Here is a 72,089-nt window from a genome sequence, read left to right as displayed (position 1 = left end):
GTGATAAACCCGACATAAGATTCATACAGGTTAAGACTTGAATCATATGAGCATGCAGTTTGCTGCGATACCACATACGGTTTGTGTTTTTGCGTGAAGGCGGTGTGTGAGACGAAGGGCTTTCCTTTACAGCGCGTGATAGGGGTAAGGAGACATTTGAAGTCTGTGTATACAGCAAACAGACTTCGTTTTTGTAGTGAACATTCTTGAATTTAATGAACTGGTTTCCTTCTGTAGGCATAACATCACCTACCAGTTTCTTGGATTCACAGTCCTTCAGAAGTCTTTTCGAACACTTTGCTCCCGAAAAGATATTTAGATCCCAGAAACAAATGTACTCTTTACACTTGTTTTTATTGAGTTGTTAGTTAAGGAGGTGGGACATGTCTTTGATCCAAATATAATGCTCATTATGGCCTTCAGAGAAGAGCAGCATGTTTACAGGAAGATCTCGATCACCTGAATAATTCGAAAAATACGGTAGTCCAACTGCAGTATCATCTGGCTTGCTTTTCTCCTTCCTCAAGCCATAGACTATGACCAGCATTCTGAGATTTTGTACCTCACATTTTGGTGTGTATTGAATATTTATGGGGAATTCGATACCGTCAAAGCTATAAAATCCACGAATATAATCGGTTGTTCTTCTGTATCGAGATGTGTACTCAGGATTCTGTTTAATTTTTCTTTCGCAAGCCACAAGCGACCTTGCAAAACAAGCGCTATCGTTTTCATTTCGAACGTTATGACATGCCTGCTTGTGCAAAAATGGCTCTGAGCACTATGGGACTCAACTGCTGAGGTCATTAGTCCCCTAGAACTTAGAACTAGTTAAACCTAACTAACCTAAGGACATCACACACATCCATGCCCGAGGCAGGATTCGAACCTGCGACCGTAGCGGTCTCGCGGTTCCAGACCGCAGCGCCAGAACCGCGCGGCCACTTCGGCCGGCCTGCCTGCTTGTTCCTAATAGCCTCAGCGAGATTGATGTAACTGGACCCTCCATTTAACGGATCATATACATGAATATGGATGTCGAGGTTTGTTATTTAGCTGAGTGCTTTATATTATCCTCTTACATCCATCTCAGAAACTGGGTCAGTATAGCACCCAAGGTGGATTTACGATAGTCGATTGATGTACTCCGAGATGTAACTCCATTATCACCGCGCATTTAGAGCAGACTTTTATCCTCATCAGCACTCTGCTGTTTGAGAGGGTGAGACAACTGGCAACAGAGTACTACGTTACATTAATGGCATTATATCTCGGATTATCTAAGGCTTTGAGAAGCTCTGTCTCCGGCACTGGGGGGCATGGCTCTAGAAACTTGACTGAATTGCGATACCCAGATTCTTAATTCTAATGAACGAGATACGCCCCTCAAACGCGCTAGAACTGACGAGTATTCTAGATGGCTCATGACGCCACTAACATCTTCACCGTCAGGAAGGGACAGAGCACTACCGCTAGCCATGGGTTCATTATCATTAACACTACAACATGGAGACGACTGCATCCACCTGGTGGATGATGGCGTTGGGGAGGGAGCGCCTTCTGGGGTGCGGGTATGAGCCCAGGCACACATACCTTTCGCTGTTGGCTAGGGGGAACAACCGGAGGAGGTGGCGGCGGTGAGCTCCTTTGGGAGCACCACGGTTATGGAGATGGTGCTCATTGATGCTGTTGCATGCTGGAGCTTTCACCAGCGCCAGCCGGGGGAGTGTGAGGTCATTGCTCTGACTGAACCACCCACAGATGCCTGAGGGTGTGTGATGGTGCGGGGGCTGGCACTACAGTGGCCGCAGCTGCTTCCACTGACTCTTGTGCAGCCATGAGCAGGGCTTTGAATGGCAGTGCACATCGCTCAAGTGCATGTTTGATGCCTGCCCCATTCTAGGAGCATGTGTTACAGCAAGCTGTTGTGGTGGTATTGTTGGTGGCACCTCTGTAACATATGAATCAAGGAAAACAACTAGATACAACGCTCAAGATTTTTTAAATATATGCTGTAATCAAATAACAACAATTAGGTGTATCAGCATTCCAGAATAATAGTTATTTACTGTAACGATGACAGTTGCAGTACAATCACCTTTTACACTCTGCGTCCAAGGATTTACCATTTCAGTTGATCTTTCTGCTGATTCTTCCCCAATCAAATATTTCCTCCTCCTCATCCAAAAGGGCGAGATGGCGCTGCTTTCCAGCAGCCACTATCTGATACACCCTTTCCGGGTATTTTACCCTTGCCAGAATTGTTATTGTGGAGCCACTGACCCATCTCACAGAAGTCTCTAAAACGAGGCACTGATTAAAAGAAACAACATCAAAAAATCTGTGCAGAATTAACTTGCAGCGAAACACTGATTATACATAACTACACAAAAATTTATAAACACATATTACCATCTGAATACATTAACAGCTGTTTCCTGAACATGTAAACTATCACGCAGAATTTGGAGATGTACTCACATGATGGTAGCACAACCCCTTTGGCTTGCTGACAACTTTCAGCTTCCAGATGCTGCTGCTCTGATGCTAGAACAACAGTAGAAATGTAATAAGACTTGTTGCAACTTGAACACTGTTAGAGATGTTTCCTGAAGATGTAAACTATCACACATCGAATTTTTAGATGTACTTACATGATTGTAGCACAACCTCTTCGTGTTTCTGGCGACTTTCAGCTTCCAGGTGAATTCTAATTCAGCCAGCATTTTGGGAATGAATGCTGCAAACAGCAAGAAAATGAAAGGAACTTTTACTTGTTACGAAAATGTATCACAAGGTCGAAAAATCTGTATACTTTGCTATGACGTTTTATAACTGACAAAATCTCTACTTATAATATTTTTATAAACACTTACATATTAATTGCCACAATTTTTTGCGTTTTCCATCACCAGTGCAGATGGTATCCCTACTGGCTGGCCGTTTCATATTGTGAGAATCACACAGATGCACCTAGACATTGTCAAAGACTGATGCTGACTGTAGTGAGTTTTCAGCTTCATATACCTTCAGAGTCCAACCTCTATTTTGCAGACTACTAATAGAAACTCAGAATGCCATACCAGCTAGTTATGACTTGCCTTATTTTTCTTCGAGCAGGCTGAAGCAGGCTTGGCACAGGTGGCTGCTGTGAAGGAGAAAAAAATTCTGGGACAAACAGATAGAATGACCTTCTGAAAACATCATTTGTTTGCTGGCAAGTGACTGCATGTGGCCGGAAAATTGAACGTATCCGCCATCTTTAGAAAAACACTCCTTGTTCATTCGGGGACAAACAGATAGCCTGGCACTCCCAACGCCAGCTGCATCCCTCGAAATATATGTTGTTGTTCATTGGGGTAGGGCTGTGGGAGGAAGAAGCTAACCTTCAAAAACAAATCTATTGGTCATGGTAGATGCCCACCGCTGTGCAGCTATGGAATGGCAGCCACATTAGGATCATCTGCTGGTTTCTCCTTGCCTGCTGGTTGGCCACTCCAGGCACCCCAGTGGTGGTATGTGGTAGTGGAAGGCGAGGAGTCTGGGTGGGGGTAGTATTCAGGTCCAGTAACATAATGCGCGGTTAGGCAGCTGTGGCAGCCATCACAAATGCAGACACCAAGATCACGCAAGAGAATTGCAGCCCTATGCAGGGCGGGCAGCAAAGAGCAGGAGGTGGGGAAGGAATGGAGTCAAGCACACCACTAGTGGGAGAGGGAGAAGTGTGGGATGGGTCCTGGAGACACACAGCTAGCGGGGTCAGCACCCCAGCAAGCCTATTCACTTACGATCACTAGCGCTAGGCAGATACAGTCAGTGCAGAGCTTTCTCGCTGCACTTACACCCAGCAGTGCACTGATATCCTAATTAATTTGTGATTCCAGTATACAATGCAGTCGGAAGTTAAACAAGAGCATCCCTGTCCTACAAAAAGCACATTATGTCCTCTGCAGCGCATAACTCACCAATTTTCCGTCCTCTGAATTTTTTTCGGTTTCTACTACCTGTCCCCATTTTATAACCAATTTCCATTAATGTTACGTCCTCTGAATTGACAGTTGAATTGTACAGCGAAATTTGAATTTCCCACCAAAATTCTAAATTTACCTCAACTAGTGTAGGTGTGCGAGGGAGAGATATGGTGAGCAGGAGAAGATGGGGACCCACATGCTGTCAGGAGAAAACACATGACGTCATACACGGTCAGGGTGGTTGGGGCTAATTAATTTATCAATTCAATTAATTTCCATGTCAATTTCTTGTCAAAATTGTAGCTGGTGCCCCAGTGCCCTGCTACTAATCACAGGCTGCTGATATGCGTATGCTGTGGTGGCGCTCAATAGCATCCCAGACGGGTATTATAGGATTTACAGCAGGTGAAATTTATCACTGAGACTTCAGTAAGTTCACCATAATGCTCCTCAAACCAATGTAGCATGGTTCTGGCTCTGAGACACAAAATGGTTCAAATGGCTCTGAGCACTATGGGACTCAACTGCTGTGGTCATAAGTCCCCTAGAACTTAGAACTACTTAAACCTAACTAACCTAAGGACAGCACACAACACCCAGCCATCACGAGGCAGAGAAAATCCCTGACCCCGCCGGTCTGAGACACAGACAGTTATACTGCTGACATATAGGATTTACATCAAGCGGATTTTGTTGCTGTTACCTGAATGAGTTCACTATAATGTTCCTCAAACCACTGTAGCATGGTTCTGGCTCTGAGACACAAACAGTTATACTGCTGACATATAGGATTTACATCAGGCAGATTTTGTCGCTGTTACCTGAATGAGTTCACTATAATGTTCTGTTGAGTGGTACTTAAGTAAATAAATTAGTGAAATCAAAGTGAAATAGAAATTAGAATATAAATGAACAACTTTGTTTAGTTTAGAGAGTTACATACTGGCACACAGCGGGCACAACAGCAGAACAGAAGAGACAATGACCCTGAAGTCAGCAAGTTCCACATAAGCGGGCGCTGTCGATTCAGCCGTCAGGGCATCGCCCGACCGGCTCACGTGTTTCTCAGTTGTCGTGTGTGAGCAAAGGCCCTCGCTACATCCCAAGAGCCAATGACCGACGTTAAGAAGATTCTTCGAGAAGCTTTTCAACGTGACAGAAGAGGGAATGACCGGCTCACGTGTTTCTCAGTCGTCACATGGGATCAAAGGCCCTCGCCTACATTCCAAGAGCCAATGACCGACGTTAAGAAGATTCTTCGAGGAGCTTCTCAACGTGACGGAAGAGGCAATGACCGTAAAGTCGTTCACCTCCAGTAAATTGAAGTGAATAAATACGCGAGACGCAGTGGGCCAGAGGAGAGGAAGACGGAGACGGAGACGGAGACGGAGACGAAGACGAGGACGGAGACGGAGACGAGACGAGAGACGAAGAAGGAAGAAAAGAAGAGTAGCAGTAGTTTTCAGTCAGTTTCGGTGCTGAAGACCGTCATGCAAGAAGAGTCTGCATCATGCACAGACGAACCAAGTCCGCCACTGTAATGGAGTAGCAAGCAGCAGCCGCGGCGCCAGAAGACAGAAGTTAAAAGGTATTTGAAGTCTGGTTTTTACATACCCGGGTGGCTCGTGAGGACGGGAAGGAGCCGGCCTCACATCAGTAGTCACCTGTGAGCTGGGATGAAGACCTGACAGCCGAAGACTGGCAAGCGGGAGTCCGTGGTTCGAGTGCGCCACACTGGCCTTGCCCCGCCGCGCCGCTCCGCTGGCCGACGCACAACACATGCGGCCGCTTAGAGAAGAGAAACACTGGGACGCGACACACAAGGTATCATCCGATGCACGATTTCGCTCGCAATAATTAAACGGGCCACCTCGCGCTGCGCGTCTCCAGTCAACTGGGCGAGACGGCGACACGAGATACACACTGCTACGCGTAATCAGACGCCGCCGCCGCCGCCGCCGCCGCTGCCGCAGCAGAAGACTTCACAAACGACACAGCTGCCGCTCTCCGAACCATTCCGTAAGATACAGTTGTACAAATCTTCAATAAAAGTTATCTTATGCAAAAATAATGTTTCATTCGACCTCATACCCGAGCCAAGGAAGAACCCACCCTGCCCACATGTTGTTAAGAGACACAAGTTAATTTATTTAATATTTTCACCCTGACAGAATGCTTTAGAATGCTCATCCTGATAATTGACTTGCATCAAAAGAGAAAACCCAGTTACATTTAGTGACAGAAGTGTCACATTTAGTAACACAACTGTTACATTTGGTGTCAGAGAAAAAACACTTGGCTCAATATGAGGTGTGAATGACAGTCACTAAAGGTCCACAGTTAGTATTGTTTAATGTGTGAAAGGATAGAGGTTTGCATAGCAGTCGTAATATTTTCTTTATTTAGAAGTGTATTCTCTCTCATAATTTTAAGAGTTTGTCGAAAATATTTAAACATCTTTTGAATTCAGTGTGGTAATATTGTGTAACTAATAGTTTGTAAAATGATGACACGAAATCGTACAAAGTCAGAGTCAGCACCACAAGCGGTTTCTACTGATGAAGCTATTCAGAGCTTAGTTAATCAAATAGCACAGCTTAAAAGTGATAATAATGCATTATTTAAACAGTTGAGTGAGGTTAGGCAAACCAGTTCAATCCCTCCCACCCTAGATTCCTCAGCAGCAGCCTTAGTAACTCCTTTTTCAGGCAAACCTGGCGAAGACATAACAGCATTTTTTGATGATTTAGTAGCAGCTGCAAAGTTAGGATCATGGTCAGATGAACAGCTCTTACATATGACAAAGTTAAGATTGACAGGAGAGGCTAAAGCACACGTCTTATACCATGAAGAATTACGGAATGCTCCAAAATTTGAGGAATTGAAGAAAGGATTGCTTAAACGTTTTCAAAAATAGAACAGCTGTAGATTTTATAGGGAACAATTAAACACTATCACTCAGAGGCAAAACGAGTCGTTAGAAAGTTTTGTAGATAGGATTAGAAAAGTTAATATTAACACCTATCAGTTGACAACTAGTGATGAAGCAAATAAAGTTATTTTACAAGAGGCAGAAAACAGAGCTCTGGATACATTTTTACGTGGGTTACCTCTTGAAACGTCCCGTCGTGTCAGAGCAGAGTTTCCTAAAAATTTAGCGGAAGCTGTATCTGTGGCGACAGCTTTCGAAGAAACAGACGTTGCCACCAGATACAAGGAGAAGCGAAATGTATTTTCAGCAGGAGTACGATGTTTCAGGTGCGATCGACAGGGCCGTATAGCAAAAAACTGCAGACAACCTCAATGCACTAATTGTCAAAGAATAGGTCATACATTCAAGGAATGCTGGTCTAAGAAAGTTTTTGGAAATGGAAATCAGTTAAACTCAAACGGGAATGTCGGAGCCGCCGCCAGGCGTTCCCAATAAAATTTCATGCCATTAAGGCGAATGTGAAGGCGGAATGCTGGTTATCTGCTACCATACAGGATAAAGAGGCAAGGATACTAGTGGATACAGGTGCAAACGTATCAATGGTAAGTAATGAATGTATTGGAGAAAAGAAATATGACCCTCCAAGGTATAGATTGAGTGGAGTAGGAGGAGGTACAGTGAAGTCATTAGGATGTACATCACTGATTTTCTATATTCACGGTGTACAATTTCAAGAAGATGTAGAAGTGGTAACAAAGCTAACTGACGGGTACGACGCGATCCTAGGACTAGATTTCCTGAATAAACATCACGCTAAAATCGACCTCAGACAGCAAACTGTAGAATTTAGCGGAATAGTGTTTCAGCTAGGTGACACCGCTGCAAAGGGCCCGCTGCCGCAAGATTTCCCTAACCGTAAGGCGAAATCAACTACACTGCGTGCAACGTCCTTGAAGGTTGATTCGCGGGATCAGATACCATCTGGCTCAGGAAAACTTTTCTGGATGACCGTTGACCCCGAAGTACCTACAGATACAGTGTGTCTAATAGAGCCTTTAGAGGAAAATGAGGAATTAGATGTATCACATTGTTTTGTACGTAGGAGTGTTGTACGGGTTCAAGACGTTGAGGGAGAAAGAAAAGTACCGGTACATATTGACAATTTCGGAGTGGAGGACAAAGAGTTGCATAAGGGAATATTAGTAGCTACAGTCAGTACTTTTGAAGAAGAAGATTTCATTTGGTCAGATATTAACGACGGTCAGAAACCAGACGCCTATAAAACCGCATTACGCCAGAAGATTGAGCATTTGAAAGGAAATGATAGAGACACGACAGAAGCAGTTTTAGTTGAGTTTCAAGATTTATTTAATGCAGAAGGTCCACTGCCAGCAACAGATATCACACAGCATAGGATCCCAACAGGAAATAGCCCCCCAGTTTATAGGAAACCTTATAGAGTTCCGCATCACTTACAGCCAGTACTGGATGAATTTATAGAACAGCATCTAAAGGATGGAATTATAGAATATTCTGATTCGCCTTATAATTCAAATATCGTAATTATTCCAAAGAAGTCTCCAGACGGTACGAAACGATATAGATTTTGTTGTGACTACAGGCACCTTAACAAACAAAGTATCTCAGATGTTTATCCTCTTCCAAACATTACAGATATCATTGAGAGTTTGGTAACAGTAAATACTTTGCAACAATCGATCTACGTAGCGGATATCATCAATTGGAAGTTGCACCTGAAGATAGGCATAAAACAGCATTTTCTACCCCTGGAGGCCATTGGCAATTTAAAAGAATGCCTTTCGGTTTGAAAAATGCACCAGCAACTTTTCAAAGACTACTCGATGGAGTATTGCGAGGACTCAAAACTCAGCAATGTTGTGTATATCTAGACGATATTATTGTATTCTCCAAAGACATTAATGAACATGCTGTGCGTCTGCGTAATGTTTTTCAGAGACTTAGAAAAGCTAAATTAACATTAAATATGGAAAAATGTACTTTTGCATTGACAGAGGTGTCCGCCCCAGTAGCTGAGTGGTCAGCGTGTCGGATTGCCGACCTCTGGGCCCGGGTTCGATTCCCGGCTGGGTCGGAGATTTTCTCCGCTCAGGGACTGGGTGTTGTGTTGTGTTCATCATCATTTCATCCCCATCCGGCGTGCAGGTCGCCCAATGTGGCGCCGAATGTAATAAGACCTGCGATATGGCGGCCGGACCTGCCCCGCGAGGGGCCTCCCGGCCAATGACGCCAAACGCTCATCATCATCATCATCATTGACAGAGGTTACATACCTAGGGCATGTCATTAGTGAAAAAGGAATGAAAACAGATCCTCGATTAATTTCGGCAGTTAAGGACTTCCCAACAACACAACGCGTTAAGGAAGTACAAAGTTTCATTGGTCTCGCATCGTACTACCGGAAATATGTTCAAAATTTCGCTGAAATTGCCCGACCCTTAACACAATTATTGAAAAAGGGTGCAAAATTTCATTGGTCTGAAGATTGTGAATCAGCATTTCAAACCCTTAAAGATAACTTAACACACAGTCCAGTATTAGCCTACCCAGATTATAATAAAGAATTTATTTTATCCTGTGACGCAAGTGGTCATTCAGTAGGAGTTGTTTTGAGTCAGAATATTAATGGCACGGAACACCCCATAGCCTACGCTTCGAGACAACTAACAACGGCAGAAAGAAAGTATTCCACAACGGAGAAAGAATTGTTAAGTGTTATTTATGGCATCAAATACTTTAAATGCTACTTGTATGGTAGGAAATTCAAGGTTATTACAGACCACGCAGCTTTAAAATGGTTGCTTGGATTAAAGGATCCATCTAGTCGTCTTACCCGTTTGGCCCTATGTCTTTCCGAAATGGATTTCGAAGTTATCCATAAACCAGGCAAAAAACACACGAATGCAGATTGCCTAAGTCGGAAAATAGCACTTTAGGAAGCAACAGGCCGAGATACTGAGGACTGGAGAAAGGCACAAGATGAGGATACAGAATGCAAAAAATACGCAACTCAAAAACAATTTTGCTTTGAAGATGGTGTATTATGCCGTAAAACAAAACTTGGACCGCGAATTGTTGTTCCCCTACACCTTAGACAAGAAATAATGGCAGAGGCCCACGATCATATCCTTGCAGGACACGGTGGACAGCGGACAACCGCAAGACGTGTAGCAGAGCGATTTTGGTGGCAAACCAGAAAGCAGGATGTTGCGCAGTACGTTCGTAATTGCATTGCGTGCGCACAACGAGCTGAACTTTCTCGTTCATAAATACCCTTACAGAGGCTCCCCGAGGCTTCATGTCCGTTTCAAATCTGTGGACTGGATCTCTACGGGCCATATCATAGAACACCTGCTGGTAATAAGTATATCCTTACAATTATAGATCACTTTTCACGCTATCTAGCTATGGTGAGTCTCCCAGATCAGCAAGCAAATACAGTTGCCCAAGCTTTAGTTAACAACTGGATACTTAAATTTGGCGTACCTGAAGCTATTATCACAGATCAGGGATCCAATTTTATGTCTGAATTAATGAAACAGCTATGCCACTTACTAAAAATACGTAATTTACGCACAACTCCGTTACATCCTCAGTGCAACGGGCGCACAGAAAGAGTTCATCGGACAATTGGCAAGATGCTTAGTTATTATATTAACGAACAACATTCTAATTGGGATACGTATTTACCAATAATCGTGTCGGTATACAACGCCAAAACGCATGAAGCAACTGGCATGTCACCTTATGAAGTGGTCTATGGCAGTAAAATGCCGTCCCCTTTTGATGTAATCAGGCAGAAAAACGGAAAAGTCTGAGAAATAGTAAGAGATTTCAGTCGAATGATGAAGGATGTATGGAAAAAGGTTCAAAAATCTAATACAAAGGCTTTGGAACGACAGGAACGATTAGGTAATGCCCAAGCTAAATATCCAAATTACAAAATCGGTCAGTGGGTGATGTTGTCAACACCCTATGTTGCGAGAGGAAAAACGAAGAAATTTGTAACAAACTACAGAGGTCCTTATCAAATAATTGAGATCACGTCACCAGTCAACGTCAAACTGCAACTGCCCACCCGAACTACTATTGTCCATGCAAGTCGTTTAAAACCTTTTAAGGGCGCTCCAGATGTAATTCCTTCAACAATAGTGTCTGCTTTTCCGAAGGGTGGAGGAAGTACCCGAAAAGGAAAAAGAGTGGCCACGCCAGCACAACATACAGACATGGCACCATACAATCTTCGACCAAGAGTGCGAATGTCCTAGTGGAATCTCAGTAGACTGTGGATAGTATACACATGTAAATAATTAATAAATGATAATGGTTTCTTTTTTAAAAAAAAAAAGTTGAACGTAGAAACATGTAGATCTTGTAGTTAACAATGTATTCCTTCATTTCTTTGTTTTTGTTTTTACGAGATTGGTAGGTTCATAACCATGTTGTTTGCTTTTTTCAGAAAACGTCATGCAAGCATTTCCTACACAAAACCTGTCCTACCTCAATGACTCCCTTGACAGTACCCTTCTGAAGCCATTAGATATGTTCATCAACTCGCAGCAAGGCAAAATTGATGCCAATGTTATGATGCAACATGTTTTAAAGTTAAAAAGTGAACACAAACTAAACTTATAATGCTAGGAACGGGTATATCTGGAACCTTTGTGTTGGTGTTTCTGCTTTGTACAGTTTTCTTTTATTTAAGACGAAAAAATAAGCCAAATAATAATATACCACTTCTGCAAATCCCTGTTCACGGGATGCCACACTCTTAACTGGTGTACTTCAGTGGTTACTCTTGAGCATTAGTGTATTAATTTTGTTATTGTAATTCACTCTTTACTAAACAGTCTTATGTTAAAGTAAACAATACTGTAGAATAGATATTCTTGCATTAGTATAGTGTAGATTAAACAGGTGTTGCTATGTAAATTTCTAAGTGAATAATCTATTTTTGTTTATTCAGTGTCATCAAGATTTGTTACACTTATTACAACCATTTATGTGTGAACTATGTGATTCATGACCGTACAGTGCTTTTGTAAAGTGATGAAGTATTTTCAACATACTTAAGGTGGAGCGCGTGTAATCTACTAAGTCGAGAGTTTTCATTGCTTGTGCTTTTGCCGTGTGAAGAGTGGAGGAATGTTGATTGGTAAATTCGAGGGCGAATTTCTCCGAAGGGTGGAGGAATGTTGAGTGGTACTTAAGTAAATAAATTAGTGAAATCAAAGTGAACTAGAAATTAGAATATAAATGAACAACTTGGTTTAGTTTAGAGAGTTACATACTGGCACACAGCGGGCACAACAGCAGAACAGAAGAGACAATGACCGTGAAGTCAGCAAGTTTCACATAAGCGGGCACTGTCGATTCAGCCGTCAGGGCATCGCCCGACCGGCTCACGTGTTTCTCAGTTGTCGTATGTGAGCAAAGGCCCTCGCTACATCCCAAGAGCCAATGACCGACGTTAAGAAGATTCTTCGAGAAGCTTTTCAACGTGACAGAAGAGGGAATGACCGGCTCACGTGTTTCTCAGTCGTCACATGGGATCAAAGGCCCTCGCCTACATTACAAGAGCCAATGACCGACGTTAAGAAGATTCTTCGAGGAGCTTCTCAACGTGACGGAAGAGGCAATGACCGTAAAGTCGTTCATCTCCAGTAAATTGAAGTGAATAAATACGCGAGACGCAGTGGGCCAGAGGAGAGGAAGACTGAGACGGAGACGGAGACAGAGACGAAGACGAGGACGGAGATGGAGACGAGACGAGAGACGAAGAAGGAAGAAAAGAAGAGTAGCAGTAGTTTTCAGTCAGTTTCGGTGCTGAAGACCGTCATGCAAGAGGAGTCTGCATCATGCACAGACGAACCAAGTCCGCCGCTGTAATGGAGTAGCAAGCAGCAGCCGCGGCGCCAGAAGACAGAAGTTAAAAGGTATTTGAAGTCTGGTTTTTACATACCCGGGTGGCTCGTGAGGACGGGAAGGAGCCGGCCTCACATCAGTAGTCACCTGTGAGCTGGGATGAAGACCTGACAGCCGAAGACTGGCAAGCGGGAGTCCGTGGTTCGAGTGCGCCACACTGGCCTTGCCCCGCCGCGCCGCTCCGCTGGCCGACGCACAACACACGCGGCCGCTTAGGGAAGAGAAACACTGGGACGCGACACACAGGGTATCATCCGATGCACGATTTCGCTCGCAATAATTAAACGGGCCACCTCGCGCTGCGCGTCTCCAGTCAACTGGGCGAGACGGCGACACGAGATACACACCGCTACGCGTAATCAGACGCCGCCGCCGCCGCCGCCGCCGCCACCGCCACCGCTGCCGCAGCAGAAGACTTCACAAACGACACAGCTGCCGCTCTCCGAACCAGAACAATCCGTAAGATACAGTTGTACAAATTTTCAATAAAAGTTATCTTATGCAAAAATAATGTTTCATTCGACCTCATACCCGAGCCAAGGATTTACATCAGGCGGATTTTGTTGCTGTTACCTGAATGAGATCACTATAATGTTCCTCAAACCACTGTAGCATGGTTCTGGCTCTGAGACACAGACAGTTATACTGCTGACATATAGGAATTACGTCAGGCGGATTTTGTCGCTGTTACCTGAATAAGTTCACTATAATGTTCCTCAAACCACTGTACCATGGTTCTGGCTCTGAGACACAGACAGTTATACTGCTGACATATAGGATTTACATCAGGCGGATTTTGTCGCTGTTACCTGAATGAGTTCACTATAATGTTCCTCAAACCACTGTAGCATGGTTCTGGCTCTGAGACACAGACAGTTATACTGCTGACATATAGGATTTACATCAGGCGGATTTTGTCGCTGTTACCCGAATGAGTTCACTATAATGTTCCTCAAACCACTGTAGCATGGTTCTGGCTCCGAGACACAGACAGTTATACTGCTGACAATAGGATTTACATCAGGCTTATTTTGTCGCTGTTACCTGAATGATTTCACTACAGTGTTCCTCAAACCACTGTAGCATGGTTCTGGCTCTGAGACACAGACAGTTATACTGCTGACATATAGGAATTACATCAGGCGGATTTTGTTGCTGTTACCTGAATGAGTTCACTATAATGTTCCTCAAACCACTGTAGCATGGTTCTGGCTCTGAGACACAGACAGTTATACTGCTGACATATAGGATTTACATCAGGCGGATTTTGTCGCTGTTACCTGAATGAGTTCACTATAATGTTCCTCAAACCACTGTAGCATGGTTCTGGGTCTGAGACACAGACATTTATACTGCTGACATATAGGATTTACATCAGGCGGATTTTGTCGCTGTTATCTGAATGAGTTCACTATAATGTTCCTCAAACCACTGTAGCATGGTTCTGGGTCTGAGACACAGACAGTTATACTGCTGACATATTGGATTTACATCAGGCGGATTTTGTCGCTGTTACCTGAATGAGTTCACTATAATGTTCCTCAAACCACTGTAGCATGGTTCTGGCTCTGAGACACAGACATACTGCTGAAATATAGGATTTACATCAGGCGGATTTTGTCGCTCTTACCTGAATGAGTTCACTATAATGTTCCTCAAACTACTGTAGCATTGTTCTGGCTCTGAGACACAGACAGTTATACTGCTGACATATAGGATTTACATCAGGCGGATTTTGTCGCTGTTACCTGAATGAGTTCACTATAATGTTCCTCAAACTACTGTAGCATTGTTCTGGCTCTGAGACACAGACAGTTATACTGCTGACATATAGGATTTACATGAGGCGGATTTTGTCGCTGTTACCTGATTAAGTTCACTATAATGTTCCTCAAACCACTGTAGCATGGTTCTGGGTCTGAGACACAGACATTTATACTGCTGACATATAGGATTTACATCAGGCGGATTTTGTCGCTGTTACCTGAATGAGTTCACTATAATGTTCCTCAAACCACTGTAGCATGGTTCTGGCTCTGAGACACAGACAGTTATACTGCTGAGATATTGGATTTACATCGGGCGGATTTTGTCGCTGTTACCTGAATGAGTTCACTATAATGTTCCTCAAACCACTGTAGAATGGTTCTGGCTCTGAGACACAGACATACTGCTGACATATAGGATTTACATCAGGCGGATTTTGTCGCTGTTACCTGAATGAGTTCACTATAATGTTCCTCAAACTACTGTAGCATTGTTCTGGCTCTGAGACACAGACAGTTATACTGCTGACATATAGGATTTACATCAGGCGGATTTTGTCGCTGTTACCTGAATAAGTTCACTATAATGTTCCTCAAACCACTGTAATATGGTTCTGGCTCTGAGACACATACAGTTATACTGCTGACATATAGGATTTACGTGAGGCAGATTTTGTCGCTGTTACCTGAATGAGTTCACTATAATGTTCCTCAAACCACTGCAGCATGGTTCTGGCTCTGAGACACAGACAGCTATACTGCTGACATAAAGGGTTTACATCAGGCGGATTTTGTCGCTGTTACCTGAATGAGTTCACTATAATGTTCCCCAAACCACTGTAGCATTGTTCTGGCTCTGAGACACAGACAGTTATACTGCTGACATAAAGGGTTTACATCAGGCGGATTTTGTCGCTGTTACCTGAATGAGTTCACTATAATGTTCCCCAAACCACTGTAGCATTGTTCTGGCTCTGAGACACAGACAGTTATACTGCTGACATATAGGATTTACATCAGGCAGATTTTGTCGCTGTTGCCTGAATGAGTTCACTATAATGTTCCTCAAACCACTGTAGCACGGTTCTGTCTCTGAGACACAGACAGTTATACTGCTGACATATAGGATTTACATCAGGCGGATTTTGTCGCTGTTACCTGAAAGAGTTCACTATAATGTTCCTCAAACCACTGTAGCATGGTTCTGGCTCTGAGACACAGACAGTTATACTGCTGACATATTGGATTTACATCGGGCGGATTTTGTCGCTGTTACCTGAATGAGTTCACTATAATGTTCCTCAAACCACTGTAGAATGGTTCTGGCTCTGAGACACAGACATACTGCTGACATATAGGATTTACATCAGGCGGATTTTGTCGCTGTTACCTGAATGAGTTCACTATAATGTTCCTCAAACTACTGTAGCATTGTTCTGTCTCTGAGACACAGACAGTTATACTGCTGACATATAGGATTTACATCAGGCGGATTTTGTCGCTGTTACCTGAATGAGTTCACTATAATGTTCCTCAAACCACTGTAGCATGGTTCTGGCTCTGAGACACAGACAGTTATACTGCTGACATATTGGATTTACATCGGGCGGATTTTGTCGCTGTTACCTGAATGAGTTCACTATAATGTTCCTCAAACCACTGTAGCATTGTTCTGGCTCTGAGACACAGACAGTTATACTGCTGACATATAGGATTTACATCAGGCGGATTTTGTCGCTGTTACCTGAATAAGTTCACTATAATGTTCCTCAAACCACTGTAATATGGTTCTGGCTCTGAGACACATACAGTTATACTGCTGACATATAGGATTTACGTGAGGCAGATTTTGTCGTTGTTACCTGAATGAGTTCACTATAATGTTCCTCAAACCACTGCAGCATGGTTCTGGCTCTGAGACACAGACAGCTATACTGCTGACATAAAGGGTTTACATCAGGCGGATTTTGTCGCTGTTACCTGAATGAGTTCACTATAATGTTCCTCAAACCACTGTAGAATGGTTCTGGCTCTGAGACACAGACATACTGCTGACATATAGGATTTACATCAGGCGGATTTTGTCGCTGTTACCTGAATGAGTTCACTATAATGTTCCTCAAACTACTGTAGCATTGATCTGTCTCTGAGACACAGACAGTTATACTGCTGACATAAAGGATTTACATCAGGCGGATTTTGTCGCTGTTACCTGAATGAGTTCACTATAATGTTCCTCAAACCACTGTAGCATGGTTCTGGCTCTGAGACACAGACAGTTATACTGCTGACATATTGGATTTACATCGGGCGGATTTTGTCGCTGTTACCTGAATGAGTTCACTATAATGTTCCTCAAACCACTGTAGAATGGTTCTGGCTCTGAGACACAGACATACTGCTGACATATAGGATTTACATCAGGCGGATTTTGTCGCTGTTACCTGAATGAGTTCACTATAATGTTCCTCAAACTACTGTAGCATTGTTCTGTCTCTGAGACACAGACAGTTATACTGCTGACATATAGGATTTACATCAGGCGGATTTTGTCGCTGTTACCTGAATGAGTTCACTATAATGTTCCTCAAACCACTGTAGCATGGTTCTGGCTCTGAGACACAGACAGTTATACTGCTGACATATTGGATTTACATCGGGCGGATTTTGTCGCTGTTACCTGAATGAGTTCACTATAATGTTCCTCAAACCACTGTAGCATGGTTCTGGCTCTGAGACACAGACAGCTATACTGCTGACATATAGGATTTACATCGGGCGGATTTTGTCGCTGTTACCTGAATGAGTTCACTATAATGTTCCTCAAACCACTGCAGCATGGTTCTGGCTCTGAGACACAGACAGCTATACTGCTGACATAAAGGGTTTACATCAGGCGGATTTTGTCGCTGTTACCTGAATGAGTTCACTATAATGTTCCCCAAACCACTGTAGCATTGTTCTGGCTCTGAGACACAGACAGTTATACTGCTGACATAAAGGGTTTACATCAGGCGGATTTTGTCGCTGTTACCTGAATGAGTTCACTATAATGTTCCCCAAACCACTGTAGCATTGTTCTGGCTCTGAGACACAGACAGTTATACTGCTGACATATAGGATTTACATCAGGCGGATTTTGTCGCTGTTGCCTGAATGAGTTCACTATAATGTTCCTCAAACCACTGTAGCACGGTTCTGTCTCTGAGACACAGACAGTTATACTGCTGACATATAGGATTTACATCAGGCGGATTTTGTCGCTGTTACCTGAAAGAGTTCACTATAATGTTCCTCAAACCACTGTAGCATGGTTCTGGCTCTGAGACACAGACAGTTATACTGCTGACATATAGGATTTACATCGGGCGGATTTTGTCGCTGTTACCTGAATGAGTTCTCTATAATGTTCCTCAAACCACTGTAGCATGGTTCTGGCTCTGAGACACAGACAGCTATACTGCTGACATAAAGGGTTTACATCAGGCGGATTTTGTCGCTGTTACCTGAATGAGTTCACTATAATGTTCCCCAAACCACTGTAGCATTGTTCTGGCTCTGAGACACAGACAGTTATACTGCTGACATATAGGATTTACATCAGGCGGATTTTGTCGCTGTTGCCTGAATGAGTTCACTATAATGTTCCTCAAACCACTGTAGCACGGTTCTGTCTCTGAGACACAGACAGTTATACTGCTGACATATAGGATTTACATCAGGCGGATTTTGTCGCTGTTACCTGAAAGAGTTCACTATAATGTTCCTCAAACCACTGTAGCATGGTTCTGGCTCTGAGACACAGACAGTTATACTGCTGACATATAGGATTTACATCAGGCGGAATTTGTCGTTGTTACCTGAATGAGTTCACTATAATGTTCCTCAAACCACTGTAGCATGGTTCTGGCTCTGAGACACTGACAGTTATACTGCTGACATATAGGATTTACATCAGGCGAATTTTGTCGCTGTTACCTGAATGAGTTCACTATAATGCTCCTCAAACCACTGTAGTACACTTCTGGGTCTGAAACATACAGCATTATATTGCTGACGTCTCTTTTGACAACTGTGTCCCATTATGCTTCGGCTGTCCCTTTTTCTTCTTCTTCTTCATCTTCTTTTTCTTCTTCAGTTAGTTGAAATTCATTTCATTGTATTCTTAGACTATCGGTCCTAGTTCAAATGATGTATGTGCCAACACCATCTGAGTCGTTTTGGTGTGACTGAATTCATTACCGTGCTGTCCGGATTCATTCTTGTATGTATATCTCTATTTTTAATTTTAATCTGTATTACCAAACGCAACACTTCCAATATCCTATTTTCATTCACAATAGATATTCACAATAGATACTTCATAACGAAGTGGCCGTGCGGTTAAAGGCGCTGCAGTCTGGAACCGCAAGACCGCTACGGTCGCAGGTTCGAATCCTGCCTCGGGCATGGATGTTTGTGATGTCCTTAGGTTAGTTAGGTTTAACTTGTTCTAAGTTCTAGGGGACAAATGACCTCAGCAGTTGAGTCCCATAGTGCTCAGAGCCATTTGAACCATTTGATACTTCATAATTCTTTCAGCTTTTTCTCATGTTTCTGCTCCCTGCCTTGCTATACTTCCTAATTTTCGTTTCTGATTCAATGTGTGTGTTCCTTAACCCCACTGTTGTCCTTGGCTCAGTATGACCTGACAATAAATTTATCTTTCTATTATCAATATAAATGTATGCCTGATGCATGTAAATTTATATATTTGTTTCTATTCGTAGCTCCTTAGCATGAAACCTCGTCCAGTAAATAAAATTAATTACTTTTTATAACATCTGTGGAATATTCCGCCGGCTCTTGGAGAAACATAGACATATTAATAATTAGAATACAACTTACTAAAGTTCCACAATAATATTTATTAGATCGTTATGAACCAACTTTCAGATTCTTAGGCCAAACATAATGTTGAACAGATGGACCACACAACTTCAACCAGAATTCACAGCTGTACAAAATATGCTATACATAGGTATGTGACATTTTATGACTATATCGATTCAAAAAAAAGCATGGTGTAACACCTAAAGAGACATTGAAAAAACAAATCTTACATTACAGTAATTCAAATACTAAAATTATGGGAGGGTATAAAACAGCAATGCTCTACAAGTGAGTAATGTCACAGGCCTGGATGTCATATGGACAAACTGGAGAATGGGATGATCAGACCAAATAAAGGAAATGGAAGAAAGATGTCTATGGAATATAGTTGTCAAACAGTTATAACATTCTTATTAGCTAATGCTGAGAGGAATAATAACTGGCTGCTACTTTAGCACTCGAACGCCCAGAGGGGTCAAAAGGACGCTTTTCGGTTTTTAAGTACTAACTATGTTTTGAAGAATAATTTAAGCGACATTTACTTTTGTGACATTTATTTATTTGGTATGTATTTTCATTATATTAAAAACAGAGCATTTCGACTTACTGATTATTATTTTTCCCCATTTTACCTTTAACACCTAGAGAAGAAAAAAGCTATTAATTTCTTTAGTTATGGCATGCATTTACCTCATGCATTCTCAAGCCTCGGCTACTTTACTCTGTAGTGCAATTATTTACTTTGTCTTTATTATTGGTGTATGAAGTGACAACAATTGACTCAGTTCGCCATTGTTCGTCATTCCCTTGTGAGAATCAGTGTTACAAAGGTGATTGTGAGCTGAACATTGAAATGAATGGGAGAGAATATTTACGAGATGAAGAGATTCTTGCAGAGTGTGGCTAACTTTTTTCTGACGATTCAGAGGAAGAGTTCTTACCGCAGACATTGAGAGAATGTGAATCACTTAATAATAATGATTCTGATTCTTCAGATAGAGATAATGGAAGTTTAAAGTCTGATAAGTATATTATTATTATTGCTGCTAATTTATAATCATCATATTCTTATCTACATACAATGTTACTGTACTTAATTTAGATTTTATGGTGGTTTTCTTACATTTGTTCTATTGTTCATGCTCTATAAATCGAGAAGAACCATGTTGCAGAAGGGGAGATAATCGTGTTCCTCAGAGAGTAGATCAAGTGACTGCTTCTTTATTGTCTGATGAAGACATAAAGAAGCTGTTCCTGACAGAACAGTCTGGATAGAAGCAGTGTCTAATTCACAAGTTGGGCATCTTCCTAATCACAACATTTAGAGAGAGTCTCCTGGACCGACACCACATGTAAAAAGAAATGTAAGTGATGAACTTGTATCAAGTGCTTGCTACTTGTTCATGGACAATTATATCATCAAACGTATCTGGAACTGTACTATAACAGATGCACACAGAGTACTAGGAAATGACAGCTGGTCGAAGAACGTGGAAGAACTAGAAGCATTTATTGCAAATATTTATGCTCCTGAAGTGAGTTGTTGCTGAAATACAGACCTTCACATCTTATGGTCAGATTTCTGGGGCCTAACATTTTGTGTGGAAACCATAAGTAGAAATAGATTCTGTGAGATTATGAGATTTCTGAGGTTCAATGAGAAATATACACACTCTGTGTGAGCACAGAATAAGTGTACATTAGTTTCTGCTGTCTGGAACAAGTTCATAGAAAACTGTACAATGTGTTATAAACTTGGAAGTGACATAACAACAGACAAACAGATCTTGAGAGACTGAAGGACACTCTCACTTCTGATTCGGTGTCCTGCTGCTTAATGTTCTTAGGGAAGACTATCTTTATTACGATCTGACTTTATACATCATGATGAAATGGTGGGCAGTAGTTAATGCTCTTGCTTGTGTGCTCTACTTAAGGAATAGCTGTAAGCTATACCTGCGTACAAAGGACTCGGGTGCCGATTTAAACGACTTCAGTAAAAGCATAAGGCGACTACGAGACGACGGGAGCGTTTTTTCTGAGGAACCAGGGTGAAAACATTTGCAGACCGACGAGTCTACGATTTCGTTGTGCAGAAACGCTGGACTGCGCCGGTCGGTCAGCAGCCGCGTCCAGATAGACTGCCTAGCTCCGAGAAGTCGCCTCTGCAAAGGGCAGCGTATTGAAAGCCGGCAATAAAGCAGAGGATAGGCCCTCACTAGGCAGGAAGTTGATGAGACAACTGTGAGCTTTCTGAGAGTTTCCGTGGGACAGGTAACTGGCGCCCAGACTTCCAGACTCTGTTACGAAACATATTTGTGAAGGCACGAGGCTTTTAACGAGTTTATGGACATTCTTTGGAAACTTCGAAATGGACACTATAGGGGAGATAACAGTCTTTTTATGGAGGACTGTGGTTGAATCCTGGTCATGTTGTCAGCAAAAGACACGGCGTAAACGCTTGGGAAAGAGGCGGCGAAGCTGAATCTTTTTTACCTTTTCTCCCAATTAACTTTAAAGTCTCTGATTGCTCAAATCGGTGTATGCAGAGCAAGGGGCGCTCTCCGAGCTTCGAATGTAGCACTCCAAGTCATGATTGGCTTGTGCTAAAGTGGGGGAAGTCTAAGATGTAAATGTGCTTTGCTACTGAGCTGAGGAGGAAGCAGACAGAAAGAGAAGAACTCACTCTTGTACTGGCGCTTGGCTAGTAAAGAAATGCAGGTCTCTACCTAAACGGTGAGACTTGCATCCTTTGCTAGTGTGTCACTTAGAGCCTGTGCCAGTCACCTTCTGAACCGTCAGAGGTACTGCTTCTAGCATCATGCATACAATGAGTGATGTGTGGGTGTATTTATTTGTCTTGAGTCGGCCGTACACACATTTGATATATTCTGTCATGCATGGTCGTGGGATGGAGTCAAATTGGTTTCGCAGACCAGCAAACGGGTCCATTTGCACACTGGAATCCACCGGGCTTTCAGACGTTCATAGAGAGGTACCCGTGTTCCGAATTAACCGAACGCGAGACCGCTTACTTGCATTTTTCTTGTGAGGGCCATTAATAACAGATTGCTGCCGTAGATGACTTCAGTCACCGAACGCATCGTGGTGTGGCGCCCTGACCAGCAGAAGGGTAAAGTATTAGCTGCTATGGCGTAGGGCTCCAATATATATTTCTCACCACCATGTACTTTCGAACCATATTTTTCTTTCTGGAATAGTAGAGTATAGGCGCTTGATGGTGGCGCAATGTTTGTGCCTTGCTTTGACCAGAATTTCAAATAATGTTTCTTTTTCCCTTCTGTTCCTTTATGGAGAACATCACATTTCACATCATACGAACGACATCCATTCCGAGCATCACAGCAAAGGTGGTATCTTCCTTTTTCAGTCTCTATCTCCTTTCATGCTGAGACAGTGTAATAGTTACAACCCTACACGGTTCACTTACATATAATTTTCCACACAGATTGCAGGAAATTCTATAAATTCCACTCTGTTTTAGCTGTGGAATCCTATGTTTACTGTTGAACAGAAGGTAGTCAACAATATTCTTAGTGTAAATAGCTGGCGTATATTTCCTAGACTTTAGTTTCCTGGCAAGAACCCGTGAAGTCCTACTCACATATAGCATCAGGCCCCACTTGCTATCAGTGTGGTTTTGTGCTGTATTAGGTGGATAAAGGAGACCTTTTATTCTCTGTCTCTCTTTTTTGTTGAGTATGTTTTTAATCAGTGAAGGACTACAATAATTACCGTATGCTATCGTTTAATTATTTTCAATTCATTTACAAAATACAGTTTGGTTTGTGGTACGGATAGTAGACAGTGCGCCATGGAGTGGAAGGCTTCGATGGTGGAGTGGATGGTTTGGTTTGTGGTATAGATATGAGGCAGTGCACAATGGCGTGGAAAGCTTTGATGGTGGTGTGGATGGTTTGGTTTGTGGTACAGATAGGAGGCAGTGCACAGCGTGGAAGGTTGCATGTTTATGTGTTATGGGATGTTGGTTGGTAAGTGGCTGGTATTACTGTGTCTATTGAGGTTACATTCCCATACATTTTAAACAAATACTGTTGGTTCCTGATGTAAATGGTGAGGTCTAAAAATTGATAGAGCCTCTTCTTAACTCCACTGTAAACGTGATTTTACTGTTGTGTGAAATCAAATGTTAAAAAAAAAACTTAATTCTCTGGTGGTACCGTAGGTCTATTAGCACACTACATCATCCACATATATAGTCCAATATCCTATTTTAGAAATTAGAGGCTCTTTAACTAAAAATGTGTGCTCAAACGTATCCACAAGCATTTCAGGCAATGAGGGACTCTGTGGACTCCCTTATTGACTGCACAGAGACCTCTTGATTGGAAACAGTTCTGCTTTAAGCATGTTTCAGTTGGCATCCTGATATCTTATGCCTCCACTGAATTTTTTTCTAGCTTTATGTAGCCATTCTGCTAAAATTTCCAGCTCCTCTGCAACAGGAATATTATAAAACAGGCTGCTAACATCGAAAGTGCCTCTAAGGTCTGAAATACGATATAGGAGTAGGTATGTGGATGATGTTGTGTGCCAGTAGACAGGTACCACCAGACAATTAAATAAGTTTTTTCAGCATTTGAATTCATACCACTGTAAAATCAAGTTTACAATGGAGTGGGGAGGAGACTCTATCAGTTTTTTAGATCTCACCATTGACATCAGTAACCTACAGTGTTTGTTAAAAATATTCGGGAAAGTAACCTGAACAGATATACTAATACCAGCCAGTTTCCAACATCCCACAGCACATAAAAATGCAGCCTTCAACTCGATGGTGCACCACCTGCTATCTGTACTACAAACAAAACACGATTTTGAAAATGAATTAAAAATAATCAAATAAATTACCATTAGCTAATAAGCTTGTTGTAACTGTTCGACAGCAATATTCTATAGACATCTTTATTCCACTCCCTTTATCGGTGTGTTCATCACATTCATCAGTTTGTCCATATGACATTCACAGGTGTCCCGAAGTTAGGCAACAAACCGCTGTTTCCCCATCTTATGACTAATTTACGGCATAGTCTTACAAACTGTCAATAGATCGTGTTCTGCACTCAAGATGGCATTCCGGTCAACAGGCAACAGGCAACAGGCAACCACGTCAGGGCACCTATGAAAGGGGTTTGTGGGTGCTGGATAGCCCCACAACACAATCGCTGTGTACACAGTCATAGACGGTGCAGTATGGCACAGAGAAGACGCCTACCAGACTCTCTGCGATGGAGGGACTTAGGAAGAATGGAAACAGCCAGTCGTAAAGTGATGTGGCCCGATGGCTTAATGTGAATCGTTATGTTGCTTCTCGGATGTGGAGACCGATTATAGAGACCTAAACTGTATCCTGAAGACCTGGGCAAGGCGGATACCTGTCATATTAGAAAAGAAGGACCGTTATTTGGCAGTAAGGGCACGGCAGTGCCCCCTTAGCACTCCACAGTAACTGATTATCTGACCTCGTAGCATGCGCTGGACATGTTGTATCAAGGCAAACGATGTCGTCAACATGCCACCTTGACAGTCGAACAACCGGCCAAAGTTCTTTTCACGGATGAGTCCCAATTTGGTCTGGAGAGTGATTCACGGCAGATTCGCATTTGGAGGGAACGTGGAACACGATTTCGGGACCGAAACATTGTGGAAGGAGACTGATATCGAGGAGGATTATGTTGACCACTCGAACGCCGCTTCATGAACTTGTACTGAACTTGAATCGGAAAGGTTTAACTGCTCTCAGGTATCGTGACGATATCTTGTGACCTTATTGCGGTTGTTGACAGGTGCTGTGGGCCCTGCCTTCGTAGTGATGGACGATAATGCTCGACGTCATAGAGCACAGGTGGCTGATGTTTTCTTGGGAATGGAAGTTACTGCATGCACGGCGTTCCTTGCTCGCTCTCCGGATTTGAATCCCTTAGAACACTAGGTAAACGAGCTGCATCGCGTCAGCACCCACCAACCACTCTACAAGACTTGCGAGCAGCTCTGCAGGAAGAATGGGTGTCATCGTTTCGACTTAAGATTGATGGCATCATCCACAGCATGCCCCGTCGTAGGCAGGCCTGTATTGCAGGGTCAGAGGTAGTCACACTCCAGACAGAACGCACTAACCAGTTGTCGGGATGTGTGTGCAAATCCGTTAAGCTGAGAAAAACGAAGAACATTTTTGTCTGCTGCTATGCATGTTGCAGTTGTTTACGTTCTTTATTCTGTACACTGTTTCTACTTTAGTAACAAGCGTTTATAACATTTTTGTGACAAAATAAACGCATCCTTGTAAAATTACCGTTTGTTACTTTACACAGGCTACTACACCAGTGTAGTAGCCTGTACCATTCCTCTCTTGTAGAAGACTGTTGTTTTATACCCTCACATAGTTTTAATATTTGAATATACTGTAGTGTAAGATGTAATTGTTCAGTGTGTCTTTAGGCATTACATCATACTTGCCTTTCTTTGTTAAAATGACATATATTTGTACAGTATTGTTTGTACAACGATGAATTCTCTTCGAATTTGTGTGGACTATCTGTTCAACTTAAGTTATTTGTTGGTCGATTAAGAAGCCGAAAGTCGGTTCATAACAAACTAATAAATATTATTGTGGAACATTAATACATTGTATTCAGGTTATTAATACATTTTTATGGTTGCAATTGTTACACTTATGTGTCTTGGGTCACAATAATCCGATTGATTTTGACACTTGTTTGTACACTCCGTCCACTGCGTTTTCACGTTCCTTTATTTCCAAATCCATGAGCATATCAATGTGCACAACAGTGATGGTCACTGCGTGCATTTGCAACAATATACCATATTTTGATACTTCTTGGCACATTAAAACTGTGTGCCTGAGAAAGGCAAATGTCCTGATTTCGAGTTTAATACCAGCGCACATTCCGCTGCAGAGTGAAAATTTCGTTCTTGAGACCAAATTTGGTTGAAGAGTAAGAATTCAATTAGTTCTGATTGACTATTGAAGGAAGACGCTATACTTTTTGCTGTTGCAGTAAATAGTGGTGTATGTTTATCATGGCAAACATCGCCTAACTGAATGTTAATCAGAACCAACAGTCGATGCATCTGATAGTGGGGCGGATATTTCAGAATAGAAAACAGAAGAACATCTAACTAGTGAAGTCCTGATTCACCCTACATCAGAAACAGAAGACTGTGCTTCAGACAATATGTTAACTGGACAATTTTCAAACTGTAGAAATAGTTCAATCGAAAGAAAAGAACATCAGTTGGAATTCGGTACTCTTCTCACCTCATGCAACAGCATCCAATGGAGACACAGGGAAAGAATCACCTGACCTAACCATATATGTTATATCCAGACTAAACGATAACAGATATATTTTTCAAGTTACTATGAAACAAAGTCTCTTCAACATTGTTTTCAAAGGACTAGTACTGATGCCCAAAGTGAGTACGGCAACAAATAGAAAGATTTAGATATACTTACATTAGAAGTACTTATATTGGCCACACCAACAGGGCCGGTGTGAGCGAACGGTTCTAGGCGCTTCAGTCTGGAACCGCGCAGCCGCCAAGTTCGCAGGTTCGAATCCTGCCTCGGGCATGGATGTGTGTGATGTCCTTAGGTTAGTTAGGTTTAAGTAGTTCTAAGTTCTCGGGGACTGATGACCTCAGATGTTAAGTCCCATAGTGCTCAGAGCCATTTGAACCATTTGAACCAACAGGCAGTTTTGGGGGTACAGATTAAAGTAGAGCAATTATTCCTGCTACACTGTCACAAGAGATATTCTTTTGTGTCTGTTGAGTGTTACGTTTTGATGATTAGTCTGATCGATGGATGCAGAGAGCAAACAACAAACTAGGACGTATAAAGGTCTGTTACCGAGCGATGTGGTGCAGTGGTTTGCACACTGGACTCGTATTTGGGAGACCGTCGGTTCAAATGCGCGTCCGGTCATTCTAACTTAAGTTTTCCGTGATTTCCCTAAATCACTTCCGGCAAATGCCAGGATGGTTTCTTCGAAAAGTGTACGGCCGATTCCTTTCCCCATCCTTCCCTAATCCGATGGTACCGATGTCCTCACTGTTTGGTACCCTTGCCAGGATCAACCGATCAAAAAAAGGTCTACAGGGAACAGTGGGTGGAGGTACTTGCAAAACTGTACAATCCTGGATCAGATGTAACTATTGATGAATAACGGATGAGTTTTAGAGGTCGGTGTTCTTTCAAAAAATGTATTCCTAGCAAACTTGCCAATTATGGGGTAAAAATATGGGTACTGTGCGACGGTGCTGGTTCGTATGCTCTGTAAAGACAAATCTCTACAAGAAATGCCTCTGCTGTAGCACGCGAGAAATTTCAAGGTTTGCGTGCTGTCGTGGATCTTGCTATATGAGCTGCAACAGAGTGTTAAGCGTCATAACTTTTTTTTTAAATTCTATTCGTTGTGTCATAGACAGGTTACGATGCTGGGTACTGTCAGAAAAAAAAGCTGAACAGCCCAGGGTATATGCAAAAAACGTCCACAGTCCAGAATTCTGTTTCAGGAAAGATAGTACCGTAGTACCATACAAAATAATGGAATGTTGTACTGATGAGCACAGGGCATAATAATGACGAAATAAACATTATAGGAGTTAAAAAACCAAAAATGATATAGCCTACAGTGCCATGAAAGGCGACGTTGACACGTTCGAGACTTGCAAGAGAGAAACCAGTCGTTGCCCTGTAGCTGTATTTTTGCAATATATTTGTCACAACTGCCTGCAATACTTATTATTTGTGGAAAGAAACCCATCCAGAATGGAAAAAAGACATATTCTTTGCAAAAGAAGAATAGTCTTTGAGGAACTGGGAAGACTGCATACTATTCTGTTACGCGAAGCGGAAAACGGTTTCAACTAAATGCAACATCCATTGCAGTTGTGAGAAAGGTACAAACACAGGAATAGTCTATATAAGGCTCTATACCAACCTGTGGCAGCGCCAAGAAAAGCTGCAAACGTCCCAAATGTGAATTTTGTCCTTCTAGTTTTTATCATAAGACTCCTATTACGTGCTCGCCTTGTCAGAGACATGTTTGTAAAGTTCATGTTACACGATATTGCCCTAACGGTAAAACGTAATGTGTTATAAATGTTCGGTGTCCAAACCTAGCGTCTCCAGTATTGTTTACTTGCATTTCATGAACGATTTGCTCTGTACAAACACGTTATTTACTAGACACACACACACACACACACACACACACACACACACACACACACACACACACACACATACATACGCACACACGCACGCACGCACGCACGCACGCGCGCGCGCGCGCGCGCGCGTACACACATACGCACACATACTCCACACACACACACACACACTATCACTTTCTTGTACTTTCTTCTAAGTTCTGTGTTCAAAAGAAGCTTTCCCGTTGTTACCATTTGCGTTTTGGTGGATGTTTTATGATGAAAAGAAATATATGTATTGTCAGTTATTTATACTGCGATATTCTTTGTTGAAAATGAAGCATATTTTGAAACATGTCTTAAAGAAAAGAAAATAATGATATTTGCTTACATTTCTGTGAAATATCCATTGGATTTAAGAGAGAGATACCTACGTTTCTATACTTGAATTTTCATCAATACCAATATTACATTTAATGATAATGCTTTACCCGAGTCTAAGAAGAATTAAATCCTTCCTGCTCAAAATGAAAGGTCAGATCTTCACTCACTCCTCCAGTAAATACATATTCCGTTTACTTTAAAAAAACACTTCTGATAATCTGTGCGAAATTTTCTAACATGTTGTGTATGTCATTTTCATCCTCTGTTAAACTGACTTGGTCATCAGGAAGATGCAAAATGAAGAGCTTGTTATCTTTTATAGGCACACACCCATATTACGACAGAGACGTTTACATAACCACAAGCGAGAATTCAAACATATTTTAAATAATGCACGTGCTATCGTGCATCCTTCACATAACCATCTGTTCACGGAAATCTCTCCATATATTTCTATACTGGCTCCAAGCCTACGAGATATTCGACAATGTAAAGCCCTTACAGCTTTAACATTCAGATAACTCCATTCCCTACATCGTAGCCTACGATTTACAGAAACAATGCTACCATAGGGTTCCTTGAGATCAGTGACAACTCTAAATTCCTTGCCAGTCTCTTCTATTCCACCTATTTTAGGCAACAGACGTGGACGATCTTCCGACACGGAAGTCAAATTTTATTGTTTTCCGTCCATAATGTGTGACTGGATCCTGGTTTCTCTGATTTTCTCCTTCTCGGGCGTTATCACCGTGATGTGGGGAGAGGGGGCGGAGGGCGGCCTAGTAACCATTGAACTAGCATGATAACCTACGTAGTTAGTTAGCGAGTTGAATGGAAGGGAGGAGAAACTTAGATAGTTTGCAACTAATTCGGGGCGTCTTTTCTCCAGTAAGAACGAAGATCTCCAAAGATTCCGAGAGTGTATTAATAAGAGGAAACTGATCGACCAAGAGTCAAGGAGGTGCAAGAAACTTCCGTTCAGAAGCGCTTCGGCCTTGCAGTGCATGCTGTTTGTTTATGGAACACTAGGGACAGGAAACGCTTGAGAAATTTTACCTGGTTATCTTGGGAGGGGATTGTGGAAGTGGATTAGTGTCACACTTTGCGTAAAATCACTAAATCATTAGAAGTAGGTACTGCCGACGGAAACGGATGATGATTTTAGGAGTTGTATGGTGATGGTAACACAGGTCAGCAAAAAAAAAAAAATTTTTTTCAGCTGCATGAGACATTTCTACTGAATTATATGTCTTAGAATGCGCTAATTTCAGATGTGATGTTCATTTTTTTCTATCACATAAGGTTTTATTGCAAATTCAAACACAAATAATTGGTAAAAGCACTTATTTATTCAAAATTATCAAACATAATATTTTTTAAGACTAATAAAACATTATTTCCAGACATATCGTAACAGTATTATATTTATTCATGGTTTTTATGAAATCTTTTCTTCTTTTCCTCGATACTTCGCCGAGTCCTTTTCCGATTTCCATCTTTAGTTTCCCGCTTAAGCATTCAACAGTAGTCAGCAAGCATAGTGACATCCAATTTTCCTTGGTAGTTTGGTGTACGCTGTGTTATTCAGTGGTTTGGTATTTAACTAATTTATAAATGAAAATGATAATCTTATTTTAATACATTGAGTAATTACTAAATAATTTTTCTCCCGGATAAAGATTTGGTCAAGTTGGTAAAGAACTCCAAGTTAACGTTGTGTTAAAGTGTTGTCTGTAAGTTGTGTTAGTGTCACTAAACCTCAGTTCATACAACAGATTCTATACAACTATTGAATATGACGGAAACAGTGATCTTCAGCAAAATGATAATTAAAACCACCGAATATCATCCGCGCACAACACTGACGTATGTTACCTGAAACAATATTCTTCACAACTCGTGCGTAATTAATTTCGGCTCCATACATCAGCAAGAAAAGTTTGTTATATGGATCGTGCTATGAGCATTGTTTTTTTTTAAAGAACCAATCTGATTCGAATTATTTTCATTAAAATGAGTTCGGGACCACCGGTGCACATTTATTTTTACACATTTTTATTACCTTCGGCATTTATGTCTGCAGAGTTGCGTAATTTGAGTATGCCGCTGAGATAATTGTTAAGATGGCGGCAGATAATTGATAGAGAATTTCTATTGTTTGTGCAAATTTCCTTTTAAGATGATAAGTATTTGAAATGCTTATTAAACATTGCTTTCATATTGTGCACTATTGAGACTAATTTTCATCAAGCACACCTTTGATACTTCCGTAAGAAACACAGATAAAAACGCTATACAAATCGCAATCATCAATGGCTGCGCTCCTTGCTGCGGAAAGAAATAATTAACACAGATAATACTTATTGAGGGAGGAATTAAAGTTACAAATTGTTATTCACTCATATTAATAACAATAATGAACTCTATTCTCAAGTAATAATTAACAAACAATTACAATTTCTTAACAGACCTCAGTTTGATATACGTGTTGCGTCCGCAACCTACAAAAGCCAACCAACAAAAGGTAAAAACAAAGGAAGACAAACGCAGACCATAAAATGAAATTACAATTAACATTGTCTTTGTATGATACACATCGATATATCCAATTACATCATAAAATATTATGTAAATAATTAATTTTTATCATCGTTTTATTTCATAGTTTTTTCATATGTCGGATAGATTATGTTTACAGCTGTTAGAGGCATAATTTCCTCTCGTCGCACTGAACCTAAAATTTATCTCGTGGATGTTACAGTACCGTCTCTCGATATCACTGACATCCTAATGAAACCGCTCCTCCTGTTCTTCACTGTAAGCTCCCAGTTATTCAGGAAACTGTCTATGTGGGAGCGTAAAAAATGGACATTCAAGCTCATCTTGCAGCCTTGAGCTTCGTATGCTGCTAGCATCCGTTGAACAACGGTTTTGTAGTCAGGATTCTTAGTATTTCCCAAAAAATTTCGCACTACATCCTTGAACGATACCCAAGCTTCTTTTTCCTTTTCATTCATACTTTCGACAAAGAGGGTTTAGGTTAAAAGTTTTATTATGCCAGGGCAGTTAAAACTGCCTCTTTCAGCTTTGCTTCTGACAGCTTCGAGAACTTTGTACATAGATATTTAAAACAGTCCCCATACTTTTGCAGCGATTTTACAAATTGTTTCATCAACCCCAATTTGATATGGAGAGGGGGCAACAAAACCTTTTCTGGTGGTACCAAAGTAGTATTGATAACATTTTTCTCTCCAGCTTTTATAGTTTCTCGGGGTGGCCAATCACTTTTAGTCCAGTGCTATTCTCTGGCTCTACAATCCCACAAGCATTTAGTATTTAGTATAGCCTTCCTGCTGATCCAAAAGCCGACAAACCATCCATTGTTGGTCTTGATATTTGATTTTTTCCAGGGCAATGGCCAAATCGTTATAGTTTTCATCCATATGTCAGAATGCCCCATCGGAAGCGATGCAGATTTATTTCCATTGTTCAATAATACTACTTTAAGACTAGTTTTGGATGAATCAATGAATAGGTGCCATTCACATGAGTCATACTACATTTCAGAACAATGTATGAGTCCTTCCACATCATTCCAAAATACTAAATTTCCTTCTTTTGAGAAAATCTGGGTAAATTCTTTTTCTCGGTGCCTGTACCATGAAAATTAGGTGCTAGATGATAAAAGGCTTTAATTTTTAAATCTGAAACGTAACAGTCCGGCTGCATCTTTTGAAAGACCTAAATCTCTTACTAGATCACTGAGCTCACTTAGAGAAAATAGTTGAGGCCTTTCGTCTTCGTCTGAAGAAAGATCTGAGCTTGATTCCCCCTGGGGAGGTAATGTAACTTCGTCCTCCAACTCACTCGTGTATTCATCCAAAATGGAAGGTGGCTGTGGGACAGGTATTTCAAAGCTATGGGGCACTGGACGTGTAGCTGAGTCAAGGTTAGGATAACTTTGCTTATTTTGTTTTTTGAATTGAATCCCTTTACGTCAACTGAACAAAAGTAGCAATCAGTGGTATAGTTTTTCTGCTGACGCCATATCATAGGAATTCCAAATAGAAATGAGTTTTTCTTACCCTTAAACCACAAACGAAGATCTTCTTCACATCTTCTACACACGTTATGCGGGGCCCATGGTTTATCTTGATCACCAAGTTTTAAAGTAAGAAAAATAAACTTTCCTCACAAAATCACTTACGTTTCTCTGTTGACTTTTAATAGTGTATGCACCACAGATATAACAGAAACTGTTTGGATAAATAACACAACCTCTTGTAACCATGACTAGACAGAAATAAGAGCAATGTTCACTTGAATAGCAATATGTCTACTGAAAGTTTCTATTCATTTCATGCGAGATACAAATCGTCATTTGACTTGTCGCAACAGGATAAAACTGAAAAATAAAAATGTTTGCATTTGCATCTGGCGCCCAGGTGTTCACGGTAAAACCTGCACGTTGTAACATTGTAAGTTTTTTTTTTAAATTTAAGCTTATTTTATCAATTATAATTGATATAATTTTTAATAATTATTAAATAAAAAGCACATAGGTTTATTACTAATGAAAATAAACACAGCAATATACATAAAAACCTACGTCATAGAATTTCTTGAATATTTTCCTGTTCTTGGTAGGTCAAAATCTGTAAGAAAATGTTAAAAAAACGTATGCAGTATTTTAGTGGCAGACCTATGTAATTACTCCAAGCCGTCGGTCCATAAGTAGTAACATTCTTTATTGATTCGCACCCAGGTGCCAGTTGAGGACTTAAAACGTTTTCCTAGTCCCGTACAACAAACGGTGACATGCCTGTCCCCATATTTGTTTCTGCTCAAATCACATACGGAAAATAGATATCCCTGCCCTCGTGTCTAGCATTCATACAGAGGTTTATCATCTGCGAAATGGTCTTATGAACGGGCTCCTTCCTATCGTTGGTCCGAGTGTCGAGTTACTTCGTCGAAATATTAAAAGGCCAGACGACACTATTTGTGTTTATTTGTGACAGGAATCGTTCTTTGGCTTTGAGTCAAGTTTGTTTTTAATTATGACCAATTTAGTTAGTGATGATGTTGTTTACCTATTATTTGTCTACGAGTGAGAGATAAAACTTGAAAATGAATAAAGGCTGTGGTAGTGGTCTAGACGTTCACGTTGTTCAGCTGCAGACATGTAGAAAGAATATACGGTGGCCGAAATCTTATACCGTGGTGTAATTTCGCTGTAGGACCTCTCAGGAACAGCTTGAGTAAACGCAGTCCGTGAAAAATGAAGTAAGTAATCTAATTAGCTGAATGAAAACTTTAACAAAAAGAAACGCTAATGAAACAAGCTGTGATAAATCCGTGGTTAAAGACTTATCACACAAGCTTTTAAATTCATTACAGTTCACATGCGCAAGCTGTAAACTTTCTCTGTTTTAGCTTCAGATAACAATAAAGTTTCTTTTTTTGTAAACTTCGATTTACTTAGTTTTTCTCATTTGGGACTTAGAGCTGATGAATCAACTTCACTTACAACGGATAGAGCTGTTATGGAACACTCTGCAGGAGTTTTTCTGTTTGCATGATATCTGGAATTTTGGTTCTTGTTTGCAGCTTACAAGTGACTCACTGTTTATCTTTACGTCTGGATGAATAGTTATTAATCACTACTGACATCCGTTCGAAATTAATTCGAAACCAATAGGCGTGTGCAGACAGCCGAAGTAACTAAGGCAATCATTCGCGATTAATTGGAAATCTGGTTTCGAATCCTGGTCTTTCACAGATTTTCGCTTTTCACAAATACGTAGTATATCTATACCTAACACAGATGATGCCAAGATTTCGCAAACATCGAATTTATTTCGAATTACATAGGTATTATAACAAAAGAAGACATAAGGCTGCATTAAAATTTAATTTATACAAATGTTTTCGATTAGACCCGGACCTGTAAGTTCACTCTAACATATTATTTAATATGGATCGTATTCGTTTATAAGTAACGATAGATAGGCTTCGAAAAAAATTTTTTCCAAGCTTAGTCCTAAATGTGAGATATGTTTCAGCTTTTCCATTATGTAACTGTTGCTGTGGAATGTCTTCATTTTTTTTTCAGCTGCAAGGACAACAATAAATCACGATCACTAATTTGAAAAACATGCGTCTGTTTGTACCAACTGTTGACGTCTAAGCTGCAGATTACCATGGCATGGCACTCCAATAAAATTAACTTCGGTTTTCTCCATACTGTAGTAAGATGTGATTTTCCTTACCACTTTAAAAGCAGGAAATTAAGTATCACAGTAACTGTGACCGATATCGAAAAAGTAGACCTTCGTCATTGAGCACAGAGGTGGAACTATAAGATGCGAAAGAAATCAACTCTGTGCACCGGTTACTTTCCTTAGAATTGATACAGCAGCGATGAAAACGCGCAAATGTGAAACAAATCGTTTGTAATTTATTAAAGAAACAGGAAAACCTCTACCGAAAAACGAACTCCATGAGTTGATGTAGTTTTGCTTCATTTACTTAGAGTATCTTAACAATTTTATGAGCTTGTTGTTGTTTATAGCAAGAAAATCGGAAATCTCATTATTCTTTTTAGCTGTTATTAGCGGCTTTCTGGGAAGCGCTCGTTGCTTACATGTGTAGTCTTTTGTATTTCTGCTCATTATATGTTTCTAAATTTGACAGTACATCCGACGGTTGTTTACTTGCTGTTAAGCGACTAATATGCATAATTAGTAAAATAAACAAAACGTACCCGTGCACCTTTGGCTTCAGACGCAACTCTTCACTCAGTTTCAGTATGGCAGACATCATACATACGTACTACATTTTGGCGCATGCATTGCAGCCGAATCCCCAGTCTGGATACTCTCTGTTATATGCTTGTTCCCTACAGTTGTTTTGTCGAATGGCCTAGAAGTGCCACTGCCGAGCGTTTTAAACAGCTTCAACACCTCTGGTAACCTATGCAAAGGAATTTTCTGATACGAAATATTCGCTATTTGAGCGTTTGGTACACATTCTCTGACATACTGCTTCATAAATAAAAATATGGCACTTCAGTCTTATGATAGCTATTTTTTATTTCCAGTGACAGGTCTCAGGCTAGCTGCCCGTCTTCAGATCTGTTAGACAAAGTTAAAAATATAATTAACAAGAGAGATAGAGTTAGTGATAGAAATATCTTAGTTTACAAAAAAAAATTTTAAACGTACAAGTTGAATATGAGATTGAAGCAAGAATTCAGGTACATAGGGACGAAATCATAATGTGACATAACAAGAAAATTACTAATCTATGTAGAGCAGTAGCAAATGCAGAGAGGGAAAGAGATAAAGTACAGTATGTACATAAGTTTTATGGCAGAACCGTTAACCTAACAGATATTGTCTTTTCTAATGAAGTTAAGAAGCTTTTGGATAAGGGGCTTAAGCATAATCCGGGAACGAACTTGCAAGATCGAGACATCAAGAGAATGATCGCAGAAGTGAAGGTAACATGTAGGGACGCTAAGTTAACTAAATTCCAGGAGACATGTATCGCCATCGAAGCCAAAGAGGCAATTGAATGTCAGAAAACTTTACATAACGGTAAATATAGTGAGCTGAGGTTAGTGAAAGTAATGAACTTAAAACCGGATTCTAACAACGCAATCGTGATTAAGTCAGATAAGGGCAGTACCTCAGTTGTGTTTTTACGAAAAAGATTATGTAGATAAAACAATGCAGTTTTTTCAAGAAAATGGAATTAAAGAAATCAACAAAGATCTAACAAAGAAGTTCCAGACAGATTTAAAAGCTAGGGTACAAGCAATACACTTATTATTCACTCCAAGTGAAAAAGCTAGATTAGTAAAGATGAATCCAAGAACACCAGAAGCAACAGCGCAAATAAAGTTGCACAAGGAGAACAAACCAGTACGTGTTATTTGTAATGGGAAGGAAGCCGTTAATGAGCTCTTGAATAAGGCTTTGTACCGTAAGTTAAAATCTGCGTATAAATACCAGCAAGTTTGCAACCTAAAAAATAGTGTGTGTTTCGCGAACGAAGTGAAGTACTTTGAAATTCTAGAGGATGCCGTCATAGCCTCATTGGACGACGTGAACCTCTACACTAATATACTGATAGCGGAAACTTTGACAATTATAAGGAAAAACCTGATAAAAAATAGGTCAATGAGCATGGGTGAAATCGTCGAACTCGTGGATATGCTAGAGTTCACATTGAATTTTAATAGTTTCATCTTTAACGATAAAGTTTTCATTCAAGATGAAGGTTTAGCTATGGAAAATAGTCTTATCAGGAATATTAGCTGAAATTTTTATGAATGACTTTGAGAACAAAGTTTTCACTCTTTTCCAGAAATTAAGGAGAAGTTAATTTATTACAGACGGTATGTTTGTAACAACAACAACGCTGTACTATTGTACAAATAAGTAATTTTTTTTCTTCTGATTTTTCGAAAAACTTGTGTAATTAATGTTCTGCTTTCATTTCTTTTTCGTTTCATGCCATTGTGTTAAGAAAACTGTAAACAAGTTTCAATGTGAATATTAATGTTTATGTCAAATGTCAAGCAATATTGTAATAGAACTGAAATGTAACAAATGTTGAAACTGTTGTAAGATGTTTAAAATTGTAACTGTGCGTCTGGTCCATACGTAGGCAATGTGTTAGGATATGTAGAATGCAAAACCTCGGATGAATACCCTGTCTGTAAGGGAGCGATAAAAGGTGGATGGCAGGCGAGCGCGGGAAAATGCGCACGGGCACTGCACGGCACAACGGGCTCAGCAGTAGTTGGAGTCTGGCACTGGTTTGAGCAACACCTTCTGGAGCGAGGAGGCTCTCCTGGAAGACGTAGTTTCACTGAGCCTCGGGTATGCCGTTCCGAATCCCACACAACATGGCAAAATCCCATAGGCACTAAATGGAAAAGTATTGCGACGCTAAGAAGAATTAAACTGCCGATACGTCAAGAGCCATAGCTCTGGTTGTATGTGTGCTCTGTGCCTCGCCATCTCGCCGCTCGCCAACCGCCGCATCGATACAAGCTGGTTGAGACCTTTAGTACTGTATTCGTATGGACCATAGAGTGAACTGTTCAATAATAACCTAAATTTTACCAGAACTTTCCCCTCATTTAATTATCCTGACAACTAACCTAGACAGGGTCCTTTCCAAATGTTGTGCAATCCGAGTGTCCCGAAATGAAAAATTTAATTTTGTGTTAATAATAATTACTTGCAGACCTAGCTATGTTAGAATGGTGTTTAAAGAACTGTTTTGTTAATGAACCAGTAAATGAATAACGAAGGTCTAACGAAGTTGGAAGATAACTTTAATATTGATATAGTAATGAAGTTTAATTATTTCGAGACAGATATAAAGGTATTTAAATGAGAAGTAAATAAGATAAACAGAGTAGTAACATATATACTGGAAATCTTGAACGCATGATAATTTCAGTAATTAATTTTTTTAATATAGTGATCATAACAGTTTCAGGGTCTCCCCCCCCCCCCCCCCCCTTTATTCATTTGAATTCTGAAGTGTTCCACATTGGTTTGACCAGCAAAAGTTAAAGTCAATATATAAGTCAAAATTTATCAGTGTTTTATCTTTATCAAAACTGACATTTTGCGTGTGGCTCGAAAGTGCTATTTCTAGGGTAACCTATGCCCGATTTTAATCAAATCAATGGACAGTACGAAGTTTTGTAGTATACATTATAGTATAGTGTTATGTATCCATGTATTTTCCATATTAGTACAGAACGTGAAACTATCAGTTCAATAGATTTTCTGGTTCTAAAATTTTACTATATTATGCAGTGTTACTACGTGTTGTTTTGCATGAATATACATCAACTTGTACAGGGAAGAAACTCAGTTAATGCCTAATTAGGCTGGCGACCGTATTATTATCAAATTGGTAGCATCTGCAGTGTTGCTTTTCGTACATACTGACGTGTAATTGCATTTTGAACTTACTTGATGGATCATTGTTATTACAGGGTGGGTGTAAGTCTGATTTGCTAGCATTCAGGTACACGCGGTCGATATCTGTAAGAAAATCCTTTCCCATAAGGTGGACCCCGCTCAATTACCATAGCACAGGCTTTAACGAGTATTGTGTGCCCCACGCGCGCGTTACATGTTGACAAATGAAATACAACAATTCCGAAGTATATAAGATCAAATGTGCTGAATGTGGTAATTATTATATAGGATAGACAGGGCGGAATTTTGAAATTCGATACAGGGAACATTGCAGTCATAGCAATCGGACAGCATTTGGAGCACATGTAAAAGATAGTAAACATGAAGAGCGTAATATAAATGAACAAATGGAGGTGATACATAATGCTCCAAAAAGACTCTATCTCAATGTGTTCGAAGAGATTGAAATATACGCTCATCAAAGGAAAGCCCCAGGCCTACTACTTAATGAGCAAAGGAGTTATTAAGAGATTTTTAAAGACATGTTTTAGGCTTACTCTTGAATGCAACAGCAAGCTCCAGTAAGAACCAGCTGCAGCGGAACGGCCCTCAGCATACTTGCGGCGAGGTGAATTGGGCGCGGAGGAAGAGGACTTTGCGTGGCGTTCTATACGTTCTGACGTGGGGAAAATCCACTCCACCACCAGTCAAAACAAAGAAGTGGAAACGCACATTTTCGAAAGAATATCTACATCTTAATTATATTTTTAAGTTGATTTATAACGAAATTTTAAATTAGTGTAGATTATTTCGGTTCATGGTCCACTCAAAAAAAGATTATTTATAAGTTATTACTTTAAAAATTATTTTATTAAAAGTAAATTCGGCATTTATATGTACGGTGAAATAGTAACATATGCACAATTCTTGAAGGTAGAGGCCACTTTTTACTGTTACTAATCAGGTTTCTCTAAAACTGCGATATAAGGTTTTAACAGATTAAAATTTACTTTAGTTATGACAGAGAACCAATAGTTCTGTAGTGACAAGGTACTCTGTAACTGCAATATATGGTATGTTGCTATTTAATAAATTCCAAAATTTCTTTTTGTAAACTAAGATATTTCTATCACTAACTCTATCTCTCTTGTTAATTATATTTTTAACTTTGTCTATCAGATCTGAAGATGGGTAGCTAGCCTGAAACCGGTCATTGAAAATAAAAAATAGCGATCATAAGACTGAAATGCCTTATTTTTATTTAATGAACGATCGCGGGAATCCCATTAAGACAATCATGTCTAGTTTTGATATACTGCTTCATGTCACGCTTCCTGTTCCTCCACCAATATCATTCCGCAACCCTCAAATGGCTCTGAGCACTATGGGACTCAACTTCTGAGGTCAGTAGTCTCCTAGAACTTAGAACTAGTTAAACCTAACTAACCTAAGGACATCACAAACATCCATGCCCGAGGCAGGATTCGAACCTGCGACCGTAGCGGTCTTGCGGTTCCAGACTGCAGCACCTTTAACCGCACGGCCACTTCGGCCGGCTCCGCAACCCTCCTAGCCTCCATGACCTGACAACACAACGACGTGAGTCTATTGTAACAACGTTCTTGTGAGAAACTGCCGGGACCACGATACGTGGGTGGCCAGCATTTCGTGACTGTACACAACATATAGTAATGTACCATAACGTGCAACTGTAACTTAAAAGCCTGACAGTCTTTATCCTCAGCTTTTGCATGTTGTCATTTGAACACACAATTGACCCATTTACTCAACATGGCCAATTTGCGACATAACGTGTCTGCCTTCATGTGTTATCTACTTGGTTTATGGATGACCTCGTAATCACATTACTAAGCTAGAGAACCCAAGACATCAGATGACCAGACGTGTTTTTCAGACCAACCAGCCATTTCACTTATGCACAACCTTAAGTCTTCTACCATACAAGTAACACAGGAAATACGTAATACCCCTTTGTGACTATTAAAATTATCTTGTCAGCTGACGAGTAATTACATTACACTTTACTTAGCTTCCATGAAGCATACGCTACTGGATGCTGCTATCCATTAACCAACTAACACGACATGCAGCCGATTGCTTAGTTAGAAGCGTCACAAGACATGATAATTTTTTTTTTCAAAATCTGAAAAGACCAATACTGGGTCCAAATCCAATGCCTCCTTCAATTTTTCGAATGACAGTCGACATTGCTGTCACCACTGCTGCCTTACATCCGGTTTGACTAATCTTTTCAAAAGGTTTGACTATTTTTTTTTAAAATCTTTTACGAATTCACGGTCGTAGTTACACAAACTGATGAACAACTGAATCTGTTTGGTTATTCGTGGTGTTGCAAATGTTTTGAATCGCTTCTGTAAGATGAGGATCGGTCTGCACAACACAATTCACTAAGTACGTGTCCCTGAAAGAACACTCAAGTTTTAGCGAAATGGCTCTTGTCTATGCCCAGCATGAAGCATGCTGATTTAGTCTACTAACCATATGCTCCAAGTGTCTCACCTGCACTGGTACATCCTTTGAATAAACTATATAAAGGTCCTAAATTTTAACTGTCTTAAAACTGAGTAGGAGGTGCATTTTTTACCACGAGTGCCTTTCGCTTGTACTGGTAATGACCACATGATCCCGCAAACTTTGTCTTTGCTCTATCCTTCACTGCTACGTCTGACTGATGACAAACCACTTTTCAGGTACAGTGAAGTAAAGTAACGACACCAACCAGAATTATCCGAAGTTTCCATAATACTAGGGACTGGATAAACATCTGTAGCGATAAGTGGATTCAGAAATCCGTCATCACAGCACAAAATCTATATTTCTTCGTTCCTTACAGTGATTTCTTGGAGACAAGAACTATATTTGCACTCCCAGGATGGTCACTAGTTTCTATGATTCTATCTTGCAATTGCTGTCCAACGAACTCTGTATTGGTGGCTGTAAATGTCTTGTTGTGTGATATGATTTTCTATAGGAATACAGTGCTGAGTTACCAGAGCTGCTGGTAACCATCCATCTGTACAAAACAACTTGCTGAATTTCAACAATAGCTCTTCCACAACTTGGTGATCACTGCTGTTCAAGTGACCCAACTTCTTCCATTATGTTGCTACGTCGACAGTTTAAACATGGGTTATATTCAGACACGGCCTATGAACACCTTTTCCTCTAATACTAGAGTGGTTATAACTATACCCTTTGCAGAATAGCTTCACCTCTGGCAAAGTTATATGTGCTAACTGGAACCATGTGTTCCCCATTAACATTACTCGCATGCGCTATGTTTCTGTGCACAAAACAATGTGAACCATTCAACTCTTCATTCCTTGAGCGACTCAGTCACTTACGAAGCCTCACAAGGGGAATCGAGCCCCACGGAAACCCACAGTACTTTCCCCGTACCTGTTGGTAATTTATCATGTTAATCAAACTTTAGAGACTAATCTGCTGTTTAGCTGGGTCAATTTTATGGCAGGTGACCTCTGTGACATGACTTCGTTTGCATTATTGTCACCCAAGAGACAGATAAATGATCAGATGTACGGACCTCTTCGTTTTGTTGGCAGCCTTATCGAACTGTGAAGAAATATAAATGTTGTTTAGAAATGGGGTAAAATCTAACAGCGCAACTTTCCTGAAATGGATCCTTACAAGTAGGGGTAATATCTTTGTTCAAATGAACTAGTGCCAGTATAGTTGCTTTTGACTGGAGCAAATTAATTCCGAAACATTCTGACTGATAACATAAACGAGGCGGGATCTCGAATCTGGGGCACTGCCTAATATGGTCAGTTCTCTTATCGACTGAGTTACATGGACGTCACTTACGGATCGCCGCACAGTTTACACCTGCAGTATAGCCCTCTGAATTATTGATCTATTCACAGGATCTCCTACTGATAATGTAGTGGTACTTTCTAAAGATTTGACCTAAAGTAATAATTATTACGTCCGGATCGCCTCGTAACCAAAAATTCACATTATTGATTTCGTGAATTTAGTGTTCTAAATGGAGTAACCACATGTGAAAAATTTTATTATTTTGCGATCTTAAGAAAATATGTGTCTACATATATGTAGGTACGTTCCACATCTCCTTCCAAAGTATTGGACCAATTGGGACCAAACTTGGTACACATGACATTTACTATCTGAAAAGATGAGCTATTATGGTGAGAATCAGCTACCTATCAAAGGCGTGGTGCTGGGGGGTGAAAAATAGTTGTCGCTCACGTCGCGTAAATGCCAAGGCTTTACTCACCCTGTTTTGAGAATGATAGCACTTAATCACTTGCAACAAACTTCACACATGATTGTGAACTTCCGCGAAATGTTTTCTCACTGATACCCTCTACAAAATGATGAAGGTAAAGAAGATACCGCTGTTCATGCAGCAAAACTGCCGCATCAAGCATGACATTTCCATTTATTACATCTTTACAACCAACACTATTCGTGACACGTTCTGCATTTTCATACACACCAATGAATATACTTGCAAAATTATATCACTTTGTGACACGTAGTTCAAGAGATAATGACATCTAAACACAGAGATGCATAAACAATTGCAGCAGAGTGTGTGACGTTTTCATTGATTTGACAGAGCAAGGTGGGGAAGGAGAAAATGGGAAGTCAGAGAGTGGAAGTAGGAGATAAATATTGATAGGGTGGGGGGGAGTAGGAGATGCTCAAACAAAAGGGGTTGAGGAGATGAACAGAGAGAGGGGGAGGAGGCGGTGGAAAGAGATGGGGAAGAGGAGAGGATGAGACTGAGGGAAGGAGTAGTCCAGAAAGAGAGTGAAGAAGAGGTGAACAGAGGGAGGGGGAAGGAGCAGATTGATTATTATAAGACTGGAATAAATTCATACCCGGGCAATGCTGAGTGCTAATAATAATATATGGTATTTATGCACACAGAATGGATATTGTTACATTTGCCATTGTTAGTACGAGGGCAAAGGACGTATATTACGAATAATAAAATTGTACTCCTCGCAGTAAACGAAGGAGTACACACAAACAAAAAAGAGAAAGGTAATTTGTAAGAATCCTCGAGCAGTTCTTCAGAATTTAAATTTAATTCAAACGTCATTTAGAAATCCTGTCGAATCCACATCGAAATGGTTCTGGAAGTAACGTCAAGTAAGATGCATATATTCGTGGAAGGCAAATCACAGAGAGCTCCGTATGCCCGTGATGTCGCCTGAAGTACAGACAAAGGCGATACTGGCTCTCATGTTTGTTCTCCTTCGTTTCTATCTCTCTCTCTCTCCTCCTCTTCGCATCTTTATTCTCTCCCTCTCTCTCTATCTCTCTCTCTCTCCCACACTTATACAGACACACAGACGCACACAGACGCGTGCTCACTCACGCCTACGCAGAATCTAGACTGCCGCGCACAAAGGGGAGAGGGAGTGATGCAGGAACCAAGAGTGGGCGAGAGAGGAAGGGAGAGGTTAAAAAAGGGAGAGGGTAAGGCGACACCATATTTCCCCTGAGCGGATACCTGCGTGCCTTTGCGCGTAGCCTGCCGCCTGCATTAAGGTTTAATAATTTCGCAGGTGAGCCCCTAGCCAGTTTCGCTTCAGTCTGACGGCCTGTGTGTGGGTGGGGCCGAGCCGCCCCCCACACTCAGGCGGTTTCGCGCCTTTGATGTCGCCCCCGCTTTAGACGCGGCGTCAGATCAAAGCGTGGGAGCCGCGGCTTCAGGATTTCAATAAGATCACCCGTCTTTCATTTGTTGATAGCCCGTTAACGTCGTAATTAGCAGTCTAGGGCGCTATAAGGGTAACAGAGGTCCGAGGAAATCTCGACGTTATGGGTCAAGCTTTGATTAACGGAAGTAGCAGAGGTACATATCAGAGGCGTCCTCTCCATTTTATACGCCCAGCCATCAAACAACGGTAATTTATCACCTCTACCTTCCATGTATTAAAAACAACTTGTAACAGAGAAAATGCCAACTGAATATTTCCTTCTGCTGTAAATATGTTTTGAACTGCATTCTCCAAAAAAATATAAAACGAAATTATGGAATGAGACTCAGTTTGTGTTGCTCATGAAGAGGAAAATAGTTAGCATCACAAAAAAGGTAAAATAAAAGGAAAGGAAATAAATATTGTAATGACTGATATTAACTGGAATGGAGACAGTGGTCTATATGTAATTTACTAGTATTTTATATTTTTTAAGAAAATATTTACATAAAATAATTAAGAGAAATGGCTAGCTAGTTCTACTGTAAGTAACAACCATCTTCAGATCCATAAACAAGCAAAGAAAGCAAGAATACAGAAAATCGCCTGAAGAGAACCTCTTAACAAAGTAAAATATACAAGATACGAATACTTCAAGAGTGTCCAAAATGCCAAAATATACCCAGTACTCACGAAAAAAAAGAGGCATAACAACATAGCTAAAATCCATAATGTATAAAAGCGAACCTACATCGCAGTTGACTTTACAGTAATGCATCGGTAACAATTTTATGCTTTAATGTAACCTACCATACATATACAAAATGTGGGTCAGCCACGAACTGGATATGCCATGCGTATGTCAGAAGCCTGTCTCTTGTTACAAGAGTAGTACGGTATAATTTTTTGTTTGGTACCGTCTTCACTGTTATTTTGAATATATACTTCGTTAAACGGTTTTAATCAGGTAATTTTGTGCATTGTTCCTTCCCTTTATCGGTTTTTGCTTATTTAGAAACCTGAAGATTGCTGTTACTTACACCCGAAACCACCTCGTCATATTATCTTAATTATCCTGTGTAAATTCGGCCTATGTAATAAAAGAACTTTGTAAAAAAGTCTAAAATATATACACTACTGGCCATTAAACTTGCTACACCAAGAAGAAATGCAGATGATAGACGGGTATTCATTGGACAATTATATTATACTAGAACTGACCTGTGATTACATTTTCACTCAATTTGGGTGCATAGATCCCAAGAAATGAGTACCCTGAAGAATCACCTCTGGCCATAATAACGGCCTTCATACTCCTGGGTATTGAGTCAAACAGAACTTGGATGGCGTGTACAGGTACAGCTGCCCAGGCAGCTTCGAAGCGATACCACAGTTCATCAAGAATAGTGACTGGCGTTTTGTGACGAGCCAGTTGATCGGTCACCATTGACCACACTTTTCAATTGGTGAGAAATCTGGAGAATGTGCTGGCCAGGGCAGCAATCGAACATTTTCTGTATCCAGAAAGGCCCGTACAGGACACATGCGGTCGAGCATTAACCTTCTGAAATGTAGGGTTTCGCAGGGATCGAATGAATGGTAGAGTCAAGGGTCGTAACACATCTGAAATGTAACGTCCACTGTTCAAAGTGCCGTCAATGAGAACAAGAGGTGACTGAGATGTGTAACCAATGGCACCCCATACCATCACGCCGGATGATACGCCAGTATGACGATGACGAATACACGCTTCCAATGTGCGTTCACCGCGATGTCGCCAAACACGTATCCGATCATCATGATGCTGTAAACAGAACCTGGATTCATCCGAAAAAATTACGTTTTGCCATTCGTGCACACAAGTTCGTCGTTGAGTACGCCATTTCAGGCGCTCCTGTCTGTGATGCAGCGTCAAGAGTAACCACAGACATGATCTCCGAGCTGATAGTCCATGCTGCTGCAAACGTCGTCGAACTGTTCGTGCAGATGGTTGTTGCCTTTCAAACGTCCCCATCTATTGACTCAGGGATCGAGACGTGGCTGCAAGATCCGTTACAGTCATGCGGATAAGATGACTGTCATATCGACTGCTAGTGATGCGAGGCCGTTGGCATCCATCACGCCGTTCCGTATTACCCTCCTGAAACCATCGATTCCATAGTCTGCTAACAGTCTTTGGATATCGACCAACGCGAGCAGCAATGTCTCGATGCGATAAACCGCACCGGCGGGGTCAGGGATTTTCTCTGCCTCGTGATGACTGGGTGTTGTGAGCTGTCCTTAGGTTAGTTAGGTTTAAGTAGTTCTAAGTTCTAGGGGACTGATGCCCATAGATGTTATGTCCCATAGTGCTCAGAGACATTTGAACCATTTTTGATAAACCGCAATCGCGATAGGCTACAATCTGACCTTTATCAAAGTCGGAAACGTGATGGTACGCATTTCTCCTCCTTACATGAGACATCACAACAACCTGTCACCAGGCAACGCCGATCAACTGCTGTTTGTGTATTAGAAATCGGTTGGAAAATTTGCTGATGTCAGCACGTTGTAGGTATTGCCACCGGAGCCAACCTTGTGTGAAAGCTCTGAAAAGCTAATTATTTGCATACCACAGCACCTTCTTCCTGTCGGCTAAATTTCGCGTCTGTAGCACGTCATCTTCGTGGTGTAGCAATTTTAAGGGCCAGTAGTGTATATTTAAATTTTAATAGAACAACTTACATTTCTTCTATCTGATGCTTTTCTGTGCCACTAGGCTGTCGGAAGGAAGTGCCTCGTACCTAATCTATATTATATTACCGGTAATCGGGCACCTGAATGATTCTCATATACATGTGGCATCATCTAACCTGTGATTGAAAAGAGTGAATGTGAGTTCTCAGGAGCGCAACCAGTAGTTGTCCGTCTGCCGCCGCAAGTCCGTCTGCTGCTCCGGTTTTGCCAATAGCTGTAGTGGAAGTAGAAATGCAGAAATGTCTAGCTAGGTCATCAGAGTTGGAACAATAATAGGTAAAAGAGTTAAGCTGGCTGGTAACGACGTTCACATCTTTGGTGGTTTTCCGAAGAGCGAAGTGTCAGAGCGAAGATGGTAATTAGTAGTGCAGTCACAAGAAACAGTAGTCGCTACGAGCCGCATCAACGACCGGGCGACACCGCTAGCCGCCCCATCCGCTCCTCCACCTATGGCCGAGCACGGGTTGTCATTTCTTAACCTGTTACCACAACAAAAGTAAAGAAAGTCGAATCTGAGTTACGATCCTCTGGCGAAAAAGCTCAATGTCATTGCTCTTCGTACCTTTAAGAAAAATTCAGTTCATAGTAGCAGACTGTTAAGATGTGTATACAAAGTTTCACGGTTCTTCTGAAGGTGGTCTGTCTGTATCAGAGATGTAATAACACGCTAATAATACGCTGACAGCTATAAGAGCTAAATTGTACCGTCCCAAAATGAATTGACTTGAGCTGCAGGACATGTTACGGACAGAATTCTCGTTCTGCACATCCGAATGCTCAGTCCATAGATATTTCTACACTATGGCTTGAGACAACAGGATCTCTTCCCCATCCACCATCCATTCGAAAGGGGAGCCGTTTTTCTGCGAGCGACACGACTGCTGTTGGACAAGTGGACAGCCATTATTTTGCTCTGTTGGCATATCTGTTACAACATACTGGTGCTTGGATTTGTTATTTGAGAGCCAGAATAGCTTAAATCTCTTTTTTTCAGATTCATCTATATTAGGGAAATGAGTCGGGGCCCCCTGTTTCGTTTATTTTGTTAGACTTTGTGCGAACGAGCAGTCTAGTGGCCACTGTTTTGTCAGAACTTGAGCCATCGTCCTCGTTTATCCTGTTTTATCATTATGCAGTTCCGTAAGCATTATGGGCATATACTCTGTTAAATACTGGTTACCATTTACTCGCGAAGTGAGTGGAGAGATTCCTGCCATAATTTACATCTTTTCAGTGGTCGTTTCTCTGAGTCTAGTACGGAGACCCCAGTTTGGTATAAAACCACGCGCTCATAGTTTCGCAGCTAATAAGCTATACTACCTTGCATTGTTCAGTACGTTTCGAACTACCATGTATATGCATTCCGAATTATTGTGCGGTGACCATTCGTTTGATTTACGAAATGTTGATGACTGTGTGTCTTTGATGGGGCTGTATCGAGACCAACTACTGCGCTCATTCTCTGCTTCGCTCAGTAACAGTAGAGAGTTAGATACACAGTTGCCCGCTGTTTTTAATCGTATGAGTGCCAGTGTGAGTTACGTAATTTTTCCCTCCACAAATGAGTTTTACGTCTTTCACCCGATACTATATCCAGTACCAACAAACCGTGTATCCAAGTGATTTCACCATATTAATGTGTCAAGGCACCACCTCTTCAGTAAATGATTAAATGCGCGTGTTTGCCCAACGAATAGAATAAACTGAAGGTTCCAAAAGGTTTTTGTCACCAGTCCTTCGGCTATAGATGAATAAATGCTTCCCAACTATGATAAAAAGAGCCCTGTACGCGGTAAAATCATTTTGTCGCCACCGTCGCCATTATCCTTTCCACCCCTCTGTACAGAAAGCCGAGAGATCAATGTGCTTTCAATGTCGAAGTACACTTGACGAAAGCAGAGAGCTCGTCAAATTTGGCGTTACCTCTTGTGTCAAATTTTAGATCAATTCCATTACTGGGTCATATCCGTTGTGCTACCAATCTCTCATTCGAACGAATGCGCTAATCAGAGAACGTCAAATATCCGGAAGTGCGCCTTTTCAGCGATGTATGCACACTCCAAGCTAGGCCGCGCTTTGGTACTTTGTTATTAACAATAGGCATCACAGTTTCTTACAGCCACCTTTCACCACCCTGTCTCTGCTACGATTTGGTACATCTGTATCATGTGTATGTGTGTCATACATATTATTCCCATCCATACTGGGCTGGACAGTTAACACATTTTTAAAACTATTATCGGGCTGGATTGTTTGATTAATAAGTATTTACTTTGTGCTTTTTGTTTTGTCTTTTTAGTGATGATAGTGTTAACTGAAAGGTGCTGGGTAATACAGTTTGTGGGGTAGCCGAGATGTGTTTACTGAAATCAAATTTGTTCCTGAAATTCATGCAAGCAGTGAACAACATGATTTCACGATGAATTTGCGTTTCCAACAAGGCGTGAAGCATACTACGAGACGCGGCTGTAAAATAACGGGACTATTGCTATAAAACATTTTATTTCAAAAGATATATATTTAATTACTGTTGCTCTCAATATACTCCCCTACCCTGTTCCTGCAAAGCTCCATGAGAATTTTCTGTTCATGGAACCAGTGCTGTAAATTTTTATCTGTTAACTCCTTGACAACGCCTGCCGCTTTTCCTTTCATGCTTCAGCGAACGGAAATCTTATTTCTTTTAATACAGATTTGACCTTGAGGAATAGATGAAAAGTAATAAGCTCGTGGTCCAAGACTCGGATGCTTCATTGAGTTTTCTTGATGCAGATCCCATGACATGTTCTTCCAGAATTCGGAGCGTTTTTATCTTATTTTCTCGTCGAGTTGAGCAAGAACCTCAATATCGTAATCCTGATTAATAGTCTGACCTTCAGGAACCCAGTGAAGCTAGACATTTCCATCTGTCTCAAAGAAACTCTCGTCATCATTTGAATCTTGATTTGCTCATTCGAGCATTTTTCGCTCTCGGTGAAGTTGGGCCCTTCCACTGCACGGATCGACGCTGAGTCTCTGGGTCATAAGAGAAAAAACCGGTTTTGTCACATGTTACCACTCTTTTCAAGAAAATAGAATCATTTTCAGTGGTATACAAGGTGTCAGTACAAACATTTTCACGAGCTTCTGTTTGTTCGATCAAGGAGAATTTTGAGCATGACTTTTCTGGTGTTGAACTGGTTATATAAAAATTGCCTTAGCCTTCTTTGTCGATTTCTACAGTTTTAGCAATCGATTTAGTACTCAACCGACGGTCTAATCTAATAAGATTACCTACTTTTACAATACTTTCATTTTTTTTGTGCTAAGTGCTCACCAGGCGTGTCTTCTCGGCCATCGTGGAAACGCTTGAACCGCTCAGAAACTCGCGTACGTGATAAACAGTCTCCGCCATGCACTACCAAAAGACAGGTTTCAGTATCAATTTTTCCAAGTTTCATGTGAAACTTCACAACAATTTGTTGCTCCATTATTACACTTAACATTCCTACGCCGAAACAAAATAATAGCTCTTAGACCAGCGAAGGTCACAGATTTGTCTACAGACACCAGAGATGCCGCATTCGACTGAAAAGTTTTCATATTTCACAGCGGCCCGTCGTTCATCTTTGGAGCATACCTATGTACCCCTAGTCCTGTTATTTTACAGCCGCGCCTCGGATACGATACTGAAGAATCTCTCGATAGTCTATTAGTTTACGGCGAATGTCTAAGGCATGCCAAAGAAGTAAAACTTGTCTTAGTCAGTAGCATTTTTCACGACAAATGATTAAAATTATTTAGGTATTTTGGCAAAAATTTCATGTTTATACGTAGCATACATCCTACCACTGAACTCCGGTTTCGAAGAGGTGTTCGTTGAAAAAGTGTTAGATATCACACAAACTATTTTTATGTGGTAAAGTAAATGATACACATTAGCTGTAGGCATCTTTCTGAAGCCTTACATTGGTGCCATTTTTCCCAACGTAGGCAAGTAATATGGCCAGTGTCATCACAATAAGATCTCATGTACCGTGTTCTGATTTATATACATATATTCTAGCCATCTTGTTACCCTAGTATGTGAAACAATAACAAGTGGATAGAGCAGACCATTCTCAATCGTATGTATTTATTAGGTAAAATATAACAAAAGTCACAATTCTAAATAGCAGAAATTAATTAATTCAAAATCGTCACACAGGGATGTAATGACGGATGGTAGCTTTGTATACAAAAAACTAAGCTAAAGACCTTCCGAACAGCCCATGAAGAGCCAATGGTACCGACCGGCCGCCGTGTCATTCTCAGATCACACGCGGCACTCTCATGGATATGGAAGGGCGTTTGGTCAGCACACCGCTCTCCCGGCCGTACGTCAGTCAACCAGAACGAAACCCCTACTTTTCAGTCAAGTAGCTCTACAGTTTGCCTTACAATGGCTGAGTACACGCTGCTTGCCAACAGCGCTAGGCAGACCAGATGGTCACCCATATAAGTGCTAGCCCAGACCGGCAGCACGTAGCTTCGGTAAGCTGACGGGAACCGGTGTTACCACTGCGGCAAGGCCGTTGGCTTTTTATACAAAAAGGGGTTAGATTTCTGTCTGATCTGTTGTGTTATGCCTGATATGTGGGAGTAACTAACTCTTATTGAAATGAACGCTTGCCGTCGAGTAGTATAGCTAGTTTTACAGATCGGACATCATATCGCCACTGGAGAATCACAGTTGAAGTCATCAAACCGAAAAAAAACTACGAGAATCTACATTTCATGGCCAACAACGTTACTGAAACATTGCTATGTTAAGTAAGAATTACACACAAACATGAGGTAATAAAAAAAGCCAGTGCTTCGCCTATAGTTACTGTGGCCTTCTTCTGGGTCTACGGAGTAATGTGAGTGACTTTCCTTACATGAGACGACTGAGAATCAGAAAAGGTTTTACCAAACAATAATGGAACAAGCTTCCTTTGTCAAACTCACTGACAACCATGACGGTCAGTATCAGAGTTATTTGATCACTTTTTGGCAGATAGCAGCACCTTTTAGAGGAAAATAAGTATGCGAATGCCACTTTTCCCACTTGGTTAAATTCACTCTTCTTCACACACACACACACACACACACACACACACACACACACAGAGTACCGGCACATAATGGCTAGTCATGACAGTAAAACCACTAACAACGTAAATACTGCTGCAGCAGTATCATTGCTATAAAGTTGGGCAAGGAGAACACTTTGAACGACTGGAAACAGTTCGTTCATGTTCACGGGACATATTAGTGTAGCTAAAACTCCGCCCGAACAGGCCATGAAGGCCCAACGGTACCTACCGGTCGCCGTGTCATCCTCAGCTAACAGGCGTCAATGGATATGGAGATGGAGGGGCGTGTGGTCAGCACACCGTTCCGCCGGCCGTACGTCAGTTTACGAAACCGATCTACATTGGTATGTTCCGCAGGAATGATTAGCATTTGAATCGCGTCGGCCCGCGGGTGAAAGGTCAATCTCGATATCGCGCCACAAGACCACATGCCGGTAAAATGTGCCTTTGGCTCTTGTTGTCGCTATTAAGCCGAAGGTAATGGATCAGTGTTTCTTAAGAGACTTGCAGGATGCCTCACAGACGATTGCGTAACCGTATTGTCAAATCAGTGTGTTTGAAAGTGGGCGCATTATTGGCATGAGAGAATGTGATGCTTCTATTCTAGAAATTGTTGCTCATGTAGGAAGAAGTGTTTCGGCAGAGCAACGGGTGTGAGCAGAATGGTTCACGGAAGGTCGTGGAGCACGACGAGATGAGTCAGGTCGCGCCACCCAGACTACCTCCCGAGAAGATCGACTCCTGATCCAAATGGCGCTGTACGACAGGTCAGCGTCCTCCTCGTCTTTGTCGCGACAGTAGGACAGTAACACTATCAGGGGTGACAGTCCGTCGCCTTTATTACGGTGTGGGTTATGTGCGCGCCTCCACTTCTCCGCCTACGAAAGTGTAGAAACGTGCTAGACAGTAACGGTGTGGAACGCCGTCGCTGTGGACAAGAATGGCGTCAGATAGTGTTTTCGAAAGAATCTAGATTCTGTTTGTTTGTAAATGAGGGCCGCATTTTGGTTCGTCACAGACAGGGGCAGCGGCATCACAATGACTGCATTCACACAAGACATACAGCGCCACCTGGAGGCTTTATGGTGTGGGATGCTATTGGGTGCAGCCAAAAACCACAGGTGGTGCGTGTTCAGGACACTGTAACTAGCGTGACGTATGTGAATGACATCCTGCGACCTGCAGCCGTACCCTTTCTTCACAACACCGCAGACGCCATTTTTCAGCAAGCCAATGCACGGCCACTTGCTAGCTGCACGAACATGCTGCTTCTTGGTGTCACAGGTGTCAGACTTTTTTCCTGGCCAGCCAGGTCGCCAGACCTGTCTCCAATAGTAAATGGGTGGGATATAGTGAAACGACGGGAACAGCGCTGTGATCCAGTGCCACCCACCACTGATTAACTTTTAAACCAGGTGAGTGGAGCACGGATGGCTATAACACAGGACGCCATTCACGCCTTATACGCGTCGATGCCATCACACTTCGAAGAAGTTTTCAGGGCTCATGACGAAGCCTATACCTACTAGGCTACAGGACACACGCTGAACTGTAACTGAAATGCTAATAATTTCTGCAGGACGTACTAATGTACATGTCCTGTGAATATGAACGTCCTATCTCTAGTCGTTCAAAGTGTTCTGGCTCTGAGCACTATGGGACTTAACAGCTATGGTCATCAGTCCCCTAGAACTTAGAACTACTTAAACCTAACTAACCTAAGGACATCACACAACACCCAGCCATCACGAGGCAGAGAAAATCCCTGACCCCGCCGGGAATCGAACCCGGGAACCCGGGCGTGGGAAGCGAGAACGCTACCGCACGACCACGAGATGCGGGCTCAAAGTGTTCTGTCTTTTCCGAATACGGATATTTCAGTGGTTGTAAATAAACTTTCTGTGCCTGAGCCAGTGTAGACTAAAAGTTGTTATTTATCGTATGTTGTATGCACCCAACTTTATAGGAATGATACTGCTGGAGGATTTACTTTGTTAGTAGCATTAGTGTCATGACTGGCCACTAGGTACCGGTACTGGGACGGCGACGTAGGATTGGAACACAAGGTGTGCAGGCTGAACACGTAAAAAAAAAAAAAAAAAAAAAAAAGCAGTAGCGCCGCCGCTCTTTGCGAGTGTCGACGCATTCAAGTAATGTGGAGAGCTACTCGTTCTGGACTGGGGCTGAAGGAGATGATTCGAAAATTAGAATCAACTGGCGATTTGGGAACTGCTCCCGCGAGAGGACGACGGCCAATTGCGACTCAAGCAGCTGAAGATGTTACTGTTGCTGTGGCTGAGAAAGCTGCAAGTGATGTGCGATCTTCGAGCAGTGCGCGAGAAGTGTCACGACAGGTGAACATCCCTTGGTGCACCAGCCGAAAAGCGCTGCTTGCAGTTGCGAAATGGTATCTCCAGTGCGTCTCCAGGCTGTCGTGGTTACAGACGGTCGTCACATTCAGCAACATTAGTAACCTGGAATGTAAAAATGAGATACAATTTGTGGTTTCACCGCCAGACACCACACTTGCTAGGTGGTAGCTTAAATCGGTCGCGGTCCATTAGTACATGTCGGCCCCGCGTGTCGCCACTGTCAGGATCGCAGACCGAGCGCCACCACAAGGCAGGTCTCGCGAGACTGACTAGCACTCGCCCCAGTTGTACGACGACGTTGCTAGCGACTACACTGACGAAGCCTTTCTCTCATTTGCCGAGAGACAGTTAGAATAGCCTTCAGCTAAGTTAATGGCTACGACCTAGCAAGGCGCCATTTGTAACATTGCATGTATCTCAAGATAGTCTCACTTGTATCATCAAGAATGCTGTATACAAATAAGGATTAAAAGTTAAGTATACGAGAAGCTCCGTTCTTTTCTTTATAGCATTCATAACGTATCCTGTTCCAGACTTAACGCGTGCCCTTTCGGCTACCTCCCTTGTGTCTAGACTGTCTTGTCTAGACACAGCACAATTATCAAATGTTATGCTCTTAAGGGGAAATTAAAATGTGCCTCTTTCTATTGTTTATTTGTTATGTCTCTTCCGCTTGTCCTTACAGGTGTTTCCACAAGGTTTCATTGTTCAACGACCAGTTGTTTTTCATAGGGACTCCCTCAAGTAGCGAAATTTTAATTACAACAATCCTGTATTTTCTGAGCTAGTTTTATGTAATACTGGTTACTGTTTCAAGCATAATTCATGTATGTGCAAATAATTTACAATAAACCAGCTGGAATGGGTCATAAGCTAAAATTGGAGCAAAGTTTGAGTGTAATGTACAATGCATATATATCAATACAATCAATGTATGGGTTCGTACTATTGTAATATAGAGAATGAACTGCATATCGTTATGTTCGAGAACATAGAGGAGCCGAAAGAACTACGTATAAAAAATTTTAAAGTGTTTAGAGGAAATAATAAAATTAATTTTTCCTCTGACAAAAATTTCACAGGTACATCGTTTCCTACACAGGAACCCATGAAGGTTTTCAAGTTAATGGTGTTCAGAGATGATGTTCAATGTAAAGTGTGAAGAATATTATTTTATAGATGTTGCTGAAAATTTCGCTCGTTTACATTAATGCACAAGTGTCATCTGCATGCTAATGATGGTATAACACATTTTCCACGAATAATGGCTGCAGGTTCAACCAGATAGACGTCTAGATCTTTTGGAGGGTCGCCCACGCCTACAGCAAAAACTTCATCTCCCACATAGAAAGGAGCGCATAGAAAGTCAGCAACGTAACGAAAACAGTGTTTGAGCACCGTGACTGAAAATCCCCTAGTATCAAAACCGTCATAGCCTACTAGCGGAGAAATGGTGCATCCGTGGAATTCTTCCGACATAAAAAGGATTTCTTTTTATCTCCTCGGAGCACTTCAAAATTTGATATTCGTAGGTTTTTGTACTCTATGTATCGATATATGTTGCTTCAGCGTGTAATGTAGTTTGCAGTTGATTTAGAATGAAAACACCAAGTATCACTTGGCACTGATTCGCTCCGCTCTCTGTGTGTGAACTAGAGAACTGAACCCTACTGGGAAGTCACTCCAATTACCAACACTATTGTTGAGGTTTGTTGTATTCATTAACGATAGTAACTTACAATCAAAAAGAGAAAACCGTTGCCAGAACTGTGTCGCTTTAAATTTCGCTCTCAAAATAAAAATGGAAACGTACTGTTTCACCTACTTTTATTGTGCGCCTGTTTAGCCAGAGTTCATTACTCGTTAACGATCTGTTTTCAGAGACAGGGCAATACCCCTGTGGCCTATTATCGGCGTGTAGGCCACAGCATTAACATTACCAACCGTCCCGTCTGTGGCACCAACTGTTGTGGTAATGTCGGCCGCTGTTGTGGTTTTGGTTGTTTTGTGCGGTACGCACTCGCAATAAAATCTGTCCCAACGATATTGCCGTACACGTCCACGTGACATTCGAGTTTATGATGCAAATCACGCATGCGGTGAGAGTAAGAATTTTAATTTCGTTGCGTGTTTTTTTCTGATCTTTGCAGGAAATAAACCAAAGGGATCTAAAATTTTTTAGTTTTAGCCGGTCAGCAAGTATTTATATGAATAAAATCTTTTCTAAAACGACGCAGTATCATCGCAAAAAGTAAAATAATTTAGTAGATGTTTCATCCTCCAGAAGATGTACTCCTCAGGGCGGTAGATACGTGTAAAACGGAATTCCCATATTTATTTCTGGGTCCAAACGTTTCAGGGCTTATTTATTGCTTGGTGCATTAATTTCAGGCCACAAGATTCCATTTTCAGCCACTTAAATGTCAGTACACAGTTACATATAGGGTAAATATACCAAAGAATGCGCAGTTCCAAAGAGAGTACAGCTTGTGTTCCTGACAGTTGGCCAAACTGACCAGCTCTCCATTGACGTATTTGTGTTCAGAGAGGGATCAGAAACACCTCGTAGAAGTTGTATCAAGGAGTCCTGTGTTTCCCAAGTGAAACAGGTAAGAATCACTTTTCAGCTTTTTTGATGTACTATACACAGAATACACAAGCCTTTAATTCTTGATTGCATTTTCCAAAGGCTGGCTTGCAATCTACCTGTACTGCATCCACATGTTTTGCAAATGTGACGTGTGCTGCCATCTGTTGACTTCGCTTGGAATCACAGTTTCTGTACGAAAGAGTTGTGTATAACGTCCTCAAAGAGTGCCTGTGTAGTCTTTAGCGTTCTGTGGTTGGTTGGTTCATCTGCTGGAGGGGCCAAACGGCGAGATTATCTGTCCCATCGGATTAGGGAAGAATGGGGAAAGAAGTTGGAAGTGCCCATTGTAACATCCACGAGACAAATTTTAGCTACAGTGCGGCGAGAGGAAATTATGCCTGTAAAAGTTATAAACATTATCTATTCGACATATAAAAATAGTGAAAACGATGATAAATATTAATTATTTATATAATATTCTATGATGTAATTGGATATATCTATGTGTATCATACAAAGACAATGATAATTGTAAATTCCTTTTATAACCTGCGTTTTTCCTTTGTTTTTACCTTTTGTTGGTTGGCTGAGGTCTGTTAATAAATTGTAATTATTTGCTAATTATTACTTGAGAATAGAGTTCATAATTAATATAAATATGAGTGAATAATTATTTGTAACTTTAATTCCTCTCTCAGTAAGCATCACCTGTGTTGATTATTTCTTTCCGCTGCAAGGAGCGCAGCCATTGATGATAGCGATTTGTATCGTGTATTTGTCTGTGTTTTCCTCAGAAACAAATCAAACGTTTGCTTCATGAAGTCTAAATAGTGCACAATACGAAAGTAGAGTTTATAGAGTTTAATAAGCATTTCAAATACTTACTTATTTGGTCCAACAATAGAGAGTCTCTATCAATTTTCTGCCGCCATCTTAACAATTGTCTCAGTGGCAAATTCAAATTACGAAACTCTGCAGACATAAATGCCTAACGTAATACAAATGTGTGAAAATAAATGTGCACCGGTGGTCCCGAACTCATTTTAATGAAAGTGATTCGAATCAGATTGGTTCTTTAAAAACAGTGCTCATAGCACGATCCTTATAACAAACTTTTCTAGCTGATGTATGGAGCCGAAATTAATTACGCACGAGTTGCGAAGAATATTGTTTCAGGTAACATACGTCAGTGTTGTGCGCGGCTGATATTCGGTGGTGTTAATGATCATTTTGCTGAAGATAACAATGTCCATCACAATCAATAGTTGTATAGAATCTGTTGTATGAACTGTGATTTAGTGACACTTACACAACTTACAGACAACACTTTGACACAACGTTAACTTGGAGTTCTTTAGCAACTTGACCAAATCTTTACCCGGGAGAAAAATTAGTTAGTAATTACTCAATGTATTAAAATAAGATTATCATTTTCATTTACAAATTAGTTAAATACCGAACCACTGAATAACACAGCGAACGCCACGCCATTCAAGGAAACCATCCGGGCATTTGCTTGAAGCGATTGAGGGAAATCACGGAAAATCTAAATCTGGATAACCGGACGCGGGTTTGAACCGTCGTTCTCCCGAATGCGAGTTCAGAGTGCCAACCACTACACCACCTCGCTCGGTCTCTCTTTAGGGCACAACTGCAAATCTGTATTTCTTGAGTGCGTTGTTGGTCCGAAGGATAGGTTTTGTTTCTGTATAACTTCAAATTAAGTACGAAAATCGGACAGGAAACTAAGTTAAACGGAAGAGCTGTTCAATGACGTCAGACGACGATTTGAAAATGGAGAAAGCAAACAAAGATTGCCGCTACTCGTTGTACGAAAGAGTCTGCCTTAAGGAGAATATTGACTACTGTGGGTAGAGAACATGGATTTTGGCGTTTCGAGAGGACTGGATCCGGTGCATAAAGTGTCGGAGTTGGTGGCACGAGGGTGATATTGCGTTCATTTGTGACATTTGCTAAATGCGTACTCTTGGGCATGTTTTGCGTAGTCTTAAGGGCAGGTAAACGAAAGGGTACGCATTTCCTGTTTTTTGTACTTTTGAAGAGTTCGATAAGGGTATTAGTTCTCTGCTGCTGTAGTTTTCTGAACATGTAGATTCTGTGTTAATAAATATAAACCTAAAATGATTTTGTTTTGCTGTCAATAATAACCCAGATATTTACGGTTATTCCTTAACTGCGCTCTCTTAGATGTTGTTTCCCTAATCGATGAAATAGCAATTGGGACATGAAGTACAGATGACCATTGTATCCATACGTTTCCTATACAATCGTCGCACACATCCAAAAGTAAATAATTTATCGCGTCAGATAATAAAAGTGGAGTATTTAATAGAACTGTACTAGTGCCAACGGCTCAAAGAACCGACTGAGCATGTATACCTCAGTCACCTACTGAACAATATAGGCGATGTTAAACATCTGACCTTCCGCCGTACAAAACGAGGATGAAGGGTATCTGAAATGATAAAAGGAAATCAATAGTATTCACGTCCAAAATGCCAATGGGCTTGAAAAATAGAGTTTTTCACCAGTGTGGTCTTCCACATTTTAACCTGCACCAGTGGAATGCTGTCATTACGCGAATTCACAAATGGTGGCATGGGAAAGTCGATGCCAGCCTATCTCGAAGAGATTATAGAATAGCTAGAAGTACTGGCTTTGTCAACGATGTGGGTAATGAAATACAATGGTATGAGATACCGAAAAGCTAATTGTCATGAAATTGCGCGAAAAGACATAGTTCAAGGTAGACGGAAGTAGTTTTCTATATTTAGTGAGGCAGAAGAGAGGAAGTGATCGCGAGAACACGACCAGACCACCGGAGCTTCAAGTCGCAAAATATGAGTACTGCTCAAAAACAATATGAATATCCTGGAGGTTACATCTTACTTGAGGCTGAAAGAACTAAATGTAACTGTAATGAGTTTTGCATGTGATCCGCATTTAAGGTTACTGGGAAAATCTGTAAAAAATGATATCTCGGTGATTAATATTTGGTGACGTCAGAAAGGGTTTACTTAGTTCAAATGGTTCAAATGGCTCTGAGCACTATGGGACTTAACATCTGTGGTCATCAGTCCCCTAGAACTTAGAACTACTTAAACCTAACTAACCTAAGGACATCACACACATCCATGCCCATGCCCGAAGCAGGATTCGAACCTGCGACCGTAGCAGTCGCGCGGTTCCGGACTGCGCGCCTAGAACCGCTAGACCACCGCGGCCGGCGTTTACTTAGCTCCATCAGTCAGTCTAAAAGACGCAATGGAAATAATAACATTTGCTGTCAGTTGGCACTGATTTAAATCAACGGAGAAAATTGAAAATTTGAGCCAGACCGCGATTCGAACCATGGTCTCCTACTGTTGGGGCAGATGGGCTGACCTCTGCGCCATCCATGTCCGAAAGAACAGACAACACATGTACAACTAAGGTGAGGATGACCAACTGATCACTTCCGTGCGGATGCACACTGCGCTCGAATTCTTACGGGAATCGGCGTAGTGCCGCGATTAATGAGGATAAGGAGCAAGAGTGTGTTCCTGTTTCAGTTGCTCGTATTCGCCAAGTATCTCTTCGTTGAAGCAACTACATATTTTCAGGTACTTCTTACATAGTTCCATTACACCAATAAGTCCGTTCAACGGCTTGAATGTCGCGAAGTGCATGTGTGACCATTGCTCATGTCGAAGAGGCCCTTTTGAATGAGTTGCCGCTCACGAGATGTGGCCGATTCCTGCAGGACGCCAAGTACTGTGTTCAATAGATCCCTAGGATGTTAAAGAAACCAATCACTCCGACTTAGGGTCCCAAGTAAAACCTGTGAAATGAATGAGGGCTGGAAAACTTGGAGAAAGGATAGCTCGGGAATTCCAGCATATTAAATAAACTAATGTTATAAGAGGCACTCTATGATCCCTGCAGAATTGCCAGTCCGAAGCGTGAAACGCCACAACGGAATTGGGAAAAGGTGTATTGCAGTCATCGTCTGTTTACTTGAGTTTTTTAGATCACTTTCACTTTCATTTATAGTTGAATTCTTCAGGCGGCGAACACACCCAATAGTTTTATTTTAATTTTCTTTTGCGGCTGAGTCCTATTGTATCCATGCATGTTCATGTTTTTCATAAAAAAAAATCATTCCTACAGCAGCGGATCCTTCATCAGTTGAAATAACATTACTAGTCGTAGATATTACTCGTGCAGTGTCGCCTGATGCAGAAACCACTCGTATTTTATTCATTAGTTCAGCTACAGTATAAGACTACCTGTAATCCCTAATGCATAGCCGTACCTAGCAAATCTACCAGCAGTCCACATCCACTAGCGATACCAATCAATTAGAATGTGAGGGCTGTGAATTATTACGTAACAGGCTTGCTACTGAATAATGGAAACGAGTCCTCAACTAAATTGGCAGGATCTCCCTAATTACAGCTGTGTGTAGCTCAAGCGGGCCTAATTAGAGCGGATTTATCGCATTTCATCCAGATACTTTAAGCGAGTTAGGCAGGGAACAATAATAAGACGCAGCCTTCGTCAGGAAGCCGTTCCGCCAATCACTGTCCTTGTGGAGACAGCGAATCCACACGCAGATGGAAGTTACACTGGAAATAGACATTATAAAATTATTCAGATACAGTATCTTGTAGTTTTAAACAAAAAATGTTGTAGGGTTAACGCTGCAAGTTGCGGAGACGACAGCTAATACAAATTTTCACGAGACGAGTGTTAATTAGAACAGTTAGAAATTTCTCTCAGTTAGTGCAGTCAGCTAATGCTATATCTCAATCAATTATTAATTGTTTTTAGTCAAATCAGATAACTGATTTACGTCAGGAAATCATTTAACAAATGTCGCATAATTCAGACAGTAGGTGGTTCCAATGCAAGGGAAATTACGACGTTTATTAATGTACCTTATGATTGCGACTCTCGGAAATGTGTGATGGCCAATCGAATTTTATCACTCCATTATTTTCTCTCTACTTTGATACGAATTGTTTGCTTCGCACTGTATTACATCACTCAAGACAATCATTTACTTAGAACCATGAGTTAATTCATGCCTACAATTCTGAATGAGCAGAGGGCATCAAGGGGACTGCTTCCTATCTGGTGGAATGGAGTGTATTGCAAACATTCCGAGCTTGAGTAACCAATACGTAACTTTTTTGTTTCAGAATGTATTACTACTATTATTATTTCAAGGTCTTGTGGTAGTTAACAGACGACGTGTGGTAGTTAACTGAAGGTTGTGTTGTTGTGGTATTCAGTCCAGAGACTGATTTGATGCAGCACTCCATGCTACTCTATCCTGTGCAATCTTCTTCATCTCCCAGTACCTACTACAACCTACATCCTTCTGAATCTGCTTAGTGTATTCATCTCTTGGTCTGCCTCTACGATTTTTACCCTCCACGCTGCCCTCCAATACTAAATTGGTGATCCCTTGATGCCTCAGAACATGTCCTACCAACCGATCCCTTCTTCTAGTCAAGCTGTGCCACATACTCCTCTTCTCCCCAATTCTGTCCAATACCTCCTCATTAGTTATGTGATCTACCCAACAAATCTTGAGCATTCTTCTGTAGCACCACATTTCAAAAGCTTCTATTCTCTTCTTGTCCAAACTATTTATCATCCATGTCACACTTCCATACATGGCTACACTGCATACAAATACTTTCAGAAACGACTTCCTTACACTTAAATCTATTCTCGACGTTAAAAAATTTCCATTCATCAGAAACGCTTTCCTTGCCATTGCCAGTCTACATTTTATATCCCCTCTACTTTGACCATCATCAGTTATTTTGCTCCCCAAATAGCAAAACTCCTTTACTGCTTTTAGTGTCTCATTTCCTAATCTAATTCCCTCAGAATCACCCGACTTCATTCCACTACATTCCATTATCCTCGTTTTGCTTTTGTTGGTGTTCATCTTAGATCCTCCTTTCAAGACACTGCCCATTCTGTTCAACTGCTCTTCCAAGTCCTCTGCTGTCTCTGATAGAATTACAATGTCATCGGCGAACCTCAAAGTTTTTATTTCTTCTCCACGGATTTTAATACCTACTCCGAATTAGAAGGTTGGGTAGCACCCTCGAAATGCACTGCCGAAAAAAAATTAGTATTTATTGAAAGAAGACGTCAATTTTGATCCGCTGACGACGTATGCCACCTCGGGGATGGTAGATGTATTGATAATGGTCTCGGCGTTGTCGGCCAACGGACAGCGTATTGACATGGCTACCAGAGCCCCATGTGATCCTACCCTTTAACAGAGAATGCTCGCAAGCAGAACGCTCAGTGAGGTCCATATGTGTTAAGCAAGCAGGCTACCATGCCATGGAGACCCACTCGTGCTTCTTACAGCCAAGTGAGTAGGCTTTGAAGGGGTCAAATTGTGGGCTGAGTGACGGGACGATCCTTTCGGATAACTGCCACACGAGTTGGACGTGCTGCGTCAGTTGGGCAACGATGGTGGTGACAGTGGTCACGTGAACATTCTCACACCAGTAGATGAGGTTCTGGATGTGCACACGGCACAGGCGCCCGCCAGGATCGTAGCATTATAAGGGCGGCAGTGGCAAATCGAAAAGCTATCACAGTACATAATGAGGGCTTGTGAGCCCAGACTGTTGCGAATCAGTTGATAGCAGTGGAATTACGGGGAAGAACACCTTCACCCCTCCTTCCACTCACGCCACAGCGTAGATGTGTACATCTCGACTGGTGCTGCCAGAGAATCATTTGGAAGACGCAATGGCACGCCGCGGTCTTCAGCGATGAAAGCAGTTTCTGACTGATGGTCGTTTGCTCGTAAGACGTAGACCTAATGAATGCTGTCTCATGGAATGCCCCACCTTAGGCCTTAGGATATGTGGTGTGATAAGTTACAACTCATGTTCAAATTTGGAGTTTCTGCAGGCGGTGCTAACCAGCGCTTGATGTATGTAGAACGTTTTTAGACCCGTCCTTTTGCCATTCTTCCAACGCGAAGGTGATGCGTTATTCCCGCTGTGTAATGCTCGCTGACACACCGCCCGTGAAATTCAACGAGCTCTGCAAGACGTGCGGCAACTTACATGGACAGCACAATCTCCGAACTTTTCTCCAATTGGGCACATGTAGGATGTGATGGGACTAGAAGTGACTCCTGCCCGCATCTCGTGGTCGTGCGGTAGCGTTCTCGCTTCCCACGCCCGGGTTCCCGGGTTCGATTCCCGGCGGGGTCAGGGATTTTCTCTGCCTCGTGAAGGCTGGGTGTAGTGTGCTGTCCTTAGGTTAGTTAGGTTTAAGTAGTTCTAAGTTCTAGGGGACTTATGACCACAGCAGTTGAGTCCCATAGTGCTCAGAGCCATTTGAACCATTTGATAGAAGTGACTCCTGCGACTCGTTAAACAACAACTCTTACATAACTACGTGAACGTATTCCAGGACAGTATTTTCCATCTGTACGATCGACTGGACGTCAGAGTCAGCGATTGAATTGCCGCCCATGGAGGCTACACCATGTTCTAGTATCGATGTTCCAGCCTGGGTCGATACCTGGTACCTCAGAACCACCTGTGCTATTGATCTGAAAATGTGATCATCTGCTGCATGTGCACTGTTGCAACAATAAATGTTGAATGAAGTGGATGCCTGTAAAACAGTGGACTATTGTTTTTTTCGGCAGTGTATAATGGAAACGTGCCGGCCATTACAGTGAATCACCGCTTCACAAACATCACTGGTATGAACGGCAAACAGTCGCCTTGAAGGAAACGGCACTAAACTTCATGATCACATTGCGCAACACGAGCACAAACTTCACTGAATAGTACCGCAGTCGTAACCTGCTCTTCGGCAGGCCTGAGTAGTCGAGCGGTTCTAGGCGCTACAGTCTGGAACCGCGCGACCGCTACGGTCGCAGGTTCGAATCCTGCCTCGGTCATGGATGTGTGTGATGTCCTTAATTTAGTTAGGTTTAAGTAGTTCTAAGTTCTAGGGGACTGATGACCTTAGAAGTTAAGTCCCATAGTGCTCAGAGACATTTGAACCATTTTTTGAACCTGCTCTTTCGGCAGTTTCAGACCACAATGATAGCTAATTCAACAACTCTAATTAGTCCAATATCCGCAGTGCTAGTCGAGCGCGGGATGCAATGTTTCAGTGGAACACATCTGGTTGTCTGCGTTCATGAAATGAAGACATCTTGACGCATGCGTTTCGAGATATGGAGAACGAAATTGCATGTCTCTCAGGCTTACGTCCTGTTCAATAATTCGGATCGCGTTTACAATTTACCTGAACGCACTGTGAGGCAATTCATTATGTTTTGTGGCGTAAGGGAATCAAAGTGTAGATCGAACTTTTTGGTGACTGAACAAATGCAACAACAAACAATACATTTCGTTCTCCGTGATCACCTGTTGGCGAGTACAACCTTTCCTGTCAGCACCAAAACACGCATAGTAAGAAAATCCTAAATCGTTTTGCGCTAATTTAAGCAGTTTAATAGAGTCACTACCATACGACGATTAAGAAATAAAGTAGAGATACGAAGGCCAATGTAGTGCCGTCGCTCGTAAGCTAGAAACAAAGAGCACGTAAACAACGAGGGGAATGTGGATCCGTATGTAAGACGTAAGACAAAAGATGCAGAAAAATAGTGTCGCTAGTGCAGTGCAGTATTTTGGAAAATGTGGCGCCTTTATGTAGCTGAAGACAAGGAAATATTATAATAAAAAGAAAAGAAATAATCAACACTGATGATGATTCTAAATCAAGTGCAACGCCTTTGTCGAGATAACAACTTTTTCAATCTTAAAAGACGGTATAAGCCCCATATTATTTGTAAATAACGGTCTTTGCTTCTAGACGTCTCGAGCTGTTTCCGTTGACCCTGCATCCAAAAGGCGACATCCGTCAAAATTTTAAGGGCTACTTCCTTAGTAGTTCGATTCCGCCTGCGTGCACTCATTGAAAGTGCTGTCCATATTAGGAATTAGTATTCACACACATGTAAGTAGAAAAATTCATGCTACGCTAAACCCTAATGTTCAAAATTCTTTTCTTTGCGATATTTTTTTTCTTTTCGTTAACATGAGACCACATTACCGATTTCATATATTTAGAGGACTTGGAGCAGTCGTATCAGTCATACGCTGTTCTCCGTTTTTATTTTTAGAAAAGTTCTGCATTCCACTTGCCAGTAGAATATTGCGTCTTTATGCCGAAGGATAGCGAACAGATTAATGAGTCGCAATTTGGCCGCGGATGTCCCAGTAATTTCGGAGCGACATTCTATGTCAGATGAAATGCCTCCGTATCGCAGATGCAGTTTGTAAACTATTTTGTCAGTATGACTAAATGTGGAGAATCTGATGCCTAAAGCGTGAAATCGTGTATGCAGTATTAAACCCGATACGATATCCTTTATTCTGAAAGGGCGCATTTGACGAGCGAATGTTAATGTCACTAAAATTCTGAGACAGTAGGGTGTATCATTTTGTAAAACGTTTAAATTTTCATAATTAGCTTAATCAAAGCTACACTCCTGGAAATTGAAATAAGAACACCGTGAATTCATTGTCCCAGGAAGGGGAAACTTTATTGACACATTCCTGGGGTCAGATATATCACATGATCACACTGACAGAACCACAGGCACATAGACACAGGCAACAGAGCATGCACAATATCGGCACTAGTACAGTGTATATCCACCTTTCGCAGCAATGCAGGCTGCTATTCTCCCATGGAGACGATCGTAGAGATGCTGGATGTAGTCCTGTGGAACGGCTTGCCATGCCATTTCCACCTTGCGCCTCAGCTGGACCAGCGTTCGTGCTGGACGTGCAGACCGCGTGAGACGACGCTTCATCCAGTCCCAAACATGCTCAATGGGGGACAGATCCGGAGATCTTGCTGGCCAGGGTAGTTGACTTACACCTTCTAGAGCACGTTGGGTGGCACGGGATACATGCGGACGTGCATTGTCCTGTTGGAACAGCAAGTTCCCTTGCCGGTCTAGGAATGGTAGAACGATGGGTTCGATGACGGTTTGGATGTACCGTGCACTATTCAGTGTCCCCTCGACGATCACCAGTGGTGTACGGCCAGTGTAGCAGATCGCTCCCCACACCATGATGCCCGGTGTTGGCCCTGTGTGCCTCGGTCATATGCAGTCCTGATTGTGGCGCTCACCTGCACGGCGCCAAACACGCATACGACCATCATTGGCACCAAGGCAGAAGCGACTCTCATCGCTGAAGACGACACGTCTCCATTCGTCCCTCCATTCACGCCTGTCGCGACACCACTGGAGGCGGGCTGCACGATGTTGGGGCGTGAGCGGAAGACGGCCTAATGGTGTGCGGGACCGTAGCCCAGCTTCATGGAGACGGTTGCGAATGGTCCTCGCCGATACCCCAGGAGCAACAGTGTCCCTAATTTGCTGGGAAGTGGCGGTGCGGTCCCCTACGGCACTGAGTAGGATCCTACGGTCTTGGCGTGCATCCGTGCGTCGCTGCGGTCCGGTCCCAGGTCGACGGGCACGTGCACCTTCCACCGACCACTGGCGACAACATCGATGTACTGTGGAGACCTCACGCCCCACGTGTTGAGCAATTCGGCGGTACGTCCACCCGGCCTCCCGCATGCCCACTATACGCCCTCGCTCAAAGTCCGTCAACTGCACATACGGTTCACGTCCACGCTGTCGCGGCATGCTACCAGTGTTAAAGACTGCGATGAAGCTCCGTATGCCACGGCAAACTGGCTGACACTGACAGCGGCGGTGCACAAATGCTGCGCAGCTAGCGCCATTCGACGGCCAACACCGCGGTTCCTGGTGTGTCCGCTGTGCCGTGCGTGTGATCATTGCTTGTTCAGCCCTGTTCTTTTTTCCATTTCCAAGAGTGTATATTAGTGGAGCTGCTCTGGACTGCTGTGTAACAATTTCTTTTTTTGATGTATTTATTACTGTGTTTTGTATCCGAGTGTTCTTCCGCCTGACTGCAATTAATATTTCGAATAAATGCCAGTTTCGAAATACTGGGGCAAAACATTAACTACGTAGGTAATTAATTCACCGACAACGTAACAGAACTGGGCATTTCTGAAACAAATAAATTTAATTGCACTATTCGTAGTTTATATTTTCATCGATGGCACGTTTCACAACGACTGTTCTATTTAATTAGTGAAAAAATTATACAGCAATTGGCTCTTTTCGTGATTGGATTCTGTACTTCTAGCAGACAGAGGATGAGCTGGAGAAAATAGTCGTTTGCTACATGGACGACAGTTAACTCATTGGAGTTAAGTAGTCAGAATTCGTGAATATTGTTCTATTACACTACTGGTTATAACCACTGGAGCAGGTAAACCCACTTTTGGAAGTAACCGTCCGGTGCAACGACAGTATAAAACTACCTGTAGAGAGACAGACAGACAGAGAGAGAGAAAGCAGACAGAGCGTCTGGAAGAATACAGAGGAAATGTAAAAGGGCTGTTCGGAAAGTAAGCTCCGATCGGTCGCGAAACGATAACCACAGCGAAAATCAAACATTTTTTTATTAGCAACAGTTAGCCACACCTTCCAGATACCTCTCTAAATAACCGCCGCTCTGACGTAAGACATTTGTCGTAGTGTTGTGCAAACGTTCCAGCACCCTCGTCGTAGAAAGCAGCCGCCTGTGCTTTCTGCCAGTTCTCTGTGCTGGTCTGTCTTTCGTGGTTTGCCCTAAAATGTTGTCTTTCTAGCCAGCGATTCATGTGAGCAGAGGTGGACAACACAGGGCCTGAAGCAGAATCGACAAGTGATTGTCCTTTGTTAGCCGCCATCTCAGTGAAATATTGCAGCAGCAGTTTAAACTGAATTTCTTTACAGACATAAATGTTGTTGGTCATAATTGCTATAATAATTGTGTATTGGCGGCTGAGAACCAACTCTGAGGTAATAAATTGCAGTTCACTTTGACTACAGTGAACTTCTATGAATTCAAACAGCATCTTACGTGATATAAATTTTTATCTGCTGATGTATGAAGCCTGGTTATTTCGTAACAACTTTTATGAAAACTTTTGACAGGAAAAAATACATTAGTGTTGTTTACGTGTGGTATTGTGTGACAAAACTGTTCATTTTGCTTAAAGAAAAGTGTTGCCACCTCGAATAACAGTAGCGTTAAATTCGATAAACGATCTACAGCTAGTAAAGAGACTATTATACAACAACAATGAAAATTACTAAAAATCATTACTCTTGCTTAGTTCAGATTACTTATAAAATATTTAGCTTGTTTGCTGGTTAAATATGATTACTTTTTGCATGAACTTAATGCCATTTACACTGCTTGACAGACAACATTGCTACACGTTCACAGGTGGAGATTTATTTAACAAAATAAGGGTAATTAGCCGGAGAGAGCAGTGATTAAATGAAACCTCATGTTGCATTAATAATAAGTAACTAATTTTATTGTAATATTGCTGAAATTATACAACACGCAATCAAATAACACCCGCCACAGTCCACAGAGTAAGCAACAACAAGAAGTCTGTAGCTAGAACAAAATGGTGATTTTCATGCCCCGTGGAAGCTGGTGTGCACTGTGTCGGAGACCGATGTCGGTTTGTTGTGTGCGTAAAGAGCACAATAACAATACGTGTTGCGTAGCTGATTAATCGGAGGTGTTACTCGGTACATTAACCTTAAGAAATTTGTGATGGCCAGATCGCCAAGGTGCGTGAATGCTGTAATTGCACGGTTATGAATATCGACAGCACGGACTGTTTAGTGTATACTTCTTGTCGTAGAATTAAACAGAAATGAGGTAACTCACATCTAAATCTACATCTACATCCATACCCCGCAAGCCACCTGACGGCGCGTGGCGGAAGGTACCTTGAGTACCTCTATCGGTTCTCCCTTCTATTCCAGTCTCGTATTGTTCGTGGAAAGAAGGACTGTCGGTATGCCTCTGTGTGGGCTCTAATCTCTCAGATTTTATCCTCATGGTCTCTTCGCGAGATATACGTAGGAGGGAGCAATATACTGCTTGACTCCTCGGTGAAGTTATGTTCTCGAAACTTCAACGAAAGCCCGTACCGAGCAACTGAGCATCTCTCCTGCAGAGTCTTCCACTGGAGTTTATCTATCATCTCCGTAACGCTTTCGCGATTACTAAATGATCCTGTAACGAAGCGCGCTGCTCTCCGTTGGATCTTCTCTATCTCTTCTATCAACCCTATCTGGTACGGATCCCACACTGCTGAGCAGTATTCAAGCAGTGGGCGAACAAGTGTACTGTAACCTACTTTCTCTGTTTTCGGATTGCATTTCCTTAGGATTCTTCCAATGAATCTCAGTCTGGCATCTGCTTTACCGCTGATCAACTTTATATGATCATTCCATTTCAAATCACTCCTAATGCGTACTCCCAGATAATTTATGGAATTAACTGCTTCCAGTTGCTGACCTGCTATATTGTAGCTAAATGATAAGGGATCTTTGTTTCTGTGTATTCGCAGCACATTAAACTTGTCTACATTGAGATTCAATTGCCTTCCCTGCCCCGTGCGTCAATTCGCTGCAGATCCTCCTGCATTTCAGTAAAATTTTCTATTGTTAGAACCTCTCGATATATCACAGCATCATCCGCAAAAAGCCTCAGTGAACTTCCGATGTCATCCACAAGGTCATTTATGTATATTGTGAAGAGCAACGGTCCTACGACACTCCCCTGCGGCACACCTGATATCACTCTTACTTCGGAAGACTTCTCTCCATGGAGAATGCAATGCTGCGTTCTGTTATCTAGGAACTCTTCAACCCAATCACGCAATTGGTCTGATAGTCCATATGCTCTTACTTTGTTCATTAAACGACTGTGGGGAACTGTATCGAACGCCTTGCGGAAGTTAAGAAACACGGCATCTACCTGGGAACCGGTGTCTAAGGCCCTGTGAGTCTCGTGGACGAATAGCGCGAGCTGGGTTTCACACGATCGTCTTTTTCGAAACCCATGCTGCTTCCTACAGAGTAGTCTCCAGAAAAGTCATTACACTCGAACATAATACGTGTTGCAAAAATCTACAACTGATCGACGTTAGAGATATAGGTCTATAGTTCAGCACATCTGTTCGACGTCCCTTCTTGAAAAGGGGGATGACCTGTGCCCTTTTCCAATCCTTTGGAACGCTACGCTCTTCTAGAGACCTACGGTACACCGCTGCAAGAAGGGGGGCAAGTTCCTTCACGTACTCTGGGTAAAATCGAACTGGTATCCCATCAGGTCCAGCGGCCTTTCCTCTTTTGAGCGATTTTAATTGTCTCTCTATCCCTCTGTCGTCTATTTCGATATCTACCATTTTGTCATCTGTGCGACAATCTAGAGAAGGAACTACAGTGAAATCTTCCTCTGTGAATGAGCTTTGGAAAAAGACATTTAGTATTTCGGCCTTTAGTCTGTCATCCTC

This window comes from Schistocerca nitens, chromosome 7, assembly GCF_023898315.1.
Source record: "Schistocerca nitens isolate TAMUIC-IGC-003100 chromosome 7, iqSchNite1.1, whole genome shotgun sequence".
Classification (NCBI taxonomy): Eukaryota; Metazoa; Arthropoda; class Insecta; order Orthoptera; family Acrididae; genus Schistocerca; species Schistocerca nitens.
Note: the sequence above shows the minus strand (reverse complement) of the source record.